The following is a 70861-nucleotide window of genomic DNA, read 5'->3' on the forward strand; positions in this document are numbered from 1 at the left end:
CTGATTACAAAATAAACTACAAAGTTACAATAACTAAAACACCATGGTACTGGTATAAAAACAGACATATACATGAACAGAACAGTGAAAAGAACCCAGACATAAATCCTTATATTTATAGCCAATTGATTTCTGATGAGGACACTGAGAACATACATTGAGGAAAGGACAGTCTCTTTCTTAAATGATGCTGGGAAAACTGGGTATTCATATGCAGAAGAATGAATCTAGACCCATATCTGTCACTATATACAAAAATAGACACCATAAGAATTAAAGATTTAAATGCAAAACCTGTAACTGTGAAACTACTACAATGAAACGTTGGGGAATTGCTTCAGGACATTGATTTGCCCAAAGATTTTGTGGAAAAGACAGCCAAAGCACAGCCAACAAGGACAAAAATACACAAATGGTATTACTTGACACCAAAACGTTTCTCCACAACAAAGCAAAGAACTAACAGTGAAGAGACCACATGCAGAATGGGAAAAAAATTTGGAAAGTATTCATTCAACGAAGGATTAAAATTTGAGATAAACAAGGAACTCAAACAAATCAAGAGCAAATAATAATAATAATCTGATCCAGAAATGGGCAAATAACCTAAACAGACATTATTCAAAAGAAGTCATACGAGTGGCTAAGCATTTTAAAAAATGCTAACATCACTAATAATCAGGGAAGTGCAAATCAAAACCACAATGAAATATCATTTCACCCCTATTAGAATGGCTATTATAAAAAATACAAAAATAACAAATGCTAGCAAGGATACAGAGAAAAGAGAACTCATACACTAATGTGGGATGGAATGTAAATCACAGTCATTAAAGAGAAAAATATGGAGAATCCTCAAAAAATGAAACACAAAACTACCCTATAATCCAGCAATCCCACTACTGGGTATTTATCCTAACAAAAGAGAATTAGTATATCAAAGAGATATCTGCACCACCATGTCCACCACATAATTAACAAAAGTCAAGGTACGGAATCAACCTAAGTGTTAATTAACAGATACATAAAGAAAATACGTCATATATACACAAAGAAATACTATTCAGCCATAAAAATAATTAAATTTTGTCCTTTGAGGCAACATGCATGAGCCTGGAGGACATCATGTTAAGTGAAATAAGCCAGGCACAGAAAAATAAATACCACATATTCTCAATTATACTCAGAAAAATTAAATGTCATCAAATTAGAGAGTAGAATAGTGGTTAAAAGAGGCTGGGAATGGTGGTGGGTGAGAGAGGGAAAGGCTGGTTAAAAGATATGAGATTACAACTGCATAGGAAGAAAAAGTTTCAGTGTTCTGTGGCATTGTAGGGTGAATACAGTTAATAACTATTTATTGTATATTTTCAGATAGATAAAAGAGGATTTTGAATGTTCCAAACAAGAAGAAATGATAAATTCTTGACATAGTGGATTTGCTAATTATCCTTACTTAATCAGTACACATTTTATGTATCAAAATATCACTCTGCAACCCTGAAATTATTGCATGTCAATTAAAAATAAAAGCTATATGAATATGTGAATTTAAAAATATATTATCTACTGCAAATTAAAAAATACATAAATCATGATAAGGGAGTAGGAAATGACTTTCACATTATATTAGTTTTTCAGGGAAGGATTCTTTGTGAAAGTGACATTTCATAGAAATATATTTTTTAATTGCATTCAGTGCTAACATATTTTGGACTCTATTAACTTTTGAGTGTGCTGTTTCACATTTTGAACCCCATGTGCATTCAGCATGAGTATTATCAACATATAATGCACAAAGTCTACTGTCACTATTGCCCAGGAGCTTTTGGAGTTGGCACACTACAGAGAGAAAGGACGTTGGTGAGGTTGGAAAAACAGGCAGAGAATGATCTGATGTCCATTGATTAAAAGTATCTTTAGGACATAGTTAAAAATGAAGGCTAAAAAGTGATAACTATGAGCTTTCTTAATTCATAAAAATTGTCTTAAGTAAAAAGATAAGAAAAATAACATGAACTGGATGAAGTGAACAACATCCAAAAGATCAAAAGAATATTCATACAAAATATACTAAATGCATTGGACTCACAATAGGCAGTCCAATGAGAGGATGAAGATGAGGAAACAGGTTACACGCCCAGGTGCACCATCCAGCCAGGATGATGGAACAGAGCCTCTAGGACATGACAACTGTGACAACTGTGTAAAGCAGAGGCTGTCTCACCTCTTCTCCATTAGTTTCCACTTGGCTCTCTATTGCAGAAACTTTGCAAGAGTTAAACAATGCAAATAAAGCATTTAAAAGGAGAATGATATTAGAAGTTATACAAAGATCATAGAAACTTTATTTCTCTGATTTAAATGTTTAATATATTTGTAAAACTACTTGTTAAAAAGTTGTGGAATTATTAAAATTTTGTAATTAAAATCAAGTTATAGCCAGTGGAAGAAAGGAGAAATAAGCAGTTCATTTGAAAGGTTCTCTAGTGACTCCACACTTAATCAGGCATGAGTCTATTACAATGGGACATTAACCAAAATAAAAATAGATATTTGGTTAGAGTCTTGCTATTCAGAGCATGTTACAATGGCCAGTAAGAGCTGCATCACTTGGAAGTCTGTTAGAAAAGTAAATTCCTGGGCCGCAGCTAAGGTCCACTGCACTAGAATCTGCATTTTACAACACCCTCAAATGTTTTGCATGTATATTAAGGTTTGAAAATCACTGATTTTGATTACCTTTGATTTGATAGAAATTAAGTAATTTAGTGATCTAGTAAGGTATTCAGCTGAATTAAAAGTAATTAACCTCAGCTTTTTCTCCTTACTTTTTCTGTGTTGTCTTTTATCACCTTTTTCTCTCTTCCATTTACAAACCCAAGATGAAAGAGAATTCATCTTTTCTCCATATACAAGGCAATGCACCACAAAGTACATAATAAAATTGCTCAGTCAGAATGGAAATGATTGATAATGCTTATTTTGTCCTAAGTGTGTTGGAACAGGGAAGGCATTTATTTTGTATCTTTCAGTAACACAACAGTACACTCACATACATATACATATGCACACACAGAGACGCACAGACACACAGAAACATTTAATCCTCCATGGTGGAATTAAAATGGAAAGTTTTTATTTTATTTGCCACAGTGAATAAACTTTGATTTGCATTATTTGTAAAATGTGTGAAACAGTATATTGGTAAATGCCCTGAATTATGGTAAAGTAATGTGTGATCCCTGGATTAACAACCAAAGCAAATTAGTAGAGTATCTGCTTACTATGTTTTATAATTTAATATCCACTCACATGATACAACATGATATAAAGTTAAAAGTTTGAAATGAATACCTTTACTCTGGGGAAACAAGTAATGTTTAATTACTTCATGTAGAGCAATAATCTCAGGTGTCTATACAGTGCATGTCCAGGGAAATCTTTGTAATGCAAACCTTAACGAGCAAGACAGAAACAGAGATAACATTTAGATTTTTATTTCTAACTCAATCAGTCATCAATTTAAACCAAACACATGAATAATAAATTTACAGGAAATTTGAATCAAAGCTGTTATGACAACGTCATATTTGTCTGACAGACAAAACTATTCCATAAAGGTGAAGTGTGTAATTAGCTAGAGATTAACACTAAAAAGCAAGACAAGGATTAGGCAAACTACTTCAAAAACTTATAATGATGTCCACTGTGTTAGTAAATAGAATTTGCAGAAACAATTTTGACAGATCAGTTTGTGAGATTTGTGAGATTAATAACTGAATTTTTCATTTTTTTAGCCCCTTTGTAGTCTTTCAGGAACTTCACATAGAATCAACATTTTTGCTTGATATTCAGAGTCATCATGTTTCACATCATTTCCTACATAAAATAAAAGTACAGGAGAAAGGCACAAAGAACTTGGTAGAACCTTGGGGATAGTGCCCCAGCCTCGTGTTACTAATTCTACCACACTCTACTCCATAATCCTACCCAGCTGTGGCTTTTCAGATTTCCTCGGTAACCCTGACATTCTCATTGCTAAAATGAAATTGAAAGAGTATTTTTAAAAACTATTTGCCATGCTAATACATGTAAAGAGATTTAGATTTTATGGTCTAATAATTATCTATTGCACAAGTTTCCTAAAACTGTCACAATACGTTATGACAAATTGGTGGCTTAGAACAACAGACATGTATTTTCTCACAGTTCTCAAGACCAGATGTCTGAAATCAAGGTGCTGGCAGGACTGTGCTCCCTCTGACGGCACTGGGGGAGAATCCTTCCTTGCCCCTGGATTGTAGCAACAAAACTCCAGTCTGCTTCCATTTTCTCTTGGCCTCTTCCCTGTGTGTCTCTTGTGTTGTCCTTTACTGACCCATAAGGACACTGTCATTGGACTTAGAGCCCACCTTGTTTCACCATGATCTCATCTCAGTCCTTACATTAATTACAAATGCAAAGATCCTATTTCAAGATAATGTCACCTTTGAGGTTCTAGGTGGACATCAGTATTTTAGGGGACACTATTCTTTACACAACAGTTGTGTTACTTTACATATGGTTCAGAGATATTTTACTAAACACTGAAGTGATCCAATAACTGGTTTATTACAAGAGATTTAAAAATCTGACCAGTGAATTGACTAAATCATTTGAAGCATCATCTCTAGCAGAAGCATTAAATTACTCTCAATATAATAAATCAGTTTCCTTTCGGGAATATAAATCTTCATCAAGATTTTGTTAGGTGATTCATTAACTTCCTGACTGTGTCTTTGACATCTTTGTTCCTGAGGCTGTAGATCAAAGGGTTGAGCATAGGAATGACCACCGTATAAAATACAGAACCTACTTTGACCATAAGCCATGAGTTTTTGGAGTGGGGGACACAATAGAGGAACAGCACAGTTCCATGGAAAATGGTGATGGCGGTCAGGTGGGAGGCACAGGTAGAGAAAGCTTTATGGCACCCACCAGCAGAAGGCATTTTCATGAGAGTGACAAAAATGAAAATATAAGTAGTGAGGATGATTACCAGGCTGCTCACCTCATTGAATATGGCGATGACAAAACAAAGCACTTGGCTGATGTAGGGGTCAGAGCATGAGACAGAGACGATGACTGAGTGCTCACAGACAAAATTATTCATGATGTTGGACCCACAGAAGGATAATGCCAAGAGGAAATAGGTTAGTGTCATGGAGGAGACTATACCCCATGCATAGGGCCCAGACACTAATGACACACAGAGCTTTGGGGACATGACAACTGTGTAGAGGAGAGGGTTACAAATGGCCACAAATCTGTCATAGGCCATCACTGCCAACATGAATGTTTCTGCCACTACAAATATGCAAGCCAAGAAGAATTGCATGATGCATCCCATAAAGGAGATGGTTCTGTCTTCCACAGCCAAGTTCTCCAGCAGTTTGGGAGTAACTGTAGTGGAGTAACAGAAATCAACAAAGGACAAGTGGCTGAGGAAAAAGTACATGGGGGTGTGGAGTTTGGGATTGATCCTGATGATTATGATCATGCCCAAGTTCCCCAGCACAGTGACTGTGTAGATGCTCAGGAATACCAGGAACAGGGGCACCTGGAGGTCTGGATATTCTGAGAAGCCCAAGAGGATGAAGGTGACTTCAGAGCTCCGATTTCCTTCAGCTAGCAACATGATTGCTGTTGGAGAGAATCTGAAATAATGAATATAAAAATAGTAATGATAACATTGAGTACACTTGTGCAACATTTATCCTGTATTGGGCATTCTGCTAAAATATTAAACATATTAATTTAAATCTCCAAATAACACAATACATTGTAAAACACGTATCCCCATATTTTTACATGATGAATCTGAGACATATATTAAGCATCTTTTCAGTGGTTAGATAGCTTGTTAGTAATGAGCTGGGTTTTGAAGTTGATCCTTGACACGCTGAAGTTGAAAAATGTGGTTTTCTTTTAGATAGAGAGAAAAGTCTTCTAAAGTATTATAGAAAAGGTGTCTTCCACAGTTTCATCATTGTGAAGGTTTGTGCTTTTTAATAGCGCTACTGTAACAATGATTATAAATTTAGCACTAAAAATTATAATGAAAGGAACAGGAGAGTTGAAGGTTTCAAGGAGATTATTCTGCCATGATTACAGTGGATCCTAGAAAGAAGCAGCTTTTATGAGTCAACACATGGATTTCTCATTTATTAAAATATTCATACATTTGGATGTTGAAGCTAATAAAGCTTTGTATATTTTCAGGCTTTCTGATGATCTCATCCTACTCTGCGATAATTACCTTCCTGTTTTGCAGCCGTGTAGCAACCTGGTGCAGTGATGAAGTTGCAATTTCTATAGATTCCCTCACTCCTTTGTTTTCTTCCCACATCAGTGCTTTCTCATGTAGTGTCTCTGATGTTCTCAGCATAGCCATCTAGATCACTTTTTCATTATCTTTTAACTTTCCATTACTACTTTTTAATCTAACAATTTTATTAGGTGTATTATATAACTAAATAAAAAGAGAACACTGACTTTGAACAATATAAAATGTTCTTTTCCCAAGACTTCCATGATCTTTAGATAAAGCTGGAGAACATGGTAATAATCACCAAAGGTTCTCTAATCATCCTCAACATTTCATGTGACAGGAATATTGCCACTCTAGGTATTGCAGAAGGGTTTTGATTAAAGTTACATGTGTGCTTGTCTTGTTTTGAAGCATACAAACCTTGCTATATTTATAAGTGTTATTTGAGAAAGAATAAATATCTGGTATGCACAAGTGTTTCACAACCACAAAAGTCTCTTTAATCATTTAATGATGATTTTTAAAAAATAAGTTGAGCCAAGAACATGTACATCTCTGAAATGTTCAGATTAATAAAAGACATTAGTATGAATCTCATTAGCAAAGACATCCTTTGAGGTTTGTTTAACCATCTGAAGGTAGAAAGAAACATCTATATCCTCCATAGCTAAATGTTCTTCTGACACTTGAAAAAAATCTATTCCTTCATGAGAAATAGGGAATAGACAGGAGAGTGGCAAACAGGTCATAACAGGTGAATGTAATTAAAGAAGCAGGGCCTTTGAAAATATATATTTATTGTGAATTCCAGGCTTTGATATTAGCTTCATGATCATTAATAAATTACTCAAATTTTATAAGCCTCAACTTCTTAATCAGGAAATTGGGAACAGTAATGACAGGATAATACATGTTTCATAGATATGTAAGTATTATTTTTTTAAATTTTATTTTGTCGATATACATTTTGGCTGATTATTGCTCCCCATCACCAAAACCTCCCTCCCTTCTCCCTCCCCCCTCCCCCCTCCCCCCCAATAATGTCCTTTCTGTTTGCTTGTCGTATCAACTTCAAGTAATTGTGGTTGTTATATCTTCTCCCCCCCCCCAGGTTTTTGTGTGTGTGTGTGTGTGTGTGTGTGTGTGTGTGAATTTATATATTAATTTTTAGCTCCCACCAATAAGTGAGAACATGTGGTATTTCTCTTTCTGTGCCTGACTTGTTTCACTTAATGTAATTCTCTCGAGGTCCATCCATGTTGTTGCAAATGGCAGTATGTGTAAGTATTAATTTAGGAAATAATGTTAATGTTCTTACCTCAGAGTCTTACAATTGTGGAGGCCAGGAAATGGAGGCTCCACCACCCTCACTCCTTTTAATTTTAATTCTATGACTAATTGGTAAATTGGCTTTATTTTTCAACTTTTATATCATTATAAAACATCTAAGAAACAGATTAAAGGCCAAAGCAGGCAGGCATATAAATGTGGATACAGCATAGGACACTGAAGGCTAATTCAGCTCTCTTTCCTTGTTCAATTTTTTGCCCACTTTAGTCTGAATTCACTAATAACTATTGTTCAATAAATTTTCTTTGTTTCCCCATTTGCCTTCTCATCATGATCTGACTCTTTCTGTTTCTTGTCTCAGGTTTGAGCTCATGAAAGATTCACCAAACTGCAATCATTACTCTGGTGGATTGTGGTAGTGGAGGCTCCTGCCCTGCTCTGTGGGACCATCGATTTCCTCACCCCTCCATTCTTGCGGTTATTATGAGAGTCTGTGGCTCCAACAGCTTCACTTGCTCTGTGCTACCTAATTCATCAAATCTGACTTTCCCTGCTTGATTTTACCTAAAGCCTTACCCTACCTATTCAGGGTATTCCATTTCAGTGTTCAGTTTTCTTTAATCATGCCAATTATTCTCACTTTATAATGATAAATACATCTCATTTATTCATGGGCTTATTTGATTTTGCTTTAATTTTGTCCTCTGGAATATCCTCTTTTTCCAGTCTACTCATGCAGCATTTGAAACCTATAAAGCATTAGATGAAAATCACTGTTATGAAGGAATGTTTCCTTTTTATTCCAGGGATATCTTCTACATTCTTGATGTATCTACCAGAGTCATTATCAGGAAATTAAAATATCAAGATACACTCTGTTCATTATTATTTTATGTATATTGTCTTTTCTTTCTACAAGATTTTGAAATGCTGAAGACATTCCAAGATAATTTAATTATTTAAAATGTACTATGCTATGCACATGGTGGATATCCTGAAAACAAAAATCAGGACTGATACCGCAGAGAAGGAAGAAGAGATCAGAGCTCAACAACTTGAGCCCTTATGAAGATGGACTCAGTAAATATGGCATTTAGACTAATGGAGAATTCTTTATATAGGGAAAGGTTGCTGTGCTTCTATGTCCCTCATATGAGTAAATATAATGCAATCTACATTACCAGCCTGAGACCAACTCACCTGCAAATCCAGTTCTTATTGATTAGAGTCTTCAGAGAAGTTCTCACTGAGAATTCACTCATTACTTAAAATATTAAGATGGTAAATACAGCAGGTGTTCATAGTTTTGTTTAATTAATGTTTCAGGAGTGTATTTCTTAACACCCTGATAAAAACAGGGAAAGAATGGAAAGTGGGAGAGACAGACAGACAGTGCAAGAGAGAGAGAAAGGCTTGGAAGCCGATTTTGACTCCTAGGATGAAAATGCAGGGCTTATGTATGACTTCATGACCTTGGAGATTCAAACCCTAGACAATCTTTTTTGAACTACTTATTTTTAGAACACAAACTCAGAAATTAGATTAATTGCCTTCCTATGTGTATTTGCAAGAATGAAATTTCTTCTAAATCATTGGAGACAATACCTTGTCAAACCTACGTCATTGATTTACTTCAGAAAATTTTAACATAGATGATATACAAATTTACTCAGAAAACATAGTAACTAAAACATAAAGGGAAACATAAATCAATTATAATGCAGCAATTAAGAGGTGAAATCCGTTAACATTTGCTGTATTATATTTCTATCTTTTTCTGTATATTGTATGTATGTCTTGAGATGTATAAACAAGAGAAGTACCTTTTGGATTTTTTATTTAACATTATAACAATACCAAATTGATCATCACGTATTGTACACAAATACTGATAGTCAACTCTGTATCCCATGCATACGTGTAATTAATTATGTTTCAATTAAAAAAGAAAATCATCATTGTCTTTGGAATCAGAGATTCATGTAATTGAAATTAATTTGTGTTTCCTTCCAAATATGAGTACAACATTGTTTCAAGGCCATATTAATACAATTAAATTATAAAATATCTTTGTGTCTATACCTTTTAAAAATCGCACATGCATTTGGAAGCAGGTTTAATTCCTAGAACCACGGGTGTCAACCAGTCCATTATTTCTACTACACCTGAATACCCCACTATTAAATTTACTTATTCTTTCCCTGACTGCTGTCAATCTCACCAGTCCTTGCCAGACTGTCTACCAGGGACAGCTAATACAACAGGTTATTCATCACAGGGCTGAAGATGGCCTGGTTTTGCTCCATATCCCAGCAATCTGTACTGTTACTTTCCCAAGTAACTGGCATAAACTCCACATTGAGTCTTTTCTTTACCACTGACACCTTTGCAAGCTGAACCAGCTTTGGTCTGGTTTTTGCACCAGAGCCGCTCAAACCTGGCAGCCTTCTGTGTCACATGGTATATTAGTTTATCATGCTGCATGACAGGATACTACCAGCTCATGGCCTAAATTAATACACATTTTTATATTACAGTTTTAGTACAGCAGAAGTCATGACACAGCTTAGCTGATATTATTAGTATAATGTGCTGATATATATTAGTATTCTTCAGGGTCCCACCAGGCTACAATTAGGTGCCACCTAGAACTACAGTCTCATCAGAGGCCACACTTGGGAATGATTTCCTTCCAAGCTCCTCAAGCAGTTCATCTCCTTGCAGATGTTGGAATAAAGTCCCCCTTTCTTGCTGATTATTGGCCAGCAGCTACTCTCAGATCCTAAATTCACCTGCATTTCTTGATACATGGCCCTCTCTATAGTCTCTCTTGCAACATGGCAGCTTACGCACTCAAAGCCAGAAATGGAGAGTTTTTCTAACTTAAGGGAAGGCCTAGACTCTCCTTTAAGTGCGTTCTATGTTTACACCAAGGTCACCTTAGGATAGATTTCCATTTGATTTAGTCAAAATTATATTATTTTGCTCCTGAATTACATATGCAAAAATCTTCATCCTGCTATGTGGCATAACCTATTCTAGGGAAGGTTTCTATTACCTTTTCCATATTGTATTGTTTGCAAGCAAGTCACAGGCCTCCCTGCACTCAATGGGAGGGGAGCACTCAAAGGCATATTCACTAGAAAGTGGTAATCATTACCTTCAGGTTTGTGCACCACACCTTGTATAAGTGCCGGAGCAGTATTATCAGGTATGGAATGTGTTGCCTTTAAAACTTAAAGTAGTTCTTCCAAGAGCTATGCTTCCTCACTTTTGGGAGGATCCAGAAAATTCAAAAATGTTTCCTTTATTTGGAGAGGGTACTCTGAAATATCTCTGATTAATTCACTCTTAAAAATGTCATTGAAGTGGCAGTTTCCTAAATCTCTTCTGTCCTCTATGTCTCACTAAGGCCTCCAGCTTGCTAGCCACCTTATGTTTACATTGTATGATTAATGTGATGCTATCAATGGAATGGACAGGTGTGATGTTCTGCATCACGTTCAAGTAGATCTCTTTAAATTATATTACAACAGACATGGCTGAATTCACATAGCCACAGAAAAACTTATAAAACCCTTTTATCTATCCCATGGGAATGTGAATTGTTTCTGGTTTCACCTTAAAATTAGAATGGAAAATAATGTATTTGCAAATCAGTGGATGCACACTATATACCATAAGCCTTATTCATCTATTAAAGGGCTGCTGCTTGGTTGAATTTGCTGTTGTCTACAGTCATCACCAAGATGCACCTGGCATTCTTCTGTTTGAAGAGCTCCTCTTATGATTTCTTTGGTTCTAAGTCCATGGAAAACTTTATTTTAGCTATTTTGTTCTGAAAATCTTTGTTCCATTTTTATTTTGAAAAATGTTTTAGTTATAATTCTACAGTTATTTTCTTCACCAATTTAACAATCATTGCCTTCTTACTCATTCTTTCACTGGAGAGTCAGTCTTGGTCTTCTTCCTCAGTTAGTGTACAGAAGATCACTGCAGACCAACATTTCCCCTACAATAACTTTTTAAAAATGAAAATGGTCATATCCACCAAGTTCACCTGTTTTGTTGCTGATAACATAATTTCCTTCTTTATTTAGGCTGTGTAGTATCCCATTGCATACATATGTGTGTGTATGTGTGTGTACATACACACATGTATATCATATTTTCTTTATTTGTTCATCTGTCCATGCATGCTTAGGTTGTTCCATATCTTGACTATTATGAATAATGCTGAAATGAACGTGGGAGTTTAGATGTCTCTTCAACATACTGACTATAGTTCCTCTACTTTGGAAATATACCCAGAAGTGGAATTGCTGGATTATATGGTAATTCTATTTTTGCTTTGATGAGAAACATCCATATTCATTTCCGAAAAGGCTGTACTAATTTACACACCCTCCAGCAGTGTACCAGGGTTCCCTTAAATATGCAAGATCTCACATGTATGTGGAATCTAAGAAAGCCAAACTCATAGGACAGAGAGTCGAGTGTTGCTTACCAGAGGAGAGAAGGGTGGTGAAAAAAGGGGAGATGTTGGTCAAAAAGTACAAAGGTTCAGGTAGAGAGGAGAAATAACTTTTAGTGATTTATAGCACAGTACAGTAACCATAGTTAATAACAATGTATTGTATATTTCAAAAATGCTAAAATAATAGGTTTGAAATGTTATCATCAAAAAAATGATATATTATGTTATGGATTTGTTAATCAGCCTGCTTTAATCATTCCACATTACAAACATATATCAAAATATCACATTGTACCCCGTAAATACACACAATTATTATTTGTCAATTAAAAAAAATAAATTTCTAAAATTACATTTTAAAGAGATCGCTGGAAGTGACTAGGAATATATCCCTAAGATTCCAAAAAGCAAAGAGACTTTCCTTGGTGAGCTGAAAGTCACTACTTATTTCCTTCTTTGTATATGTTTACGATTCTGTGAACAGGCTGAATTTTACATTTGGCACTTGCAAGCAGTCACTGCTGACTAAACAATGAATCCAACAGTGCTTTGCAGTTAGATAAGAATTGACTAATACACTGAAAACTAAAGAAACTCAAAACTTAGTTTGTTCCTCTTTTTGTAAGATTCTTGAGGTGTATATTTAGGCTGTTTATTTGAGATTTTTCTCCTTTTATTTTAAATGTAGGCACTTATCACTATAAACTTCCCTCATAAGGGATTCTGTAAGTTTTGGTATATTTTGTGTACATTTTTGTTTTGGTCAAGATATTTTCCTAATTTCTCTTTTTCTTTCTTTTTTTCTTTCTTGGGTGGTTATGAATATTCATGAGATACAAAGCTGATTGTCACCCCTCATGCCAAAGATGTGACAGTCAGATCCATATTCGCAGCATGCCCATACCACAAACTGCGATTGTACCCCGTGTCCCCCACCCAATTATCCCCAACCTCCCTAACCCTCCCTCTTTCCCCTCCACTCCACTTTGTATCCCACAATACGTTCTCCCCCTCTGCAAGTCCAATGCAGCACTGTGGTCCTTCTTTCCTTCCTTCTTTCTCTCTTAGCTCCCAATAATGAGTGAGTACATGCAGTATTTATCCCTCTGTGCTTTGCTTATTTCACTCAACACAAGTTTCTCCAAGCTCATCCATATATTATTGCAAATTGGAGAATTTCATTCTTCTTTATGCCACAGAAGTATTCCATGGTGTATATATACCACATGTTCCTTATCCAATCATCCATTGATGGACATTTAGGTTGGTTCCATAATTTGGCTATTGTAAACAGAGCTGCAATGAACATGGGAGTGCAGGTATCCCTTTGACATGACGGTTTCCATTCCACTGGGTATACACCCAGAAGTGGGATTGCTGGATTTTATGGGAGATCTATCTGTAGTTGTTTGAGAAACCTCCATACTGTTTTTCATAGTGGTTGTACTAATTTGCAGTCCCACCAACAGTGCAGGAGTGTTCCTTCTCTCCACACCATCACCAGCATTTCTTCTTCACCAACCTTTTGATTATAGCCAGTCTAACTGGGGTGAGGTGATATCTCAATGTGGTTTTAATTTGAATTTCCTGGATGATTAGTGATGTTGAGCATTTATTCATTACCTGTTTGCCATTCGTATGTCTTCCTTTGAAAAATGTCTATTCAGCTCCTTTGCCCATTTTTTAATTGGGTTATTATTATTATTATTATTATTATTTTTCTCCTGTGTAACTGTTTGAGTTACTTGTGTATTATGGATACAAATCCCTTGTCAGATGCATAGTTAGCAAAAATTTTCTCCCACTCAATAGGTTGTCATTTCACTCTGTTGATTGTATCCTTTCCTGTCCAGAGCTTTATAGTTTTATATAGTCCTATTTGTTTATATTTTATTTTGTTGCTTGTGCTTTCAGGCTCATGCTCATAAAGTCTGTGCCCAGAACTAGCTGCTGAAGTGTTTCACCTATATTTTCCCTTAGTAATTTTACAGTTTCAGGTCTTATAATTGTCTTTAATCCATTTTCAGTTGATATAATATATGGTGAGGGGTGTATATCTAGTTTCATTCTTCTGCATATGGATATCCAATTTTGCCATCACCACCTATTCAAGAGGCAGTCTTTTCCCCAATATAGATTTTTGTTGCTTTGTCCAGTATCAGATGGCTGTAAGCCTGAGGGGTGATTTCTGGATTTTCAATTCTGTTCCACTGGTCTGAGGGTCTATTTTTATGCCATTACCATGCTGTTTGAGTTACAATAGCTTTGTAGTATAATTTGAAGTCAAGTAGAGTTATGCCTCCAGGTTTATTCTTTTTCTCAGGATTGCTTTGGTTACTAAGGGTCTTTTTTTTCCATATGAAAGTTAAGATGCTTTTTTCCTCTTCTGTGAAGAATGTCATTGGTATTGTGATGGGGATTGCATTGAATCTGTATATCACTTTGGGTGGTATAGACACTTTCACCATGTTAATTCTTCCAATCCAAGAGCATGGAATATTTTTCCAACTTTTTGTGTCTTCTTTAATTTCTTTCAGTAATGGTTTGTAGTTCGTATTGTAGAGATCTTTCACTTCCCTGATAGATGAGGAGTCCCACTCTCCCCACTTTTATTTAACATAGTATTGGAGGTACTAGCCAGAGCAGGCAGGCAAGAGAAAAATATAAAGGGAATCCAGATTGGAAAAAATGAAGTCAAACTTTCTCTATTTGCAGATAACATGATACCATATATAGAAAAAACTAAAGACTCTATCGAAAACTCCTAGAGCTGGTTAATAACTTCTGAAATGTTGCAGGATACAAAATAAATGTGCCCTAATCAGTCACATTTATATACTCAAATAATGAACTAACAGAAAGAGAAATAAAGTAAGCCCATTTACAATTGTTATGAAAAAAATTAAATACCTATGGATCAAATTAATTTCTGTTTGATTTTTTTTCTGATCCAATCATTGTCCATAAATGTGTGTGTGTGTTTAATTTCCATATTTATGTGATGTTTCCACTTTTGATCTTGCTATTCATTTCTAGTTTTATAAAATTGTGATCAGAAAAGACAATTGATTTGGTTTCAATCTTCTTAAATTTGTTAAGTCTTGATCTGTGGCCCAACACATGATTCATCCTGGAGAATATTCCTGGTGTGATAGAGAAGAAAGTGACCCTTCTCTTATACCATCCAAAAATATTAATCCAAAATGGATTAAAGACCTAAATGTGAAATCTGAAACTGTAAGACTTGTAGAAGAAAACATAGGGAATAAACTACAGGATGTTGGACTTGCCAATGGTGTTTTAAATTTGATACCAAGAGCACAGGTGACAAAAGCAAAAATAAAAAAGTACAAATAGTCAAGCTAAGAATTTCCTTTATATCAAAGCAAACAATTAACAAAATAAAAAGGCAACTTGTGAAATGGGAAGAAATATTTGCAAACCATATTTGTGATAAAGGGTGAATATGCAAAATGTACAGGGACCTATACAACTCAATAGCAAAACAACATAAATAAATTAATAAATAATAAAAAAACCTAGAAAAATGGCCAAAAGACTTGAATAGAATTTTTCCAAATAAGACATTCAAATGGTTAACAGTTTCATGAAAATTTGTTCAACATCATGAATCATCATAATAATGCAACTCGTAACTATAGTATGACATCACCTCTCTTTTGTCATCTCTTGTCAGTATGGCTGTGATTAAAAAGTCAAATACAAGACTTGACAAGGACATAGAGAAAAGACAACCTTTGTACACTGTTGGTGGAGCTGTAAATCTGTAATGTTATTATGGAAAACAGTATGACAGTCCTCAAAAAATTAAAAACAGACCTATTATATTATCCAGCAATCCCATTACTGAGTTTATATCTAGAGGGAAAAAAATCAGTATGCCAAACAGATATCTGTACTTGCATGTTCACTGCAGCATTATTCATAATGATCAAGATTTGGAAACAACAGACTAAGAGACCATGAGAAAATGAATGGATACATGAAAAGGGGTATATAAATATATATATAATGGAACATTATTCACTCTTAAAAAAGAAGGAAATCCTGTCTCCTGCAACAACACAGATGAAAGTTGAGGACATTATGCTAAATGAAATATGCCATACCCAGAAAGACAAATACTGCATGATATTAGTTATATGTAGAATCTTTTTGAAAAGCCAAACTCACAGTTACAGAGAGTAGAATGATGGTTATTATGGGCTGGGCCAGGGAAGGGGAGGAGATATTGGTCAGATGGAACAAACATTTGCTTGTAAGATAAATAAGTACTAGAGACCTAATGTACAGAATAATGACTATAGTGACTAATATTTACTGTATTCTTGATATTTGCTATGAGAGTAAAATCTGAGTGTTCTCACTACAAAAAATAGTAACTATGTGAGGTTATGGATATGAAAATTAGAATGATGGTAGTAATTATTTTCCAATGTATGCATGTATCAAAACATCAGGTTGTACACCTTAAATATATACAATCCTTATTTGTCAATCATACCTCAATAAAGCTGGAAAACGAAAAAAGAAATTCAAAACTCATGGCAACTTCCCCCACAGAACATTTGTTGAGTTCTGATGGTGTATGGAAAGCTGGGGATCTGAACCAGAAGGCAGATTGACATCTTCCACAGGAATGTCATGATCCTTAGGAGATAAAATCTGACTATGGAATTGTGAGCTTCCACAGAGCTTGACCATCTCCCTTTCGGTATCTGCCTTCTTTTACGCTACATTGAGTAGCAAGAGAAGGAAATAAATTCAAACTTTGGGAGAATAGAGCTTAATCTGTATAAGGTTTTATAGATCTGATCAAGGCAAACACCTGGCAAGCCTCAATCAAAATCTCAGGATGGCCACATGCAAGGAACAGGAATAGGTCATGGTGTGGGCTGAGTCTTATCAAATATTTTGTTTATTCAGCTGGAGAATTTTAATGGCTCCTTTACTAATCTAAGAAAGACCTCTCTTATCCTCCTTTTACCAGCACTTTTATAATAAATCGCTGTTTTAAATTCCTTCTGTTTAAAAACCATGAGCACTTATTTCCTTTTCCTGACCAGACACCGCCTCATATATAGAGTCTGTCTTTTCTCAGAATCAATAGCAATGTGAAAACCACTTTTTTAAAAGAACAAACTACACCCCTAACTTGCATCTCAATAGGACAATTACATGAGAGGACAATTAATACCTCATCGGTACAATTCTCAAAGGCTTGGTAATATAGAGTTTATGAAAAGGTGGTCAAAAGCACAATGCAGGTGAAGACTTATGCACACTGCCAAGTATATGTATATTGTACCATATACTACACACACACACACACACACACAAATTATACATATATGACTATACATAGACCTACATATGTATGTATGTATTTATGCATGTGCATATACATGTGTATAATCAATTTCCCTATGTTAAAGTGACATGACGTTTCTGTCTTTTCAGTCTCATTTGTCTACACCAAAAGCTCTTCTTAGAAGAAAATCCACCTATTCCAGGAAAATCACTTTTTAAAGTGTCAAAAAAAGTTCACAGATTTCCCAATCGCATACTCTCCCTACACTTTCCCTTCCCTAGATTATTACCTATGCCAGAGGAAGAGTCTTCTCTTATGTTAAAATATGTGATTTTATTTTTCATGGGTATGTAACTAGGAAAAAAGTGTTGGGTTGTGTGGGAAGTCTCTGTGTAACTTCATAAGACACTGCTAAACTATTTTCAATCTTATTGTACCTTCTACCCCATCTCAAATATATGAACATTCCACTTGCTCCATTTTCTCACGAATATTTGGTATTTCTGTCATATTTGTTTTAACTATTCTGATGAGTGTTCAGTGATATCTCATTGTGGTTTTTAAGTACCTTTCATTGATGACTAATAATACATAGCATCTGTTAAAGTGTTTATCAATAATTTGCATATCTTCTTTTTTCAAGTGTCTGCTCAACTATTTCAAATATTTTTTAAATGAATGATTTGTTTTTTGTCATGATTGTGAGATTGCTTTATACATTCGAAATACAAATGAATTGTCAGACATATGTGTTGCAAATATTTAATCTCAATCAGTGGCTTGCATTTTTATTTTTTAACGGTATCTTTCATTATTAAAAAAACTTTTATCATATATTTTTAATGTAGATGAAGTTAATTTTATCAATTTTAATAACCTATTTATTTTTCATTCAATCTAAAACATTTTCATCCATTTTTGGAATTCTCCCTATGTATTATGCTAAAATTTTGTGCCTTTAACATTTGTGCTTACATTTATGATATGTTTCATTTGATTAAAGGTAATAGTTGTGTATGATGTGAGGTAAAAGTTAAGCCTCTTTTATCTGTATGGATATCCAGTTATTCCATTATTATTTGCTAGAATATCATCCTTTTTACATTAAATTATAATGACACATATGTTGAAATTTGAATTACCAGATGTGTGTGAGTCCATTTTTGCTCTTATTACCCTCAAATGTCATTGCCTTGATTATTCAAATAATTTTTGAAGTGAAATAGAGGATACAGTTAGGGAAAGCAAAATAATATTTTATTCAATTTTGTTTGCTAGCCAAGAAACTATAATTTTCATGAATTAAAATCACCTTCTGCCATTTAACCCAACAAAAAGCAAAGGGAGATTTGGTGTACAAGATGAAGTAAGCTGAAGTATTTGTAAAAACACTCTCAATGGTATGGGCTCCTGAATTAATTCAGGGACTATCCTGAAATGCTCATATTTGATGAGTTGGAAATTAGTATTTCTTTGGAATCACACCTATAAAATCCTAGTACATGTAGTAAAATATTTAAAAAATAATTTTTAAACATTTTTACAAATGGTCTATTTTTTAATTTGTGATTTACATGGATTACAGCTATTTCACTAAACATTGATGTGTGCAAAAATCAATAATCATAAAATGATGTTCTGCTATAGATATACTACTAGCCTATTCTTTAAATAATTAGAATAATCAATCACACTATAAAAGTTTGGCAATCTATACTACAGTAAACAATTTTTTGAAATATAAAGTAAGTCAAAGAATATTAAATTGAGTAACAAAGCAACTTAGTGACACCTAATTTTTTGAACGTGTTCTTCACTTCTTTGTTCCTAAGGCTATAGATTGATGGGTTTAGCATGGGAATCACCACTGTACAAAATACAGAAGCCACTATAATTATAAGCTGAGAAGTCTTAGTATTAGGGACATAGAAAAGGAAAAGGATGGTTCCATGGAAAATGGTGATGGCAGTCAGGTGGGAGGCACAGGTGGAGAAGGTTTTCTGGTGCCCACTTGCAGAAGGTATAACAGTGATGAAAATGAGTATATATGACATAAGAAAAATCATCAGGCTGCTCACTTCATTGCATATCGCAAAAATAAAACATACCATCTGGGTAATATAGGGGTCTGAGCATGAAACAGAAATAATTACAGAGTAGTTACAGATAAAATGATTTATGATGCTTAGACTTACAATAGGACAGTGTAAGAAGAAAATACGTGAGTGTCAGAGAACACACTACACCCCATGTGTAAGACCCACCCACCAGAAGAGCACAAATCTTCTGAGACATAGTAGCGGTATAGACAAAAGGTTACAAAAAGCCACAGAACAGTCATAGGCCATCATCGCTGCTAGCATGAAAGTTTCTGTCACTACAAAACTGCAAGTGAAACAAAACTGTGTGATGCAGCCTGACAAAGAGATGGTTCTGTCTTCCACACAAGTTCTCCAGCAGTTTCAGTGTAACTACGGTGGAATAACAGAAATCTATAAAGGACAAGTGACTCAGGAAAAAGTACATGATTGTGTGGAGTTTTGAATTGACCTTGATGATGATTATCATGCCCAAATTCCCCACCACAGTGACTGTGTAGATGGACAAGAAAACCAGAAAGAGTAGAAGCCTAAATTCTGGGTATTCTGAAAACCCCAAGAGAGTAAAAGTGAGTGTGCTGCTTTGATTTCCTTCAGATAACGTCATGATTCCTGTTGGATAAAACAATAAAAAGAGTTATTTCTGGAAAGCAAATTGAAAGGGAAAGGTGAAACAGAGAGTGGAAAGAGGCTTCAAGTGTCTCTGTGAAGAGTGACACAGAAGAGTGGTTCTCAAAGTGCAGTCCCCAAACAGCAGCAGCAGCAGCACCTGGAACTTCTTAGGATTCCAAATTCTGCAGCCTCATCATCAGACTTCTTATCTAAAATTCTACAATGAGGCCCACAATTTGTGGTTTAACCTGGCCTCCAGGTGGTTTTGATGTATGCTAGAGGGTGAGAACCAGCGGTGTGGAAAATATATAGTTAATAGTCCTATTGTTGAAAATCAGCACTTGTCAGTATTGTTAATATAGAACAGGAATAGAAATTAATGGTTCAAAGGAAATTATACAAAACAGAGGCAAGAGAGGCAGAACAGAAGCACAGAGAACCTTGTCATTATTCTAAGAATGAGACTAAAGATCAAGAAGATGACTTAACACTGCAGTTGGTGGTGCACACACTTTGGTATTATTATTATTATTATTATTTTATTTTCCACTTTTTCAAGGCATAATACAGAATTAAATAACCATAGAGTTTAAGAGTTGGAATAAACCTCAAAATGTACCTGATCCATACATTCCACCTAATGTTTCAGAGTTTGCGACAGAATGTCTTCCATGGGATATTTCTATATTCCCTATTAAAACCTCCACCAATGAGCAGTGCTCCTGCTGTATTTTTTAGTCTTTATTTACATTTTGTTTAACTTTTATTCTTTTATTACATAAAGTAATTCAATTAAATTTTTATGAACTGTTTATTAATGTGCTTCAGGTTATCACTCCTGATATATACACATATATGTAATATATATATATCCATCCTAAAGTCACCAATATTTTCATACCAAAAATGATCTATGATACAATGAAAACTGTATAATGAAAATTGTCCATTTCTAAACCAATAAAAAAATGGCCTCTTTTATGATGAGGCAAATTTCAGAAAGATACGGAGATGAGAGGAGTAAGGACATAAAAAGAATTGCCTTGTAATGATTAAAGAATAAATGAAGATATAGACCTGAGGGTACAGCAAATGAATGTATAATTCTTCCATCTTCTCGGCTTTACTTGGAACAAGTGCCAAGATCCAAGCTTAGGCCACGAGTTTCTACCTTTACGTGCACCGCAAGCAACCCCTGAAGCAGCATTTTTTTTGAGCAAGTCCAATATAATTGTGAGCAAGTGGACCTGGGTGGATACACTTTAAACATTCACTCTTGTTCACAGTTTTAATAAATGACTTCCCGTTCAACATTTTATCACATTAGTAAAGCCTGTTACTACTGCTCTGGTTACTTGGCACATTTACTAGGTAAATAACATCAAGATATTAAGAAAAAACAGTGGTATTTAGCCTTGGCAATTTTAAATAAATTTCCAATGTCTAGAATTAGACTTGTACCTGGGGGTGATCAACATCAACAAATATTCCATTTTCTGCAACTTTTCTCAATTCTTCCTCACTGGTATAACTCTTGCCAGTTTCTGTAATAAAAAACTAATGTAAATAAACATTTCACAGCTTGTTGGTAAGAAGTAAAATGTCTCTGCCCACGAAAATAGACCTATGTAATTTTTAGAGTACTCTATATGAACTAGACGTCCACATTTTCCACCTGAATAGAAGGTACCAAAAGACAAACGAACTAACCTGAAACCAGAATTGCTTGATTAATTTACTCATGATTTCTTGTTATAATTAATGAATCTCAGGCAGTTTTCTTCTCAGTAATCAAACGTTCCGTAAGATAGTTACAGGCTTGAGATCGGCAACGAAAGCGCCAGTCGATTTCAATCAATGTGCCAGTAAAACAGCATTTTATTTTCAGGACATAGGAAATCTCAGAGAGTGCAAGGAAAAAACTGAAGTCTGAGTGCACAGTCCTAACTCTCCTAACCTCTGAGTCTTATAACGGCCCCATGACTATGGAGCTATAGACCACGTGGAATTATAATTATAGTTTTCCTCAGTGGACATCAAAACAAACAATTAGTTTGAAACATACAATTAGAAACACTGTCTGGTGTCCTTGTGATAGGTATAATTTTCCTAAATCATTAGGGATAATTACATCATCACATCTATTACATTAACTGATGTTAGGTATTGAATTATTGAAATAATATATGTTTACTGAAGATAGCATTACAGATAGTTTGAAAATAAGATAAAAAGAACTATTCATAAGTAGGTGGTATTAAGGAATTTTAAGTTTTTCATTCACATTTATAGTGGAGAGACCTGGAAAACACTACCTTAAGCAAAAGATCCAGGTTACCATCACCAGTAATATGATGTGGACATCACGTACCAATGATATGATGTGTTGAGAAAGGCATTTCACCTCAACATACTTCCCCAGAAACCCATAATCTCAGCTTAATATAAATTACCAAAATATTTCTCAGAAGCATACAGAATGCCTCCTCCCAGTAAGTAGTTCTGAAGGGCAACATATATTCAGACACATTACTGTAGTCTAATTTTGCTTGTGTATACAAATTTTATTAAAAAAATATTATTTATACACTTTAGTATTTGCCATTTATTGCTTAACCTCATGGCTGTGAAATTATGTGATGTTATTCTGAGTATGGGTAAATAAGGTTTTTTGGTTGTTTGTTTTTCTCATTTCTCTACAGCACTTAGTTGAATCAATACAACAAAAATATTTATACTTGATGCACATATTAGTTATTTTCAGTTTGAGGCGATTAGAAATAGGTTGTTCTGAACATTCTTATCTCTTTCATGCAAATATATGTTTCTGTTGAGTATATACCAAGGAATAGAATTATGAGTTTATAATTCCAAAGAGGTTTCCAAAGGTTTTGATCAACTCTACACTGATACTCAGCACTTATAAAATTTGTTAAATCCACATCATTGTCAACACTTGATTTATCAATTTAAATTCTCTTTGAAGTTCATTCATTAGATGGTTTGCTAATATTTCTTGGGTATTTTTTGTAGTTTATAGTTAGTATGAGCTCTTTATATTGTTATTAAATGCAAGTTTCATACATGTTCCAATGATGTTTTGCAGTCTTTCCTAGTTTGATTTCCTTAGTAGCAGTCACCACAACAAAGATTTAGATGCAAGTAGTTTATTGGGAAGAGGATTTTAGTAAGCAGCAGTAGCTAAGTTGAAAAGATAGCATAGATGAATAGTTTTTGTTTGTTTGTTTTTTTAAGGACAATTGGGTTTTAGTCCGACCCAATACCTTGGGAAGACTGTATAAAACCTAACTCTAGCTTGTCTATCCAAGAGTTGAGGGAGTTCAGTTATTTATATACCCTCTACAGTGTATCATTGGTTGAGACCGATTTCCAGAGGTAACTTCCTGGCAATTTCAAGTTGTCCTATGTGTGAACTAAGCACATTCCTACTACCAGGAAAAAAGGCCTCTAGATAGAAAGTCAGGGGTATTTTCATAAAAAACAACAACAACAAAAACAAAATCTGAAGAAATAAAACAGAATAAAAAATAAGAAGACAGAAGAAATTTATGGAGTAAATAACAAGCATAAGAAAGAAGAGATAAACAATTCCAAAATGGTTCTTTGAGAAAACAAAGTTGATTAAAGTCTCATATATTCAATTAAAGGGGGAAAAAACAGAAATAAAGCAAAAATATACACTTTAAGCATTGAAAGAGAGAATTATTATGGACTCTGCTAATTTTAGAAGTAGAATATTATGAAAAAAATCATGCCAACAACTTTGAAAACAAGTATGATGGATGAATTCTAAAAAAAAAAAAAATGAATCAATAAAACAGACAATAATAAATTTACATCATCGTTTTCCTACCAATATTAAAGAAAGTGAATTCACAATTGAAAACCTTTCTATATGATGAAAAACTTTTCTATTTTCCAGTGAATTCTAATATTTTGCATAATTTTTCTCTTGATTGAATAAAAGGAGGCACTTCCTAGTACGTTTTAAGAGGCTAGTATAATTTGTAATTACTTATTTTATTGAAACATCATTGATTGTACATATCTGTGGGGTACAGTTTTGAATATCAATACCTGCATGCAAAATGTGATGCCTAATTAGTATATTCAATATTATACAGTGTAATCACTTTTGTGTGTATTTATCAATTTATCACTAACCCCTCAACACTCCTTTACACCTCTGGTAACCTCAGCTCTGTTCGTCCATTTGAAAGTTCAATGTATTATTGTGATTGTTCTATCTTTCTTTTTTATTTAAAAGTTATTTATTATTTTATTATTTATGTTTATTATTTTAGCTTCCACTTAAGAGTCAGAACATGTGGTATTTCTCTTTCTGTGTGTGGCTTATTTCAATTTTTTTTTAAGTTCATCCATGTTTATGTGAATGTCAGATTTCCATTCTCTTTATGGCAGGGTAGTATTCTGTTGTTTATATAAACCATATTTTCCTTATCCAGTCATCTGTCAATGGACATTTAGTTTGGTTCCAAATCTTGGCTATTTTATATAGAGCTGTGACAAACATTGGAGTACAGGTATCCCTTAGACAAAATAATTACCATTCTATTGAGTATGTACCCAGCAGTGGGATTGCTGGCTCATAAGGCAGTTCTACTTATAGTTGTTTGAGGAACCTTGATATTGTTTTCCAAAATGGCTTCACTAATATACAGTCCAACCAACACTATAGGAGGATTCCCTTTGTAAGCACCCTCACCAGCATTTGTTGTTCTCTTTTTGATAATAGTCAGTTTACTAGGGATAGATGTTTTCTCAACGTAGATTTTATTTGCCTTTTCCTGATACTTTATGATTTTGAGCATTTTTTATGTCCGTCAGCCATTCATATATCTTCCTTTGAGAAATGCCTATTCAGCTACTTTGCACATTTTTTGATCAGGTTACTTGTTTTACTGTTAAGTTGTTTGAGCTTCTTGTATATTCTGGATATTAATATTCATATTCATAGTTTACAATTCGATTCATAGTTTACAAATATTTTCTCACATTCTGTAGGTTGTCTTTTTGCTATGTTAATTATTTCTTTTGCTGTGCAGTTTTTTAGTTTGATATAATAACATTCATTTATTCTTTATTCTTTTGCCTATATTTTTGGAGTCTTATTTATAAAAGACTCTGCTCAGTCCTACTTCCTGAATTGTTTCCCCTATGTTTTCTCTTAGATGTTTTACAGTTTCAAGTCTTATATTTAAGTATTCAATCATTTAGATTTTCTTTTGGCATATGGCAATAGGTATTGGTCTAGTTCCATTCTTCTAAATATGGAAGTCCAGTTTTCCCAGCATCATTTATTGAAGAAGCTGTCCTTTTCTTGGTGTATATTCTTGGTGCCTTTGTCAAAGCTCAGTTGACTGTAAGTATGTGGGTTGATTTCTGTGTTCTCTATTCTCTTTCATTGGTCCAAAGGTCTGTTTTTATGCCAGTACCATGCTGTTTTGGTTCCTACAGCTTTGAAGTACAATTTGAAGTAAAGTAGTATAATGCCTCTGTTTTTTGTTTGTTTGTTTTCTATTTTTTTGAAGAATGGCATTGGTATTTTGATGAGTATTGGATTGTATCTGTAAATTGCTTTGGGTAGTATGGACATTTTCCCAATGTTAATTCTTCCATTCCATGAATATGGAATGTCTTTCCATATTTTTGTGTCCTCTTTAATTTCTTTCAGCAGAGTTTTGTAGTTCTTGTTGTAGTGATCGTTCACCTACTTGGTTAAATTGATCCCTGGCTATTTTATTTTTTGGTTAACTATTGTCAGTGGACTCACTTTTGTGACATCTTTTTCTTTTTTTTTTTTTTTTTTTTAATTTTATTTTGTCGATATACATTGTAGCTGATTAATGCTCCCCATCACCAAAACCTCCCTCCCTTCTCCCTCCCCCCCTCCCCCCCAACAATGTCCTTTCTGTTTGCTTGTTGTATCAACTTCAAGTAATTGTGGTTGTTATATCTTCTTCCCTCCCCCCCCCCGATTTGTGTGTGTGTGTGTGTATGTGTGTGTGTGAATTTATATATTAATGTTTAGCTCCCTCCAATAAGTGAGAACATGTGGTATTTCTCTTTCTGTGCCTGACTTGTTTCACTTAATATAATTCTCTCAAGGTCCATCCATGTTGTTGCAAATGGCAGTATTTCATTCGTTTTTATAGCTGAGTAGTATTCCATTGTGTAGATGTACCACATTTTCCGTATCCACTCATCTGATGATGGGCATTTGGGCTGGTTCCAACTCTTGGCTATTGTAAAGAGTGCTGCGATGAACATTGGGGAACAGGTATACCTTCGACTTGATGATTTCCATTCCTCTGGGTATATTCCCAGCAGTGGGATGGCTGGGTCGTATGGTAGATCTATTTGCAATTGTTTAAGGAACCTCCATACCATTTTCCATAGAGGCTGCACCATTTTGCAGTCCCACCAACAATGTATGAGAGTTCCTTTTTCTCCGCAGCCTCGCCAGCATTTATCGTTCATAGTCTTTTGGATTTTAGCCATCCTAACTGGGGTTAGATGGTATCTCAATGTGGTTTTGATTTGCATTTCCCGGATGCTGAGTGATGTTGAGCATTTTTTCATATGTCTGTTGGCCATTTGGATATCTTCCTTAGAGAAATGCCTACTTAGCTCTTTTGCCCATTTTTTAATTGGGTTGCTTGTTTTCTTCTTGTAAAGTTGTTTGAGTTCCTTATATATTCTGGATATTAATCCTTTGTCAGATGTATATTTTGCAAATATTTTCTCCCACTCTGTTGGTTGTCTTTTAACTCTTTTAATTGTTTCTTTTGCTGTGCAGAAGCTTTTTAGTTTGATATAATCCCATTTGTTTATTTTTCCTTTGGTTGCCCGTGCTTTTGGGGTCGTATTCATGAAGTCTGTGCCCAGTCCTATTTCCTGAAGTGTTTCCCCTATGTTTTCTTTAAGAAGTTTTATTGTCTCAGGGTGTATATTTAAATCCTTAATCCATTTTGAGTTGATTTTAGTATACGGTGAGAGGTATGGATCTAGTTTCATTCTCCTGCATATCGATATCCAGTTATCCCAACACCATTTGCTGAAGAGGCAGTCCCTTCCCCAGTCAATAGGCTTGGTGCCTTTGTCAAAGATCAGATGGCAGTAAGTGTGTGGGTTGATTTCTGGATTCTCTATTCTATTCCATTGGTCAGTGTGTCTGTTTTTATGCCAGTACCATACTGTTTTGGTTATTATAGCTTTGTAGTATAGCTTAAAGTCAGGTAGTGTTATGCCTCCAGCTTTATTTTTTTTGCTGAGCATTGCTTTGGCTATTCGTGGTCTTTTATTGTTCCATATAAATGTCTGAATAGTTTTTTCCATTTCTGAGAAAAATGTCTTTGGAATTTTGATGGGGATTGCATTGAATTTGTATATCACTTTGGGTAGTATGGACATTTTCACTATGTTGATTCTTCCAATCCAAGAGCATGGAATATCTTTCCATCTTCTTGTATCCTCTCTAATTTCTCTCAGCAGTGGTTTGTAGTTCTCATTATAGAGATTTTTCACCTCCTTGGTTAACTCAATTCCTAAGTATTTTATTTTTTTGGTGGCTATTGTAAATGGGCAGGCTTTCTTGATTTCTCCTTCTGCATGTTCACTATTGGAGAAAAGAAATGCTACTGATTTTTGTGTGTTGATTTTGTATCCTGCTACTGTGCTGAAATCATTTATCAATTCCAACAGTTTTTTTGTAGAGGTTTTAGGCTGTTCGATATATAGGATCATGTCATCTGCAAACAGGGACAGTTTGACTTCATCTTTTCCAATCTGGATGCCCTTTATTTCCTTCTCTTCTCTGATTGCTCTGGCTAGTACTTCCAACACTATGTTGAATAGGAGTGGTGAGAGTGGGCATCCTTGTCTAGTGCCTGTTCTTAAAGGAAAAGCTTTCAGCTTTTCCCCATTCAGGATGATATTGGCAGTGGGTTTGTCATATATGGCTTTAATTATGTTGAGATACTTTCCCTCTATACCTAACTTATAGAGGGTCTTTGTCATGAATGAGTGCTGGACTTTATCAAATGCTTTTTCAGCATCTATAGAGATGATCATATGGTCCTGGTGTTTGAGTTTATTAATATGGTGTATCACATTTATTGATTTGCGTATGTTGAACCAACCTTGCATCCCTGGGATGAATCCCACTTGATCATGATGAATAATTTTTCGTATGTGTTGCTGTATTCTGTTTGCTAGTATTTTAGTGAGGATTTTTGCATCTATATTCATCAAGGATATCGGCCTGTAGTTTTCTTTTTTGGTTATATCTTTACCTGGTTTTGGTATCAGGATGATGTTTGCTTCATAGAATGAGTTTGGGAGATTTGCGTCCATTTCAATCTTTTGGAATAGTTTGTAAAGAATCGGTGTCAATTCCTCTTTGAATGTTTGGTAAAATTCTGCTGTGAATCCATCTGGTCCTGGGCTTTTCTTTGTTGGGAGCCTTCTGATAACAGCTTCAATCTCCTTTATTGTTATTGGTCTGTTCAAATTTTCTACGTCTTCACGGTTCAGTTTTGGGAGCTTGTGTGTGTCCAGAAATTTATCCATTTCCTCCAGATTTTCAAATTTGTTGGCGTATAGTTGTTTATAGTAGTCTCGAATGATTCCTTGTATTTCAGATGAATCAGTTGTAATATCGCCTTTTTCATTTCTAATTTTTGTTATTTGAGTCTTCTCTCTTCTTTTTTTTGTTAGCCATGCTAATGGTTTGTCAATTTTATTTATCTTTTCAAAAAACCAACTTTTTGATTCGTTGATCTTTTGAATTGTTTTTTGGTTTTCAATTTCATTCAGTTCTGCTCTGATCTTAATGATTTCTTTCCGTCTGCTAACTTTAGGATTGGATTGTTCTTGTTTTTCTAGTTCTTTAAGGTGAAGTGTTAGGTTGTTCACTTGCCATCTTTCCATTCTTCTGAAGTGAGCATTTAATGCAATAAATTTTCCCCTCAATACTGCTTTTGCAGTATCCCACAGGTTTTGGTATGATGTATCATTGTTTTCATTAGTTTCAATAAACTTTTTGATTTCCTGCTTGATTTCTTCTTGGACCCATATGTCATTAAGTAGAATGCTGTTTAATTTCCATGTGTTTGCATAGTTTCCAGAGTTTTGTTTGTTATTAATTTCTAGTTTTAATCCATTGTGGTCTGAGAAGATACATGGGATAATTCCAATTTTTTTGAATTTATTGAGACTTGATTTGTGACCTAATATGTGATCTATCCTGGAGAATGATCCATGTGCTGATGAGAAGAATGAATATTCTGAGGTTGTTGGGTGGAATGTTCTGTAGATATCTGCCAATTCCAATTGGTCTAGAGTCTTGTTTAGATCTTGTGTTTCTCTACTGATTCTTTGCCTAGATGATCTGTCTAATATTGACAGTGGAGTGTTCAGGTCCCCTGCTATTATGGTATTAGTGTCTATTTCCTTCTTTAGGTCTAATAGAGTTTGTTTTATAAATCTGGCTGCTCCAACATTGGGTGCGTACATATTTATGATTGTTATGTCTTCTTGATGGATCAGTCCTTTTATCATTAAGTAGTGTCCCTCATTGTCTCTTTTTATGGTTTTTAGTTTAAAGTCTATTTTGTCAGATATAAGAATAGCCACTCCTGCTCGTTTTTCTTTTCTGTTTGCATGGTAAATCTTTTTCCATCCTTTCACTCTTAGTCTGTGTGAATCTTTATGGGTGAGGTGGGTCTCTTGTAGGCAGCATATAGTTGGGTCCTGCTTTTTGATCCAGTCAGCCAGTCTGTGTCTTTTAATTGGGGAATTTAAGCCTTTAACATTAAGAGTTGTTATTGAAAGGTGTTGATTTATTCCTAGCATTTTATTGGTTGTTTGGTTGTCTTAGGTGTCTTTTGTTCCTTGCTTTCTGATTTACTGTTTGGTTTCTTTGTTTGTTGGTTCCTTAGGTTGTAGATAGTGTTTTTGTTAGCTTGTTTTCTCTTCATGAATGCCATTTTTATTGTACTAGCGGGTTTAGATTTTTCTTAGGTTTTTATGGCAGTGGTAGTTATTTTTCGGGAACCAAACCCAGTACTCCCTTGAGGATTTCTTGTAAGGGTGGTCTTGTGGTAGTGAACTCCCGCAGTTTTTGTTTGTCTGAGAAATATACTATTTGCCCCTCATTTCGGAAGGATAGCCTTGCAGGGTAGAGTATTCCTGGCTGGCAATCTTTGTCTTTTAGTATTTTGAAAATATCATCCCATTCCTTTCTAGCTTTTAGGGTTTGTGATGAGAAGTCTGATGTTAACCTGATTGGGGCTCCCTTATAGGTGATTTGACGCTTCTCTCTTGCAGCTTTTAAGATTCTCTCTTTGTCTCTGAGTTTTGCCAATTTGACTATGACATGTCTTGGAGAAGGCCTTTTTGGGTTGAATACGTTTGGAGATCGTTGAGCTTCCTGGATCTGAAGATTTGTGATTTTTCCTATACCTGGGAAGTTTTCTGCCACTATTTTGTTGAATATGTTTTCAATGGAATCTCCATTTTCCTCCCCTTCTGGAATACCCATGACTCGGATATTTGAGCGCTTGAGGTTGTCTGATATCTCTCTCAGATTTTCTTCCATGTCCTTGATTCTTTTTTCTTTCTTTTTGTCTGCTTGTATTATTTCAAACAGCCCATCTTCAAGTTCAGAGGTTCTCTCTTCAACTTCGACAAGCCTGCTGGTTAAACTCTCCGTTGTGTTTTTTATTTCGCTGAATAATTTCTTCAGTTCAGCAAGTTCTGCTACATTTTTTTTCAGGACATTGATTTCCTTGTATATTTCCTCTTTCAGATCCTGTATACTTTTCCTCATTTCATCATGATGTCTAGCTGAGTTTTCTTGTATCTCATTCAGTTTCCTTAGAATTATCACTCGCAATTCCTTGTCAGTTATTTCAAGGGCTTCTTGTTCTATAGGATCTAGAGTATGAGATTTATTAACTTTTGGTGGTGTACTTTCTTGATTTTTTGTATTTCTGGTATCTTTTTTTTGGTGTTTATTCATTGTGGCAGGGGGTTTCACAGTCCACCGGTTTGAGACTAATGACTAACTAGGATGTTGCTGTGGTTGCTAATTTGGAATGGCTCCCGCCGTGACTGCTCAGTTGGCCTCTAGTGTCTTGTGTGTGTGGTTGCCTCGGGTCTTGGGCTTCTCCGGGGATCCACCTTTCTGGTCAGCTTGTACTCTGCTGGGCTGGTGGATCACGTACCACAGGGTGTGTGATCTCTGTTGAGCTTTCACTTTCTGTACAGGACTTCTCCCCGTTCCGTGTGCTCTGGCCCAGGCTGTTAGATCGTGCAGTGGCGACCCCACCGGGTGTGTGGTTTCTGTCGAGTCTCCCCCCTCTGTGCACACTGTGCTGGGCTGGGGCGTGTCTTCTGCACCCCTCGTCTATCAGCTGGGCCTTCAAGACCCTGCTCAGCACCGCCTCGCCCAGGAAGTCTATCAGGTTTCTGCTAGGCACAGACAACCGGTCTCTCTGGGTGCCTTTGTAGCACTGTGTAGAACTTCCTCGGGTCTTGTTCACCTTTGTATCCCCCCGGTATAAACCGAGTCTAGTGCCTGCCTGCAGCCTGCTCTCCGGCAGGTTCAAGCGGACCTGGGAACTCTCCTACCACACTATTCCCAACCAGAAATTCGTTAGGCTTTTTTCCAAACTGGTCGTCGCAGAGATGTTATCTGCCTCCCAGTAACAGGAAGTTTACCGGGGCCGGAGTCCAGGGTGTGGTGGAGTGACAGTCGGCCCGCCCATACTTTCTAGCCCTCCCAACACTGGTCGGGACGCCCCACACCCCAGCCCCGCCAGAGAACCGCGGAGGGAGTGGGAGAGGAGGCCGGCCCGCAGGGTCCGGAAAGCCCCGCGCCAGGCCAAGCAAATGGGCTCAGTGATGGCCGATCAGGGCGGAGCTGCCCGCACCTGGGAAAATGGAGGCAGCACCGGGGCAGTGAGTGGCCTGGTGGTGCAGGCGGGAGCCGCGTGGGCCAGGGATCACTCACAGTGCTGTGCCAGGTCGGGCGCTCGCTCTGTCTCTGGTTTGTTGCCTTCCGTGTTCTCGGCGCTGCCGCCTCGGGCTGTTCAGTCGCGGCGCCGCTCGGGCGCTCCCAGGAATCTTCTTTAATGCCGGCCTGAAACCTCGAATCCTGAATAGGGCAGCTGGCCGCCTTCAGTGCGGCCCCAGCCTCCGGGATCCTGGCTGTATCCACAGCAGCCCTGGCGCCGTGTTCCCTGTTTCAAGACTCGCTTTTGCAGCTAAGAATCAGTTCTTTTCCTGCTCCACACTTCAAAGCTGTTGCCTGTAAATGAGGCAGCCTCTCCTGCAGGGGGCAAAGTGGCGTTGAGCCCCCACGACCGGCCAGCAGCAGCAGTCCTCCCTTAAGAGATGGCCAGAGGAAGGTCCACAAGTTTCCCGGCTGCCTGAGGCCCAGTGGCCACCTTTTCCACCTCAGCTACTCCGCGCCAGCCGCCGCAGCCGCCGCCATCTTGAAACCCGTGACATCTTTTTCTAATTGGTTGTTATGCTATAAAGATGCTACTGATTTTTGTGTGTTGATATTGTATTCTACAATTTTAATGAAATCATTAATCAGCTCTAAGAGATTTTTGCAGAGTCTGGGTTTTCCTGTATATAGGATCATGTCTACTGCAAACAGGGACAGTGTGACTTCACCTTTTCCAATCTGGATTCCCTTTACTTTTCTCTTTTGCTTGATTGCTCTGGCTAGTACTTCTAGTTCTATGGCAAATAGGAGTGGTGAGTGTGGATATCCTTGTTTCATTCCTGTTCTTAAAGGAAAAGATTTCAGCTTTTCCCCATTCAGGATGACACTGGCGGTGAGGTTGTCATAGATGGCTTATATTGTGCTGTGATATTTTCATTCTACAACTAATTTGCTCATTCTTCTTCATGAAAGGGTGTGGAAGTTTTTCAAATACTTTTTCTGAGTTTATTGAGATAATTGCATGTTTTTGTCTTTGATTTTGATGATGTGGTATCACATTCATTGCCTTGCATATGCTGAACCATCCTTGCATTCTGGAATGAATCCTACTCGATCATTTTTTTTTTTTTTTTTAACGTTCTGTTTGCTGATATTTTGTTGAGGATTTTTATGTGTATGTTCATCAAAGATATTGGCCTGTAGTTTTCTTTTATTGATATATCTTTGTTTGGTTTAGGTACCACAGTTATGCTGGCCTCAAAAGATGAGTTTGGGAGAATTGCCTTTGTTTCAATTTTTTGTAATAATTTGAAGAGGATTGGTATTAATTCCTCCTCAAATTTTTGGCATAATTTATCAGTAATGTCATCTGTTCCTGGAATTTTCTTTGTGGGAGATTGCTAATTACTGCTTCAATCTCATTGCTCATTACTGGTCTGTTCAGGTTTTCTATTTATTCTTCATTCAGTCTTGGTAATTTGCATGTATACAGAAATGTATCCATTTTCTCCAGGTTTTCACATTTGTTGGTATATAGTTGTTTATAGAGACTATGTAATATAGTCTCTAATGATTCCTTGTATTTCTGCAGTAACAGTTGTAATGTCTCCTTTTTCATTTCTTACTTTTGTTATTTGGGTCTTCTGCTTTCTTTTTTCAGTTAGCCTAGTTAAAGGTTTGTCTACTTTGTTTATCTTATCAAAAAAAAAAAAACACAACTTCATGTTTTATTAGTCTTTTGTATCATTTTTTGGCTCTCTATTTCATTCAGTTCTGAATTAGTATTATTTCTTTCTTTCTTTTTTTTTTTTTTTTTGTCTTTTTCGTGACCGGCACTCAGCCAGTGAGTGCACCGGCCATTCCTATATAGGATCCGAACCCGTTGCGGGAGCGTCGCCGCGCTCCCAGCGCCGCACTCTCCCGAGTGCACCACGGGCTCGGCCCTGGTATTATTTATTTATTTCTGTCTACTAATTTTGGTATTGGATTTTTCTTGTTTTTCTAGTTACTAGGAATGTAGCTTTAATTTGTTTATTTAAATTTTTTCTACTCTTTTGATGTAAACATTTATTGCAATTAACTTTTCTCTTAATACTGTTTTCTCAGTATCCCACAGGTTTTAGTATGAATGGTCTTTATCTTCATTAGTTTCAATAAATTTTTGATTTCCTCTTTAGTTTCTCTGTGGATCCATACGTTATTCAAGAGCAGGCTGTTTTATTACCATGTGTTTGTACAGTTTCCAGAGTTTTGCTGGTTATTGATTTTCAGTTTTAGTCCATTGTGATCTGGAAAGATACTTCTTGTATATTTTTGTAGCAATTTTGTAAATTTTTTTCAGACTTGATTTGTGACCTAATGTGTGGTCAATCCTAGAGAATGTTCCGTGTGCAGAGAAGAATGTATATTCTGTACTTAATGGATGAAATATTCTGTAGTTATCTGCCGAGTCCAATTATTCTAATGTCAATATTAAATCCTGTATTTCTTTGTGGATTTGGAAGCAAAATGATTTGTCCAATGTCGAGAGAGGGGTGTTCAGGTCCCCAACTATTATCGTATTGGGGTCGATCTCTTTCTTTAGCTCTAATAGGGTTTGATTCATGTATCTAGGTGTTCTGGTATTGGGTATATATATGTATGTACCCTGCTTGCTTTATAGATCACTTTAACCTTATATAATGGCTCTTTATCTCCTTTTATGCTTTTCAGTTTAAAGTCTATTTCATCAGACATAAGAATACATATTCCTGAAAAAATAAACAAATAAATCTATCCAATAAAAACTATACCAAACATTTTCTATATGATGAATAAATGATTGTGTAAAATCAAAAAGTCAAGGATTTACACTTTTAGCAAGTTTTTCAACATTGTATTGAAATTCCTGGCTTAACCAAGGCAAGAAAAATAATAAATAATAATAATGTTGGAAACCACACAAAAATACTGTATTTAAAGGGAGTATGTAACATACATGTTGATAATACAATGTAATACAAATTATCATAAAATTAATAAGAAATTTTAAAAGAAATTTATGAAAATATCTCAATCACCACTCAATCACCACTTTTCAACAGTTGCTTATTATATATCTAAACTTGATTATAGCTGTTTCCAAGTATAAAACAAATAGAAACATTAATACAGTCTAGATATTGACCAATACAGATATGAAAACTGGCTATATGAAAAATTAAACACTATAGAGAAATTTTTCATGAAGTGGCTTTTCAATAAATATTGTTGGGACCAATATGCATTCATTCATTAATATACAAAATAAGCTTTTTGTCATAGCACAGCTAAAATTAATTCCAGGTCTATAATAGGAATGACTGTAAAAAGACAAAGTAAAATCTAGAGTACAAAGTAAAAGAAAATGAATGTAACATGAAAGATAGAACAATGTAAGGATTTTAAGACAACATATAGCACATAAAATTTGAGACTCTCTTCATTATTATTTTGGAGGATATAAATATTTCTTAATTAAGATATTAAGAGCACTTCACAGTATAAAGAAACAATTTGAAGAATTGTGCTTCAATAAAAATTAGAAAATCTTTGTACCTAAATAAGTAATCAAGACAGTGAAAAGACAAATCACTACCTGGAGAAAATTCAATACAATTATAACTAAATAAAATGTATACAGTAAGACTTACTTTATATGAATTTCAAATAGAGACAGCATCAAAATTTATGCTTTCACAATATATACTTAGAGGGTTGCAGCTGAAAAGGAAAAATTTCTTTAATAACACAATCCCTACAATGGATTTTACTTCTAAAGGTGCAGCTAGTCAAAGTGACTAGGAAAGTTTTATGGGCAATTTGTGGAGTGCTGAGAAGATTCTATATTTTCTCTCTCAGAGAAAGTATCAGAGAGGATTATTATTGGAAAGTACTTATCTAAATAGATTTGTATTCCATGATAATAGAGAGAGGAGAGAGAGAGAGAGAGAGAGAGAGAAGTGTAATGTTTAATGGGATTAATGGTAATATATTCACAGGCTCTAAGTGTTAGAATATGGACAAATTTAAGGGCCATTATTTAGCCTACTACATTCTGGGAAAATATAAACACCATTTTCTTTCTTATTGTTTTTCTCTTTTACCTGCAGGTGATGTTTAAAGCATACTCAATTTAATAATTATGGATATATAAATTATCTGAAGGATTTTTCTGAATAAATTTTATCACATTATTAAAAGAAAAACATTAATAACCATCAATGCAATATATAAAGCATATTTTAAATACTAACACAGTTTGTGTGTGTTACTGTGTGTGTATATGTGATTACATGGAGGGAGAAAGTATTTTGGGTGTAAATTAATTTCCTGACAGTCTCTTTCACATCTTCTTCTAAGGCTGTAGATAAGGGGATTTAGCACAGGGATCACAATAGTGTAAAACACAGGACTTACTTTAATAAGAATTTAAGGATTTGGGTACACAGTTGAGAAGAAGGAGAATACCACGGAAAGTAATGATGGCAATGAGATGTGAGGCACAGGTGGAGAAGGCTTTCTAAAGTCCACCTGTGGAAGGCATCTTGATGACAGTGACAACTATGAAGACATAGGAGGTGAGGGTGATCAGGAGGCTACAAGCCTCATTCAACGTAGAAATGACTAACATCACCATCTGGCTGAAATAGGTGTTAGAGCAGGATAAAGAGAGAATGGCAGAGTGTTCATAACAATAGTGTTTTATAATGTTTTGTCTATAGTAGGATAGATCCAAAAGAGGATATGTGACTGTCAAGGAACAGAGTCCACCCCATGTGTAAGTTCCAGCTACCAGGAGAGCACAGCGCTTAGGAAACATAGCAACTGTGTTGAGCAGGGGGTTACAAAGAGCCACAAACCAGTCATAGGCCATGACCACTAATATGAACATTTCCACAATCACAAACGTGCAGGCAAAGAAAAATTGTGTCATGCATCCTTTGAAGGAGATAATTCTGACTTCCACAACTAAAATTTCTAGTAGTTTCAGTGTGACTACACTGGAATAACAAAAATCCAAGAAGAAGTGGCATGTGTGTCTGAAGTTTGGGATTGATCTTTATGACCACAATCATGCCCAGGTTTCCCACCACAGTGATGGTGTAGATGGTTAAGAACACCTGGAAAAGAGAAGCCTGGAGGTGTGGGAACTCTGAAAAGCCCAAGAGGACAAAAGTGGCTCCAGTGTTCTCATTTCCCTCAGTTGTCATCGTGGATACTGTTGGAGGAAATCAGAGAGTTCATCCTGGGCAGCCGGATATGACAGAGAAAGTAGCAATGAGGGAAAGGAGAGGGCTCCTGATGAGAAACTATTCCTGTTTTTATGGAATATGTTTTTATGGGTTTTTTTTTTTTTTTTTTTTTGCCTTTTTTCTGCTTCTTTTGAATCTTTCTTTGGTCACTTAGTATTTGAACACGGAATATTTTCTTTACCAGTCAGTCTCAATTTCTCATCTAGAAAACAAGAAATGTGGCTGTTTCATAACATTTTATTTTTTTACAAATTATAAACATATATGTGAATAGCAAATGCTTAAAAGATTTCTGCCTCTTATTAAAGATTAAATAAGTAAGACCTACCACTATAAATTTCACTAAAATTCCACTATATGAAAAGGAATACTAAAAGGAATAGAAGAATAACAGGGAAACATATCTTATTCCGTGACAATTAGAGATGACTTAACAGAGCCTTCCATTGGGGACATTAATTGTGTGTTTTTATGCTGATATTTCATATTTTAAGATAGTGAGGAGAAAATAGTAGTAGTAAGTTTCCTCATTTAAATTTTACTGAGCTGTCACTCCCAATTCTGTATGACTATTTTTCAGTGATACCTTTTCTAGGAATACCCTACAGGAGGTAGGAAATGGTACAAATAGTGAACAGGAGGTGGAAAACATAATGAGAGACATGGTGAAAACAGAACTTTCTTTCCCGATTCCCTTCTAACTTTTCCATTTGTCTTAGATACAAATTTCCACCAAGATTTGAATGCATCAACACAAAATCTTTAATTTCCACTTTTTTCTCTATCTTTCTCACCAGAAGTCAGATATCTTTTGTAGACTTATTTACTAAAGTCTTCATTTATTCAGTTAATCAAATTTTGAACATCAGTTCCCCAAAATGTAACTTTTTATAAAAATTGTTATAGATTGTAATTAGACAAGAGGAGCTTTATTCAAATAAGATGCCACTAAAGGTATCAAGAAAATTACATTGATTCTCATTACATTAAAAAAAAATCATAGCATAGAGTGACAGATTTAGAAACTAAATTTAGGTAATACATTGTGTATTTTAAAACAAGCAGCGTGACCCTGGGGAATCACACCCAAGAGAATCTTGACTAGGGGACTGCAATGAGCTGTAAACAAGACAATTGGAAGAAAATCCCTCCTTCCTAATTTATAATGTCATTAATTTGAATCATTTAATCGTATGGGAAGGTGCTGGTCTTTGAAAAATAACTATAGCAATCAACCAACACTTTTTTACTCTTATAAATGCATAAATTTATATGTAATTTGATGTCTTTCTTTAATGCAGGAAAATTTTAAGAGATTATTTCTTCAAATATGACTTCTTTACCTTTTTTTCCATCAACTTCTGGGTCTCCGATTAAATATGTTAGCTCAAGTGTTGTATCTTCTATCACTCTTTCTTCATATGTTTTTCTATTTTTTGTTTTACTTCATTTTATTATATTTTCTCCTCTGATATATCTTTCATTATACTATTTCTCTTTTCAACTGTTTTTAATCTGCTATTAAAACTTTCAATTATATTATTAATTTCATTTAACATACTTGAAAAATAATATTTTTACTTAGTTATTTTTTTTAATTACCCTGGTACATTTTCATGATTCCCAGTTCTCTGTCAATGTATACTTTATTATTATTATTTTTTAATTTGTCATCTTAATCATAGGGTGTATAGTTCATTTACAATATGCATTCAATAATCCTAATTTGTAGTCATTGTAATTTGTTTCACCTCATATTTCTTATATTGCCCTGTCTTTTAACGTGCTTTATCAACTTTGATTACATATCAGATATCACCTTCAAAAACTCATGAATTGAGGTCTTCAATGATTTGATCTTCATCACAATAATATTGTTACATGTTTCCAATAGGCATTTAGAACACAAGCAGTCTAGTACAACTTTCATCCAATTTCCAAGATTAAAATTTCCCAACCCACTTAAGTAAGTAACATTTCAGTTTCAGACTGACAATGTTAGGTGTTAGGGTTTATCTCCTGATCACTTTTACACCCATGACTTTTTGTCCAGAGTCTGAATCCACATTAAGGAATGTTTTCTGTGAGTCTTCAATTTTGATTAACCTTATATTTGACCCTTTGCCTGTGGGCCTAAGAGGAATAAAAAGTGTAGCTCAGCCTTTTAGCAAATGTCTCTAGAAAAAAGTAGTCAAAGTTACCTCGGACATCTCATTGGAATTTTGGCTTATCTTTGAACTTGGCCTACTATAATTTTGCTTGAAATATATAAAACACTTTTTTCTTTAACTTCCTGGATCTGGTAACTGATTCTCATGTAGATTTTTAAAAAAATATTGTCTCAGTAAGAAGTACAACAAAGTCTGTTACTCAGGGCAATTGAAATCTTAACTCAGAATGTTCCTCTTGACAACATGACCACAGTCTCTATTGCAAAAGAACAGCTCAGAGCCTTTCTTGTCTTAGTTATGCATGTAGGTGTCTGAGTGCTTCCTGACTCATCTCAAATTGCCTGTAAATGAGTGAAACAGCAGGAGTCAGGATTTCTTCTAGACCCCAACCATACCACTGTGTAGAACTTTAAGATTCTAGAAACATCACGGATATTTCTTAGCAATATACTTTAAATTTCAGTAACAATACTGCTTTTCACCTCAAAATCTATCTTCTCAGCTATTAGAACCTGCCCCTGATTTTGTGTGGTTGTTGATGCTCTCATTAAGATTAACAAACAAGTATACTTGATTCATTTTGTACTAACTGCTAAAGACCAACTTAATGACAGTGATGGCTCAGAGAGCAAACACTTGAAGAAATAGAGTTATTTTGCAAAAAGAAACAATATAATTTACTGACAGATATTTGTGAGAAACTACAGAATACAGAATAATAAAAGACATTTTTCTATTGATTAATCCACTAAGGAGATCTGGATATCATTTATTGATATGAAGACTGGTAGGAGGGACAAGTTTATTGTGATAATGGGTGATTGAAAAGTACATTTTGCTATCCTTGGTCTTTGCACCACTCAGTAATGGAAAAATGCACTTAGAAGAACATTGAACTTTTTCTTCATACTCAAAATTATTTCAAGATCTTTCAAATATATTCCATTGATACTCAAAAACGAGTGATATATACAGTTTACAGTAATATTTACAGCATCTTCTTGCTTAAAGTCTTATAGTTTTTCAGAATTAAACTCGAAATCCTCATTTGATTTGAAATAAAGTTTTAAGTTGAATAAAATGTTGTGTTTTAGATAACTTATGGAACCATAAGAGTTGGTTATGAAATGAGTATGGATCAGGTCAAGAAAGTCATCAACTGTGTTTAGTCTTTAATCTTTGGTTTGATACTTTTCTATAATAAAATATGACTAATACTCTCAATCGCGTAAACATTAAAATATGTTCTACTTCAATAATCATAAATATTCAAACTAAATCTTCAATAAAATATTTTGGACAGAGCAAATTAGTAAAAATCATAAAGTCTGATAATAGGAAGTGCTTCTGTGGATGTGAATCATAACTTTAGTATTTGTAAACATTGCTATTAGGAGTATAAATTTATACAACCACTCTTAAAATTGAGAGATAATAAAAGAAGTAGTGAGCTAAAGGGTACAAAACTATGCTATGTACCCCAAGTGCATCAGTGTGCCATATATTGTATCTACCAAAAAATTGTATAAGTAAATTTAAAAATTGAGCAAATTTAAAATTAAAAATAAATGAAGGAAAAAAATCCTAAATACAAACAACTACTTTTTAATAATGACTCCCAAAGTCCAAAGTAGAAATTTTGAAATATATTTCCTTATGAAACTTTTTAAGATGAAGTGAATCAGAATGCATTGTATCTATATAAAACCAGAGATAATTGTAAGACATTCTGAACATGGCAAATAATGGCATATGCAACATTTAACTGATTTAAAACATTATACATATACATATATATATATATATATATATATATATATTTTAAAGATCGCTAAACTATCACCAACAATACATAGGAAAAACTGAATACAGTTTGAACAGAAATGTATATACACATTTAATCAAATTATATCAAGTAAGAATGCAGGTTGGATTTGATTAACCTCCTGCTTGGCCTTTTTCCGTCTTTGTTGCTAAGGATTTAGAGAAGTAAATTGAGAATGGGGATCACCACTCTAAACAGCACAGTGGCCAGTTTGATCACGAGCCATGAGCTTTTGTAGTTGGGCACACAGTAGAGATGATCCCATGGAAAATGGTGACAACAGTCAGGTGAGGGCACAGGTGGAGAAGACATTTTTGTATAAAATGGAAATAAACCACCAGTTATTTCTCTCTCTCTCTTTTTTTTTAAAGATGACCAGTAATGGGATCTTAACCCTTGACTTGGTGTTGTCAGCACCAGGCTCTCCAAGTGAGCTAACCGGCCATCCCTATATAGGATCCAAACCCTGGCCTTGGTGTTATCAGCACCACACTCTCCCAAGTTAGCCAGGGGCCAGCCCTGCACAAGTTATTTCTCAATGAGTAAAACCTACTAAAAGAAAAATGGTAGTATAAAAATAAGAAAAACAACCAAACACCTCCTTTTATGTGACAACTTTATATTTGGTTACCTTGGATAAATGAAAGAGCATTTATTTATAGCTAAACAGGTTTTGACATTGACTTAAAATTGCTGGTACAGTCCAGTGTGGGACCAGTCCTTCAACTGAGACAAGATCATTCTGGCACCGAAGGACAATTTCAACCTAAGTACAGGACTTTTCAGTGATAGTTTTGGAGAAATGTTAATAAAAAGGGGGAAGTGTGTAAGCTGCCAGAATCATGATATAGTCACTTGTGTCAAACCATAACAAGAAAATAAAGCGAAGAGATTAAGATGGGAGGGCCATCACACACATGTCTATGATAAAGGGTTCTGATGCACATATGCCTGTAAGAAAGACCTTTATCAAGGAATTTTAAAACTGGAGCTTGCTGCACCAATCAAAAGGACAGATATCCAAATGCACAAGAACACTTCCCTGACACACTGTCTTCACTAATAAACTGGTGTCAACCCCTGTGATAAGCCCCTGTAACCAATGTTCTCTTTGTTTAAAACAAATTATGTGTACATTTCCCCTTTGGCTTTAAAAGCATTTCTTTGCCTCAACCTCTTTGGATAAGCCTATAGTGTCCATAGCCCACATATCGCAGATTGGCAAATCCTCTGTGCACTTCCTAATAAACCTATTATCTTTGGACTATGTCTCTGTTGGTTATTTGGGTTGAAATATTTTTAACCCATTTAACACTCCACAAAACATAACATAATGAAAACTTTCCAGAAATCTAAGCTAATTATCAGTAACAAAGACTGACTGTTTTCTATAGGTCCAATATAATCTGATTCCTGAAGTAATATACAGGTATTTGTATTATAATATACTATATGTAGTCTGCAGTATATACACTAAACATTTTAATATCTAATTATGCAAAATGCAAATATATTAATATACACAGTTTATCTGCATATTATCTGTACATAAGAGCATCTATATATGGAAATATGTGTAACTATCAATGTACCTACAATGAAGATGAAGACAGACAATTGCTGATCATAAAATTTCAGATACCATGTTGGTCATAAAGAGATGTCATACCAAGTTTTTTTAGTCATCAATTTCTATATTAAAATTGTTTATGATGAATTAAATGTAATGATCTTTGATTTGATAATACATTTATCTAATGTGTTTTAAAATACAAGTTTAAAAAAAGTTTCCCACATTCTACTCTTCCTCAGTCTATCAGTTTTTCCACTTAAGGTAACCACTGCCACCTCTTTCTTTCTTTGTTTATTTGAATCCTCAAGAAATAGAAATGCATTTACATGGTCATCCATAACAGGAACATATATACTTACCTCTTCTATAAATGGTATCCAAATTACTACCGTCTGGTTCTTGCTCAATTTTTCTGCAGCATTCAATTGTGGAGATATTAAGTATAAAAAATAAATAAGTATAAATAAATAATGCCCTAAAATTTCAATGGATATATGGTATATATATATATATTTTTAAATACCATGGTTTATTACCAAACGCATATCAAGTGGCATTTTAGTGGCTCCAGTCTTTTGTTATTAAAAATAATGCTTCAAGGATATCCACATTTGTATATTCACAATTGCTTTTCAAAATATCAGTATAAATTCTCAGAAGTAGTATTGCTGAGTCATAAACTACATTTTCTTAGGATGGTGGTTACTAAATTACTCTCTAAAGTGATTCTAACAATTTGCCTTCTCACCAGCAAGTATGAGAGTCCTTGAAGATTCACATCACAGAACCCCTTTAAAGAAAAACTTGTCATGCCAGCCATCAACTGCCTCAAAATCGGCCTCCTCCCCATGGAGCCACCATGTCCACTTAACTGATTCGACATGAGTATAAATGCCTGATCCACGGGGGTCATTTCAGACATGCCTTAGGTGTGACAAATCTCCCCACAGTACAGGGGAGGCTTTGCTTGATTTATCACAGCCTGAATCAGCCCTGTTGTCAACTCTGTATCCACTCACTATGAAACAAATGTAGTGACGCAGCGAAAAGTCAAACAAAAACAATGTAGATGATTTTGCCAATGTAAAAAAAAAAAAAAAATCTATCCCCAAACAACGTACAGCAAACATTTTCAATATGAAACGTAAATAATTTCCCTGTAAAATCAGAAAGTCAAGGATGCCCACATTTACTAGGTTAATTTACCATTATACTGAAGTTTCTATCTATTTAAACAAAGCAAGAAAAATAAGAAGGAATAACATTGGAAAGAAAACAATAACCATATTTAATAAGAGAGTATGTGGTATACATGTTGAAAATACAAGAAAAGTACAAATAAATTATAAAATTAGTAAGAGATTTTGTTAGAGTTGACAGAAGAAAAATAAATATAAAAATGTACTGTACTAAAATCTAACACCACATGCTTTCCAATGAATGTGAGAAATAGCATCGAAAATGTCATGCATTCAGTCATTTATTTAATAAAATATGTGAAAATTTTTTACAGAAAAGCATACAATTAAACATTTATTATAAAACTTGAACTATATCTAAATAAAGAGAAAAAGACATAGTAAGTTCATGATTTAGAAGACTTGGTGATACAAATGACATTTCTTTTTATATGTATTTATAAATTCACTGCAATGCTAGCATGAATGCAAATAGGTATTATGCTAAATTTTGATTGGAGAGGTGAATTTCCAAAAATATCCCAATTACACTGTAAGAACAATAACAAATTTTCAGGAGTTGCTCTACTGGATATCAAAGCTTATTAGTTATTGGAGCTTCGGACTATAAAACAAGTAGAATCATACATAGAGCCTAGACATTGACTGATATACTATGACATACTATGATATATATATATCATATATATATGACATATATATGATATATATATGATATACTATGATATATATGTACTATGATATAATATGATATATATATATGTATATCATATACTATGATATATATATGTATATCATATACTATGATATATATATGATATACATACACGCATATATATGTGTGTATATATATATATATGAATACTGACTGAGAATTATAACACTTAAGAAAAGTGTATCACGGAGTAACGATTTAAAAAATATTGTTGGGACAATTAAACATTTGTAATTTAAAATAGCAAATAGGCCTCATCTCATATTACACCAAAAATTAATTCTAAAATTATCATTAAAGATTAATGTAGAAATCAATATAAAAAGGCAAAGTTAAATTTAGAATACAAAATAATAGAAAGTAAAATATAATATAAAAGACAGATGATGTATAGAATTTGGGGCAATATAGCACATAAATTGTGAGACTGTATCTTCCTTATTTTGGAGGAAAGAAATATTTCTTAAACAGAATATTAAAAAAACTTCACTGTATAATGGAAAATTTGATGAGTGGTGCTTCATTAAAAATCAGAAAAACTGCGCCTAAATACAACACTGAGACAGTAAAAAAACAAATCACAATAGGGGATAGATGCAAAATTAAAATTTTTACTTTCAGAACCTATACTTAGGGGTTGCATCTCAAAAGGATAAATGTTCTGAATAACAATCCCCGCAATGAATTTGTGCAGGGTAGTCATAGTGAACATAAAAGGGCTTATGTGTAATTTGTAAAGTGCTGAAAATGTTCTGTCTTTTCTTCTTTGGAAGAACTAATAGAGGATTATTATTCAAAACTACATATATAAATGGTTGTCATAATTCAAATGACAGAGAGAGTGAGTAGAAAGGAAGGGCGGCATGCAAGGGTAAGATATTTACAGTTTTGAAGATTAGAACATGGAAACCTTAAAGGATCATTATTTTAGCCTACTACATTATGAGAGAAACATAAACAGAATTTTCTTTTTTTTTTTTCTATTACTGACAGCTGATGTAAAGCATAGCGGGATTTAATAATTATGGATATATGTATAAATTATCTAATGCCCTAAATCAATTTTATCCCATTATTTGAAAAATAAATAACCATCTATGCAATGCATAAAGCACATTTAAAAAAAATAACTAGGAACCTGTGTGTTTGTGTGTTTCTGTGTGTGTGTGTGTGTGTACGTGTGTGAGATTAAACTGAGTGAGAAAGCAATTTGATGTGCATTAACTCCCTGATGGCCTCCTTCACATCCTTATTTCTAAGGCTGTAGATAAGAGGATTTAGCATAGGGATCACAATGGTGTAAAATGCAGTAGCTACTTTAATGAGGAGCTTTGAGCTTTTAGAGTTGGGCACACAGTAGAGAAGGAGGATGTCCCCGTGGAAAATGGTGATGGTAGTCAGGTGGGAGGCACAGGTGGAGAGGGCTTTTCTGAGTCCACCTGTGGAAGGCATCTTGATGATAGTGACAACTATGAAGACATACGAGGTGAGGATGATCAAGAGGCTACAAACTTCACTGAATGTAGAAATGACTAACCTCACCATCTGGCTGAAGTAGGTGTCAGAGCAGGATACAGAGAGAACAGCAGAATATTCACAGCCATAGTGATTTATTTTATTTTATTTATTTATTTTTTATTTTTATTTTTTTTTTTGTCGTTTTTTCGTGACCGGCACTCAGCCAGTGAGTGCACGGGTCATTCCTATATAGGATCCGAACCCGCGGCGGGAGCGTCGCCGGGCTCCCAGCGCAGCACTCTACCGAGTGCGCCACGGGCTCGGCCCACAGCCATACTGATTTATGACGTTATGTCCACAATAGGATAGTTCCAAGAGAGAACATGTGACTGTCAAGGAACAGAGTCCACCCCATGTGTAAGTTCCAGCTACCAGGAGAGCACAGAGCTTAGGAGACATAGCAACTGTGTAGAGGAGGGGGTTACAAACAGCCACAAACCGGTCATAGGCCATCACTGCTAACATGAACATTTCCGCAAACACAAACATGCAGGCAAAGAAAAATTGTATTATGCATCCTTTGAAGGAGATAGTTCTGTCTTTCACAACTAAGATTTCTAGTAGTTTGGGTGTGACTACACTGGAATAACAAAAATCCAAAAAGGACAGATTGCCAAGAAAAAAGTACATGGGTGTATGGAGTTTGGGATTGATCTTTATGACCACAATCATGCCCAGGTTCCCCACCACAGTGACAGTGTAGATGGCCAAGAATACCTGGAAAAGGAGTGCCTGGAGGTGTGGGAACTCTGAGAATCCCAAGAGGACAAAAGTGACTCCAGCACTCTCGTTTCCCTCAATCATCGTTGCAGATCCTGTTGGAGGAAATCAGCGTTCATCCTGAGCAGCCGGATATAACAGAGACAGTAGGAATGAGGGAAATGCAGATGGCTGGATGATAATCACCACTGAGTGATATACAAAAAATGCACTCATGTTTTATTTTTTGGCTTTTTTTCTGCCTCCTTTGAATTTCTCTTGGGCCACTGACTTACTATTTGAACATGGAATATTTTCTTTACCCATCAGTGACCCATTTCCTATTGCATAAAACAAGAAATGTGGCTATCGCATAAAGTGCTTTTACAAATTGTATATATATATATGTGTACACTAAATGCTTGCAATATTTTTGTCCCTTATTACTAATTAAATAATTATGAACTAATATCTGAATTTCACATAAAATTCTATTACTTGTGAAAGAAGAATATGACAAATTAAAGAATAACAAGGAAACACATCTTAGTTCGCAGCAATAGGGCAGATTACAACTGAGATGACTCAACAGAGCCTGCCACTGGGGATTTAAACAGTGTGTTTCTATGCTGTTACTTCATATTTCAAAACATGACGGGACAATAGTACCAGTAAGTGTTCTCGGTTAGAGTGGTGCTGAGCTGTCACTCTCAATCCTATATGAAAATTTTAAAGTGTTAGCTTTTCTACAAATATCCTACAGGAAGCAGGTAACGGTGCAAGTTGATAAAGGGAAGTGGAAACCATTATAAGAGGCATGATAAAACAAGCTTTCTCTCCTAATTCCGTTCTAAGTTTTCCATCTGTCTTTGATTCAGATTTATACCAATACCTGAAACCATCAACATAAAATATTTATTTTCTCTTTTCTTTTCTCAGGCCTTCTTTTTTCCCTCTGATTCTCTTTTAATCTCAGCTTCACACTGTCAGAAAGGCAGTTAGAGCAAAATGAAAGAGATTTTCAAACTATGCTGCTGTATTTATTCCCTCCCCAACACCCATTACCCTCCTAAATAACCCTGGATCTTCAGTCAACCTTCTCCCAGCCTGCAAGAGTGACAATCTTTTGATTCTATTTAAGTGTGGTGTCAAATCCCCACACATTTTTTCAAAATGACCTTCTTACAAAAATCTCTTGAAATCTAAACACTTCTGACTGGCTTTCAATAATAAATAATATCCCTACATATCCATACTCTTCACTGCTCTTCCTTTTATTTCACTCACACTCACTTTCATGCACAAACTTGTTATTTCATAATTTAATACCTTTGTCAACGTATCTCTTCTAACTTGAATGACCTTTTCTGAATCAAAGTCTAAGCACTCTTACCTTTGAATGACAAATTCCAGGCAACTCTCTTCCAGAAATCTTTGGTGATTTATCCGGATTTCAAAGTTATACTGCTGTGAATGTTTCCACCTACATGATTTTAAAATCAGAATTGTTATACAAAGTCTGGCATATTTATCTACAGTTTTATAAGTTTTTCAGTCTTCCTTTAAAATAATGTGAAAATTTGAGAACAAATAATTAATTAAATAATTAATGGTAACTAAATCTTATTAAAGTACATAAATGAGGTTCCAATACAAATCACATTAACTTTCTTAAAGTAAACAAAATAGAATTCGGTCCCCTTTATTCTTATTCCCAACTTAATTATTTGCATACCGCTGCGCTACCACTAAGCTCACATAGATATTTCTATGCCAAAAACTTTGTTTCTCACTTCAGAATTTACCACATTGGAATTAAAATCTAACACTTAGACTCACAAGTCACTGCTATTTAGTCACTTGTTAGACTAAAAGAATTCAGATATCCTTTTTAGACTTATTTACTAAAGGTTTCTTTGATTAAATTAGTAAAATTTGGGGGCATTATTTTTCAAAAATGTAAATTTTTATGAAAATTGTTCTCCTTTATAATTAGTCAAGAAGAGTTTCATTTAAAGTATATGGCACTGCAGGTGCAAAGCAAATTATATTTTTTCTCATTACAAAAAACAACCTTAGACAACAGACAGACCCTTTCAAGAGTAAGTAAGCTTTGGAAACTATATTCAGTCATACTGTTGTATATTTTAAAACTAACTGAATGACCTTGAGGAATCAAGCCCTAGAGAATTTTTACTGGAATTTGCAATGAGGTACAAGCCACACAATTTGACAAAAGTGCCTTCCTCCTAATTTAGAATGCAATTAATTTAAATCTTGCAATTATATGGGAAGGTTGAACATGTTGATTATTTGGCCTTTGAAAAATAATAATATCAATCAACCTACAATTTGATTCATTATGCATTTATTAAAAACATAAAACTTCCAAAATTCATAATCCTATTTCCAATACACCAACATATTATGATTAGTAAATAGAGCTTCTTCAGTTTCTCTTAGCATTCCTATTTTTGGATGTCTGATTGTTTATGTAAATAACATACTCTGCATCATTTTGCATGTAGACCTGGTACTGTGCCCTTGTTACTACTATTTTATCTTTTTCTTTTTAAAATTTAAACTCATGCTGAATAGACATTTCTCAGTGAAGCAATTGATAGATAAAATGAATAACATGGTGTTTTAGTTTCCTGTTGCCAAAATTCCATAAGAAACTCTGTCAGAAACTCTAGAGGTATGTATCGTTACAAATCTATGTTCATGTGCATAATTTTTAGACATATTCTCCCAAGCTATGTTCTAAGAAAAATAGTGTAACTTTATTTTAGTTCTTGAACGATAATTTTATTCAGTGTAGACATCAAGACATGATGATATCATTTTTCAACCCCCTGAAAACATTGTTTCATTATCTCATGTTCCATTTTTATTGGTAGGAATTTAGCTGTCAGTCAAATCGCCACTTTGAGGGTTAACTTGCATTCATAATTTTTACTCCTTTTGATGTATTTTTCTTATTTTTTGTGTGTTTTCTACAGTTTTCTACTATCATGCATGCATATAAATGTATGTGTAATGATGTTTTCCTTTATTTCAGAAAAATTTTCAACAATTATAGCTTCATTTATCGCTGTTTCTTTATCTTTTTTTCCTATCAACATCTGAGTCTCCAAATAAATGCATGTTAGTCCAAGCATTGTATAATCTATGTCTCTTACTTTATATGGTTTTCCATTTTTTTAATTACTCCATTTTATTCTATTTTTCTCCTGTTATAAATCTTTCAATGCATTATTTCTGTCTTCGACTCTGTTTACTGTACTATTGTGACTTTCATTTAAGTTCTTAATTTCATTTACTATATATGTAAAATAATATTTCTTTTTACTTCTCTTTTTTAAATCACTCTTCTAAACTATCATGATCCCAATTCCCTTATGTTCTCATTCCAGGGCCCCTGGGGAAGGAACACTCTCTTCTGGTGGTGTACTGATTCCCAGATAGAAAGTATAAGCTGAAGGAGAAAAAAATCACACCACACAGAAGCATTTAAAACTTCTCCTGTGATGTAATTTACAACATTTCCACTCATTTTGCATTGTTTAGTTCTAGTCACATTGGAATTATCCTCTCTCTGTCTACAGGGAAGCATGACTAAGATGAAGAGAGAACTAGTAGTGATGAACAAATAAAACAATCTGTCATAGACCCTAAATTCATGCCATCGACAGAAAATGAATTGCAAATGACCCAGAGAGAAAAATACAAAGAATAAACATCCTGGAATAAAATATAGAAGAGTGGTTTTTTGACCTCAAGATTAGATAAATAATCTTAAACAATTTCAAAATAATTAGAAAAGCAGTATATTTAACTAAGTTAAAATTCAAACTTCTTATCAAAGTGTTAGTAAGTAAAAGCTAAAGCCAAAATGCACATATAGTTTCATGGTATATTCCTGATAAAGACATAATATTCGTTATATACAAGAAATTTTCAAATAAATAAGAAGAAAGACAAATAATTTAAAGGAAGTTTGGTAAAATGGCATATAAAAGAATTTTGTAAATAAAAAAAGCAGTAATATATTAAAATGTGCCTTACCTCATTAATTGGAAATGTTCAAGTTACGGCTATAATAAAATAATCTACATACAGCAAGTTTGTAAAGATCATAGTGATGGTGAAGAAGTGGATGATAACTTTAGGATTTTCAATCATTGCAATTAGGAGTATAAACTGATACAGCAACTTTGAAAATTGAGAAATAATTAAATGCACAATACTACTGTGTATAAACCCCATTGTAATGATTACTTTTGTGCAGTACAATTGTATATATGCTCAAAGCTGAAACATCCCAAATGTCCATTATAGCAGACTGAAGTAAAGAAAAAATCTGGAATATTTAAACCACAAAATGTGAAATGGGAACAAAATTGAACAAACTATAAATATAAAAAACAACACAAATACTCTAAAAATTAGCAATGCTCATTTATAAAGTCATATACATGGAATATATACTGCATGATATCCTTCACCTGAAGTTTGCAAAGAGTAAAATCAGTTCGTAGTTTTTTAGAGTCAAATTCAGTGAATCCATATAAAAAGCACGTGCATCATTATGATAATAGTCATACTTTTGGCTATTTCTGGGAGTGGGAGGAAAGGGCTTGTGATTGGCTTCTGAGGTGATACTAACGTCCTGTCTTTCGATCTACTTGAGAGTTACAAGAGCATCTATTTTAAAATATTTTTAAGCATATTTTAAACTTAAAATGATGACATCAGAGAATTAAGCAAATGCCACATTTGGCAAAGAGTTGGATTTTCATCATAAATATAAAACAAAACTATAGGACAGTTCCAATAGTTTTGGAATGAGATAAAGTTTTGGTGGAGAACAAAATAAACTGATTATACATTTAAAAAAATTATAATTGACAGTCCTTGAATATTGACTTATAAAAGATTAATAAATAAGAAAGCATATTTATTTATTTATTTATTTATTTATTTATTATTATTATTTTTTTGTTATGCCTCCAGCTTTATTTTTTTTGCTGAGCATTGCTTTGGCTATTCGTGGTCTTTTATTGTTCCATATAAATGTCTGAATAGTTTTTTCCATTTCTGAGAAAAATGTCTTTGGAATTTTGATGGGGATTGCATTGAATTTGTATATCACTTTGGGTAGTATGGACATTTTCACTATGTTGATTCTTCCAATCCAAGAGCATGGAATATCTTTCCATCTTCTTGTATCCTCTCTAATTTCTCTCAGCAGTGGTTTGTAGTTCTCATTATAGAGATTTTTCACCTCCTTGGTTAACTCAATTCCTAAGTATTTCATTTTTTTGGTGGCTATTGTAAATGGGCAGGCTTTCTTGATTTCTCTTTCTGCATGTTCACTCTTGGAGAAAAGAAATGCTACTGATTTTTGTGTGTTGATTTTGTATCCTGCTACTGTGCTGAAATCATTTATCAATTCCAACAGTTTTTTTGTAGAGGTTTTAGGCTGTTCGATATATAGGATCATGTCATCTGCAAACAGGGACAGTTTGACTTCATCTTTTCCAATCTGGATGCCCTTTATTTCCTTCTCTTCTCTGATTGCTCTGGCTAGTACTTCCAACACTATGTTGAATAGGAGTGGTGAGAGTGGGCATCCTTGTCTAGTTCCTGTTCTTAAAGGAAAAGCTTTCAGCTTTTCCCCATTCAGGATGATATTGGCAGTGGGTTTGGCATATACAGCTTTAATTATGTTGAGATACTTTCCCTGTATACCTAACTTATAGAGGGTCTTTGTCATGAATGAGTGCTGAACTTTATCAAATGCTTTTTCAGCATCTATAGAGATGATCATATGGTCCTTGTGTTTGAGTTTATTAATATGGTGTATCACATTTATTGATTTGCGTATGTTGAACCAACCTTGCATCCCTGGGATGAATCCCACATGTTCGTGATGAATAATTTTTCGTATGTGTTGCTGTATTCTGTTTGCTAGTATTTTAGTGAGGATTTTTGCATCTATATTCATCAAGGATATCGGCCTGTAGTTTTATTTTTTGGTTATATCTTTACCTGGTTTTGGTATCAGGATGATATTTGCTTCATAGAATGAGTTTGGGAGATTTGCGTCCATTTCAATCTTTTGGAATAGTTTGTAAAGAATCGGTGTCAATTCCTCTTTGAATGTTTGGTAAAATTCTGCTGTGAATCCATCTGGTCCTGGGCTTTTCTTTGTTGGGAGCCTTCTGATAACAGCTTCAATCTCCTTTATTGTTATTGGTCTGTTCAAATTTTCTACGTCTTCACGGTTCAGTTTTGGGAGCTTGTGTGTGTCCAGAAATTTATCCATTTCCTCCAGATTTTCAAATTTGTTGGTGTATAGTTGTTTATAGTAGTCTCGAATGATTCCTTGTATTTCAGATGAATCAGTTGTAATATCGCCTTTTTCATTTCTAATTTTTGTTATTTGAGTCTTCTCTCTTCTTTTTTTTGTTAGCCATGCTAATGGTTTGTCAATTTTATTTATCTTTTCAAAAAACCAACTTTTTGATTCGTTGATCATTTGAATTGTTTTTTGGTTTTCAATTTCATTCAGTTCTGCTCTGATCTTAATGATTTCTTTCAGTCTGCTAACTTTAGGATTGGATTGTTCTTGTTTTTCTAGTTCTTTAAGGTGAAGTGTTAGGTTGTTCACTTGCCATCTTTCCATTCTTCTGAAGTGAGCATTTAATGCAATAAATTTTCCCCTCAATACTGCTTTTGCAGTATCCCACAGGTTTTGGTATGATGTATCATTGTTTTCATTAGTTTCAAGAAACTTTTTGATTTCCCGCTTGATTTCTTCTTGGACCCATATGTCATTAAGTAGAATGCTGTTTAATTTCCATGTGTTTGTATAGTTTCCAGAGTTTTGTTTGCTATTAATTTCTAGTTTTAATCCATTGTGGTCTGAGAAGATACATGGGATAATTCCAATTTTTTTGAATTTATTGAGACTTGATTTGTGACCTAATATGTGATCTATCGTGGAGAATGATCCATGTGCTGATGAGAAGAATGAATATTCTGAGGTTGTTGGGTGGAATGTTCTGTAGATATCTGCCAATTCCAATTGGTCTAGAGTCTTGTTTAGATCTTGTGTTTCTCTACTGATTCTTTGCCTAGATGATCTGTCTAATATTGACAGTGGCGTGTTCAGGTCCCCTGCTATTATGGTATTAGTGTCTATTTCCTTCTTTAGGTCTAATAGAGTTTGTTTTATAAATCTGGCTGCTCCAACATTGGGTGCATACATATTTATGATTGTTATGTCTTCTTGATGGATCAGTCCTTTTATCATTAAGTAGTGTCCCTCATTGTCTCTTTTTATGGTTTTTAGTTTAAAGTCTATTTTGTCAGATATAAGAATAGCCACTCCAGCTCGTTTTTCTTTTCTGTTTGCATGGTAAATCTTTTTCCATCCTTTCACTCTTAGTCTGTGTGAATCTTTATGGGTGAGGTGGGTCTCTTGTAGGCAGCATATAGTTGGGTCCTGCTTTTTGATCCAGTCAGCCAGTCTGTGTCTTTTAATTGGGGAATTTAAGCCTTTTACATTAAGAGTTGTTATTGAAAGGTGTTGATTTATTCCTAGCATTTTATTGGTTGTTTGGTTGTCTTAGGTGTCTTTTGTTCCTTGCTTTCTGATTTACTGTTTGGTTTCTTTGTTTGTTGGTTCCTTAGGTTGTAGATAGTGTTTTTGTTAGCTTGTTTTCTCTTCATGAATGCCATTTTTATTGTACTATCCGGTTTAGATTTTTCTTAGGTTTTTATGGCAGTGGTAGTTATTTTTCAGGAACCAAACCCAGTACTCCCTTGAGGATTTCTTGTAAGGGTGGTCTTGTGGTAGTGAACTCCCGCAGTTTTTGTTTGTCTGAGAAATATACTATTTGCCCCTCATTTCGGAAGGATAGCCTTGCAGGGTAGAGTATTCTTGGCTGGCAATCTTTGTCTTTTAGTATTTTGAAAATATCATCCCATTCCTTTCTAGCTTTTAGGGTTTGTGATGAAAAGTCTGATGTTAACCTGATTGGGGCTCCCTTATAGGTGATTTGATGCTTCTCTCTTGCAGCTTTTAAGATTCTCTCTTTGTCTCTGAGTTTTGCCAATTTGACTATGACATGTCTTGGAGAAGGCCTTTTTGGGTTGAATACGTTTGGAGATCGTTGAGCTTCCTGGATCTGAAGATCTGTGATTTTTCCTATACCTGGGAAGTTTTCTGCCACTATTTTGTTGAATATGTTTTCAATGGAATCTCCATTTTCCTCCCCTTCTGGAATACCCATGACTCGGATATTTGAGCGCTTGAGGTTGTCTGATATCTCTCTCAGATTTTCTTCCATGTCCTTGATTCTTTTTTCTTTCTTTTTGTCTGCTTGTGTTATTTCAAACAGCCCATCTTCAAGTTCAGAGGTTCTCTCTTCAACTTCAACAAGCCTGCTGGTTAAACTCTCCGTTGTGTTTTTTATTTCACTGAATAACTTCTTCAGTTCAGCAAGTTCTACTACATTTTTTTTCAGGACATTGATTTCCTTGCATATTTCCTCTTTCAGCTCCTGTATACTTTTCCTCATTTCATCATGATGTCTAGCTGAGTTTTCTTGTATCTCATTCAGTTTCCTTAGAATTATCACTCGAAATTCCTTGTCAGTTATTTCAAGGGCTTCTTGTTCTATAGGATCTAGAGTATGAGATTTATTAACTTTTGGTGGTGTACTTTCTTGATTTTTTGTATTTCTGGTGTCTTTTTTTTGGTGTTTATTCATTGTGGCAGGGGGTTTCACAGTCTACTGGTTTGAGACTAATGACTAACTAGGATGTTGCTGTGGTTGCCAATTTGGTATGGCTCCCGCCGTGACTGCTCAGTTGGCCTCTAGTGTCTTGTGTGTGTGGTTGCCTCGGGTCTTGGGCTTCTCCGGGGATCCACCTTTCTGGTCAGCTTGTACTCTGCTGGGCTGGTGGATCACGTACCACAGGGTGTGTGATCTCTGTAGAGCTTTCACTTTCTGTACAGGACTTCTCCCCGTTCAGTGTGCTCTGGCCCAGGCTGTTAGATCGTGCAGTGGCGACCCCACCGGGTGTGTGGTTTCTGTCGAGTCTCCGCCTCCCTGGCCGCACGTCTCCCCCCTCTGTGCACAGTGTGCTGGGCTGGGGCGTGTCTTCTGCACCCCTCGTCTATCAGCTGGGCCTTCAAGACCCTGCTCAGCACCGCCTCGCCCAGGAAGTCTACCAGGTTTCTGCTAGGCACAGACGACCGGTCTCTCTGGGTGCCTTTGTAGCACTGTGTAGATCTTTCTCGGGTCTTGTTCACCTTTGTATCCCCCCGGTATAAACCGAGTCTAGTGCCCGCCTGCAGCCTGCTCTCCGGCAGGTTCAAGCGGACCTGGGAACTCTCCTACCACACTATTCCCAACCAGAAATTCGTTAGGCTTTTTTTTTTCAAACTGGTGGTCGCAGAGATGGTATCTGCCTCCCAGTAACAGGAAGTTTACCGGGCCGGAGTCCAGGGTGTGGTGGAGTGACAGTCGGCCCGCCCGTACTTCCTAGCCCTCCCAAAACTGGTCGGGACGCCCCACACCCCCAGCCCCTCCAGAGAACCGTGGAGGGAGTGGGAGAGGAGGCCGGTCCGCAGGGTCCGGAAAGCCCCGCGCCAGGCCAAGCAAATGGGCTCAGTGATGGCCGAGCAGGGCGGAGCTGCCCGCACCTGGGAAAATGGAGGCAGCAACGGGCCAGTGAGTGGCCTGGTGGTGCAGGCAGGAGCCGCGTGGGCATCCACCCCCCGAACAGAGCTGTGCCAGCGATCACTCACAGTGCTGTGCCAGGTCGGGCGCTCGCTCTGTCTCTGGTTTGTTGCCTTCCGTGTTCTCGGCGCTGCCGCCTCGGGCTGTTCAGTCGCGGCGCTGCTCGGGCGCTCCCAGGAATCTTCTTTAATGCCGGCCTGAAACCTCGAATCCTGAATAGGGCAGCTGGCCGCCTTCAGTGCAGCCCCAGCCTCCGGGATCCTGGCTGCATCCACAGCAGCCCTGGCGCCGTGTTCCCTGTTTCAAGACTCGCTTTTGCAGCTAAGAATCAGTTCTTTTCCTGCTCCACACTTCAAAGCTGTTGCCTGTAAATGAGGCAGCCTCTCCTGCCGGGGGCAAAGTGGCGTTGAGCCCCCACGACCGGCCAGCAGCAGCAGTCCTCACTTAAGAGATGTCCAGAGGTAGGTCCACAAGCTTCCCGGCTGCCTGAGGCTCAGTGGCCACCTTTTCCACCTCAGCTACTCCGCGCCAGCCGCCGCAGCCGCCGCCATCTTGAAAGCCCCCTATCTCATTATTTAAAAAATAAATTAATAACTATCAACTCAATGCATAAAGCACATTTTAAAAAATAACTAGGAACCGTGTGTTTGTGTGTATCTGTGTGTGTGCATGAATGCTTCGTCACACGGAGTGAGAAAGCAGTTTGGTGTGAATTAAGTTCCTGACTGTGTCCTTCACATCCTTATTTCTAAGGCTGTAGATAAGAGGATTTAGCATAGGGATCACAATGGTGTAAAACACAGTGGCTACTTTAATGAGGAGCTTTGAGTTTTTAGAGTTGGGCACACAGTAGAGAAGGAGGATGTCCCCGTGGAAAATGGTGATTGCAGTCAGGTGGGAGGCACAGGTGGAGAAGGCTTTCCGAATTCCACCCTTGGAAGGCATCTTGATGATAGTGACAACTATGAAGACATAGGAGGTGAGGATGATCAGGAGGCTACAAACTTCACTGAATGTGGAAATGACGAATGCCAACATCTGGCTGACGTGCGTGTCAGAGCAGGACACAGAAAGGAGGGCAGAAAACTCACAACAAAAGTGATTTATGGTAGATCCACAGTAGGACAGTTTCAAAAGAGAATATGTGAGTGTCGAGGAACAGAGTCCACCCCATATGTAAGGTCCAGCTACAAGGAGAACACAGAGCTTAAGGGACATAGCGACTGTGTAGAGCAGGGGGTTACAAACAGCCACAAACCGGTCATAGGCCTTCGCTGCTAGCATGAACATTTCTGCAAACACAAACATGCAGGCAAAGAAAAACTGTGTCATGCATCCTTTGAAGGAGATAGTTCTGTCTTCCACAACTAAAATTTCTAATAGTTTGGGTGTGACTACACTGGAATAACAAAAATCCAAAAAGGACAGATGGCTGAGGAAAAAGTACATGGGTGTCTGAAGTTTAGGATTGACCCTTATGACCCCGATCATACCCAGGTTCCCCACCACAGTGACAGTGTAGATAGCCAAGAATAGCAAGAAGAGGGGCACCTTGAGGGGTGGGAAATTTGAGAAGCCCGAGAGGACAAAAGTGGCTCCAGCACTCTCGTTTCTCCCAGTCAGCATCATCATTCCTGTTGGAGGAAATCAGAGAGTTCATCCTGAGCAGTTGGACATAACAGAGACAGTAGGAATGAGGGAAATGCAGATGGCTGCATGAGAATCACCACCGAGTGACGTACGAAATATGCACTCATGTTTTATTTTTTGGTGTTTTACATGCCTCATTTGAATTTCCCTTTGGCCACTACTGACTATTGGAACATGGAATGTCCCCTTTACCCATCAGCGACTCATTTCCTCATCCTTAAAACAAGAAATGTGGCTACAGCATAAAGTGCTTTTACAAATTGCACACATATATGTGCATACTAAATGCTAACAATATTTCCACCCCTTATTAATAATTAAATAATTTGAACTGATATATTAATTTCACATAAAATTCTATTACTTGTGACAGAAGAATATGACAAATTAAAGAATAACAAGGAAAACATCTTAGTTCATGGAAATAGGACAGATTACAACTGAGATAACTCAACAGAGCCTGCCACTGGGGATTTAAACAGTGTGTTTCTATGGTGTTACTTTATATTTGAAGATATGAGGGGACAGTAGTGACAGTAAGTTAAAGTGCTACTGCACTGTCACTCTCAATTCTGTATGACTATACTAAAGTGTTAGCTTTTCTACAAATATCCTACAGGAAGCAGGTAATGGTGCAAATCGAAAACCATAAATGGAAAAAACAATCAATGAGTGGTAAAAGCAGTTTTCTCTCCTAATTCCGTTCTAACTTTTCGTTCTGTCTTTGATTCAGATTTCCACAAACATCTGAATCCATCAACATAAAATCTTTCTCTTTTTTTACTCGGACCTTCTTTTTTCCCTCTGATTCTCTTTAATTTCAGCTTCACGCTGTGAGAAAGGCAGTGAGAGAAAAATGAAAGAGATTTTCAAACTGTTCTGCTGTATTTATTCCCACCCCAACACCCATTACCCTGCTAGATAACCCTGGATCTTCAGTCAGCCTTCTCCCACCCTGAAAGACTGACATTCCTTAGATTCTATTTTAGCATGGTGTCAAATTCTCACACATTTTTCAAAATGACCTGCTTCCAAAACACTTGAAATCTAAACATTTCTGTCCAGATTTCCATAATAAATAATATGACTACGTATCCAGACTCTTCACTGCTCCTTCTTTTATTACACTCACACCTGCATTTTCAATCTTTCATGCACAAACTTGTTATTTTATAATGTAATACCTTCATCAAAGTATCTCTTCTAACTCGAATGACCTTTCCTGAAACAAAGTCTACTCACTCTTACCTTTTAACGACAAATTCCAGGCAACTCTCTTGCAGAAATCTTTTGTGATTAATCCGGACTTCAAAGTTATACTGCTCTGAATGTTTCCACCCACATGGTTTAAAAATCACAATTGTTATGCAAATTCTGGCATATTTTTCTACAGTTTTATACGTTTTTCTGTCTTCCCCTAAAAGACTGTCAAAAATTGAGAATGAATAATTAATTAACATTACTTTAATATTCACAATGGTAACTAAACCTCATTAAAGTACATAAATGAGATTGAAAGACAAATCCACATTAACTTTCCTAATTATGTACAAAATAGAATTCAGTGCCTTTTATTCTTTTTCTCACCTTCATTGTTTGTGTGCCCCTGCACTACCACTAAGGTCGCGAACGTGTTTCTGTGCCAAAAATTTTATATTTCTTATTTCAGAATTTACCACTTCTGAATTAAAATATAACACTTAGATTAACAAGTCACTGGAAATTACATATCCTTTGTAGACTTATTTATTAATGGCTTCTTTGATTAAATTAATCAAAAGTTTGAACACTATTTCTCAAAACTGTAAATTTTTATGAAAATTGTTCTCATTTTTACTTGGGCAACAGTAGTTTCATTTAAAGTATATGGCACGACAGGTGCAAAGCAAATAACATGTTTTCTCATTATAAAAAAAACATCATAGACAGCCTCTCAAGAGTGAGTAAGATTCGGAAACTATATTCAGGTATATTGTTGTGTATTTTAAAGCTCAGTGCATGACCTTGAGCAATTAAGCCCTAGAGAATTCTGACTGGAATTTGCAATGAGATACAAGCAAGACAATTTGGAAAAATTGCCTTCCTCTTAATTTAGAGTGTAATTAATTTAAATCATGTAATTATATGGGAATGTTGAACATATTGATCATTTGGTCTTTGAAAAATCAAAATAATCATCAACCTACAATTTGATTTATTACGTATTTATTAAAAACTTAAGACTTCCAAAATTCACAAAGGGAAAATCACAATCTTAGTAAAATAAAGCACACATACTATGGCTACTGAGCTGTGTTTCTTCAGTTTCCGTTAGCATTTCTATTTTTGTAAATCTGATTATTTTGTAAATAACATACTCAGCATCATTCAGCATACAGACTTGATACTGTGCCCTTATATTTAATATTTTATTGTAGTATTCATTTTTTGTTAAAACTCATGTTGAACATACATTTTTCAATAAGGCAATTTATAGATATGTTGAATAATATAGTGTAATTTTCTTTTGCAGAAATTCTTTGAGAAACTATCACAAACTGTATGTATATATCCTTACAGTTCTATGTGAATATTCATAATATTTAGACAAATTCTCCCAAGTTATATATTATGAAAAAAAGTTTTACTTCACTGTAGTTCTTGAATGATACTTGTCCTTGGTATAAACTTCAAGACATGAAGTTATCTTTTCTCAACCCACTGAAGATATTTTTTCATTATTGCATCTTCCATTTTTGCTAATAGGAAGTCAGCTGTTAGTGAACCAGCACCTTGAGAGGTAACTTGACTTTACTTCTTTAGCTCTTTTTAATGTAATTTTCTTATTGATTTGTTGTGTTTTCTACAATGTTACTATTATGAATAAATAAAAATATATGTGTAATTTGATGTCTTTCTTTATTTCATTAAAATGTTCAACATTTATCCCTTCAAATGTTACTTCTTCTCTTTATATTTTTATTATCAGCTGGGTCCCCAATCTGATATATGTTAGTCCAAACATCGAATTATCTTTCTTTTACCTTATATGTTTTTTCCATTTTGTGTCTTAGTTTATTATATTCTATTTCCTCCTCTATCTTCTCCTCATTCAATATACTATATATCTCTTCAACTATGTTTTATCTGCTGTTAAAACTTTCAGATAAAATCTTAATTTCATTTACTATATGTTTAAAATAATATTTTTAAGTATTTTATTTTTCATTGCACTGGTAAAATATCATAATTCCTCCTTACCTGGGCATTTTTATTATTTTTTAAAAATTTTGTCAGCTTACTCAGAATGCATAGAAGATTTACATATGCATCCAATAATTCTATTTTATAAAGTTATTACATTTGGTTTTTCATTTTCTTTTGTTTATTTGTGTTTTGTTTTGTGGCTCTATCCCTGCAGGCTGATTTTTTTATTTAATCATTTTTTAACTGAAACATAATTGATTATACATATCTGTGGGCACAGCATTGTATATCAATACCTGTATGCAATATGTGATGCTCACATCAAGATAATTAGTTTATTCAATCTTACATTTTGTAATCATTTTTTGTGGCCCTTTACCAACTTCTCACTAATACCCCTCCCCTTCCCTCTTTCCCACATCTCATGGTCTCAGTTCTGTTTTCTTTTGAAAGTTCAACAAGTTATTAAGATTGGTATGTCTGTCTTTTTAACTTATTTTATTTATTAAAGGTTTTTTTTTGCTCTCATTTATAAGTGAGAACATGCAGTATTTCTATTTCTTTTTCATATCAAGCTTATTTCACTTTACATAATTTTCTTTAAGTCCATCCAAATTGTGAATGGCAGAATTTCATTTTTTTAAAGGAAAAGTAGTATTCCATTGTGTATATATAACACTTTTTCCGTATACAGTCATCCCTCAATGGACATTTATGTTGGTTCCAGTTCCTGGTTATTGTGAAAAGAGCTGTGATAAACATGGGACTGAAGGTATTCCTTCAACACGCTGATTTCCATTCTTTTGGGTTTATAGCCATTAGTGTAATTGCTGGATCATATGGCAGTTCTACCTGTAGTTGTTTGAGAATCTTCCTGTAGCATAATCCTGCTGACAACGGCAATTGTTGAGCTAGGGCTAGGGTCTGGAGCTCACAGACCCCTGGAGCCCATTCACAAACCCTTCACATGCAGGTTATGAGCTAGGTAACTGGCAAAAAGGTCCCAGGAGCCTTGGTTGAAGAAGGAAAAGTCTTTATTGAGCACACACAGCACTAAGAGTTAGGCAGTACAGAGGAGAAATACAGAAACTCAACTACTACCGGCAGAGTCCAAAGAAAAACTGAAACTGAGCAGCTTCCAGTAGAGTAAACATGTTCTATGGTTAGACAGGAGCTCTCTGCCACCAGCCTGCTTCCCAAACTGAAGAATACACAATAGCTACAAAACTAAAAAAAAAAACACACTGGTGCTCATGTGCACTAAATTCACGCACACACAAGTTGCTTACAAGAAATGTACTGCCCAATGCCCCTAGGCGGCCCTGAGCCCAGGGAGCCTGGCTAAATTATTCTGTTTTCCCCACACTTCCACACTGTTTTCCATAATAGCTGCACTAATTTACAGTCCCACCAGCAGTGTAGGAGGGTTCACCTTTCTCCACATCCTCACCTGAATTTGGTGTTCTCTCTCTTGTTGATAATGGCCAGTCTAACTGGAGTGAAATGATATCTCAATGTGCTTTTGATTTACATTTCCTTGACGACTAGTGATGTTGAACATTTTTTTCAGGTACCTGTTGGACATTTGCATATCTTCCTTCAACAAATGTCTACTTAGCACCTTTGTCCATTTTTTTAAATAGGTTTATTTTGTTTTTTTACTGTTAGGTTGTCCGAGTTCCTTATGTATTCTGGAAATTAATCCCTTGTCAGATGTATAGTGTGCAAATGTTTTCTCCCATTCTATAAGTTGTATTTTTGCTCTGTTAACTGTTTCTTTTGTTGTGCAGAAGCTTTTTGTTTGATATAATCCCGTTTGCTTATTTTTTCTTTTACTGCCTGTGCTTTTGAGGTTTTATTCATAAAGTCTATGTGCACTCCTGCTTCCTGAAGTGTTTCCGCTGTGTTTTGTTTTGTTTTATGATTTTTATTTCTTCAGGACTTAAATTAAAAACTTTAATAAATTTTGAATTGATCTTGGTATATGGTGAGAGGCATGGGTCTAGTTTTGTTCTTCTACATATGCATGTCCAGTTTTCCCAGAAGAATTTTCCTCAAAGTATAATGCCTTTGTCAAAGAGAAGTTTACTGTTAAGTATGCAGGTTTATTTCTGGGTTTTCTATTCTGTTCCATTGGTCTGTTTTTATGTCAGTGCCATGTTGTTTTGTTTACTAAAGCTTTGTAGTATAATTTCAAGTCAGATAGTGTTATGCTTCCACCATTTTTTTTTTTTTTTTTTTTTTGGTCTGGATTACTTTGCTATTCCAGGTCTTTTGTTGTTTTTTATGAGTATTATGGTTGGTTTTTGTATTTCTGCGAAGGTTATCTTTGGTATTTTTATGGGGATTGAATGAAATCTGTAGAATGTTTTGGGTAGTATGGATATTTTCACAATGTTAATTCTTCCAATTCAAGAGCATGGAATGTCTTTCTACCATTTTTGTTTCCTAAATAATTTATTTCAGCAGTGATTCACAGTTCCATTGTAGAGAACTTTCACCTCCTAGGTCAAGTTTATTCCTAAGTATTTTACTTTTTTGGTAACTATTGTAAATGGGCTTGCTTTCTTTATTTCTTTTTCTGCTAGTTTGTTATTGGAGTGTGAAATGCTACTGATATTTGCATGTTTATTTTGTATCCTACAACATTACTGAAGTTGTTTATCAACCCAGTATTTTTTTTGTAGAGTCTTTAGGTTTTTCTATATATGAGACCATATCTTCTGCAAACAGGGACAGTTTGACTTAGTTTTTTCCAATCTGGATGCCCTTTATTTCTTCCTCTTCCCTGATTGCTTCTGGCTAGTACATCCAATACTATGTTAAATAAGAGTGGTGAGAGTGGACATTCTTGTCTTGTTCCTGTTCTTAAGAAAAAAGCTGAAATTGGTGATGTCTTTTTCCTATATGGCCTTTATTGTGTTGAGTTGATGTTGGTTGTAATGTCCCCTTTTTCATTTCTGATTTTTGTTATTTGGAACTTCTCTTTCTTTCTTTCTTTCTTTCTTTCTTTCTTTCTTTCTTTCTTTCTTTCTTTCTTTCTTTTCTTTCTTTCTTTCTTTCTTTTTTTTAGTAAGCCTAACTAATGGTTTGTCTAGTTTGTTTATCTTCTCAAAGCACCTATTTTTGTTTCATTGATCTTTTGTATTTTGGGGGTTGGGGTCTCTATTTCACTCAGTTCTTCTCTGATCTTTATTATTTCTTTCCATCTACTAATGTTGGGATGGATTGGTTATATGCTTCTAGTTGTTTGAGGTGTAGAATTAGGTCATTCATTCTTTTGATGTAGGTGATTATTTCAATAAACTTTCCTCTTAGTACTGCGTTTGATGTATCCCATGGATTTTGATGTGATGTGTCCTTATTTTCATTAGTTTCAAAAAATTTTTTTATTTCTTATTTAACTTCTTTTTGGACCTATAGGACATTCAGGAGCTTGTTGTTTAATTCTGATGAATTTGTATAATTTCCAGAATTTCACTTGTTACTGATTTCCCATTTAATTCCATTGTGGTCTGAAAAGATACTCAAAATGTTTTCATTTTTTTACAAAAATTGCTGAGAATTGATTTGTGACCTACCCTGGAGAATATTCCGTGTGCTTTTGAGAAGAATGAATATTGCATAGTTGCTGGATGAAGCATTCTCTAGATATCTGCCAGGTCCAATTTGTCTAAACTAAAGAACAGTTTAAATCATGTTTTTCTGTTGATTTGCTGCCTAAATGATCTTTCCAGAGCTGTCTGTCTGTTCTTTAGGTTTAACAGTGTTTGCTTTATATATGTGGGTGCTCTAGTGTTGAGAGCATGTATGTTTATGATTATGATATCTTCTTACTGAATAGTTCCCTTTATCATTAAATAATGGCCTTTTCATCTCTTTTTTATGATTCTTGGATTAAAGTCTATTTTATATGATATAAGAGTAGCTTGTTTTATGTTTCCATTTTGATATAACTTTTCCATCACTTCACTATCAGTCTGTGTGTGCCTTTATAGGTAAGATGAATCTATTGAGGACAGCACAGAATTGGGTCTAGCTCTTTAATCTAATCAGACCCACTATGTATTTTGAGTGGGGAATTTAAACCATTTACATTTAGGGTTGTTATTGAAACAATATTTTATTGATATTATTGATTTTTTGGATGCTGTATCTTTTGTTCCTTTCTTCTCTTTTTATTGTCAATCTTCAGTGATTGCTGGTTATGTGAGTTAATAAGATATAGTTTGTTTTTGTTGTTTATATTTTTGTTCTATTCATGGGTTTCATTCTTTCTTGTGTTTTAATGATATTGATCTTTATTTTTCAGATTCGAGATGCAGAACTCCCTTGAGTATTTCTTTTAGGGGTGGTCATGTGGTGGTGAACTTCTGCAGTTTTTGATTGCCTGGATACACTATTTCTCCCTCATTTCTGAAGGATAGATTTTCTGGGTATAGTAATCTTAGGTGGCAGTATTTTTTCTTTCAGTATTTTCAATATATCATCCCATGTTCTTCTGATTTGTAGAGTTTCTGTTGAGAAGTCTGATGTTAGTCTGATGAGCCTCTTTTATAGGTGGATTGATGCTTTTCTCTCACTGCTTGTAAGATTCTCTGTCTTTAAATTTGCTACTTTTACTATAATATCTCTCAGAGTGTGTCCAGGGACCTCCTCGGGTATGGATAGTTCTCTGCCAGATCAGCCAGAGGCAGGAAGTGTGTGCAGGGACCTCAGAAGATGCAGGCAGCCCCAACAGACAGGTAGAATGCAGGAAGCATGCACAGGGAACTCAACAGCTGCTGGCAGCTCCCAACAGATCAACAGAATGCAGACATCTTAGCCACATGGGTGATACATTACAGCCACTTCTGTCACAAGGGAAACTCACCAACATAACAGCAACCACACAGAGGCCTTTAAATCTTCCATGATGTAGTTTACAACACTTCCATTCACTTTGCTTTATTCAAAGCAAGTCACATGGGAATTATGTTCTCTTCTCTCTGCCTACTGGGAAGCATGACAATGTCAAACAGAGAACTAATAACATCGAACAAATAAAACAATCTGTCATAGATTCCAAAGTCATGCCATCCACAAGAAATAAATTTTAAGTGACTCATAGAGAAAAAAAAAGAAAAAAAATTCTTGAATGTTATATAGAATGATTTTTTATTAAATAAATTTTATTGTGTATGTCTGAGCCTTAAAACATTATTTTATGTGATACATATAGATAGCACAGTGGCTGCTATAGTAAAGCAGAATATTATATCGATCATCTTACATCATTACATTTTTATTATAGGAGTCGATATAATCTACTTATTTAACAAAAAGCCCTAATACAAGATAATCTTGTTAACTTTATTCCTCATTTTGTATATAAGATCTCTAGATTTGTTCATCCTACACACCCGCTCTTTTGTATCCTTTGAACTATAGCACCCTGATATTTTGGAATTTGATTTTCTTTACCAGCTTGCTTTATTCCATGCTAGTTCTACTTGTGGATATCTAAGATATTCTCTATTAATAAAGCAAAATCTAAAGGAGTTGGTGATCAATTATAATATACATTTGGATAATTTGACCAATCAGTGTTCTTGCCAAAGCAATAGAGAATAGGTTAAAGAATGTATAGCAACCCAATGTGTTTGTTTGTTTTTTAGTTTTTTGTTTTTGTTTTTTTAAATAGCTGAGTAGTATTCCATTCTCTCTCTCTCTCTCTCTCTCTCTGTGTGTGTCTCTCTCTCTCTCACTCTCTCTGTCTAAATATATATATACACACAACTGATTTTTATTCATTCATTTCTTGATAGAAATGGCCTTTCAACCTCAAGTGTAGACAAACATAATATTGACCAATCGCAAAATGTTTAGGAAAGTAATATATTTGAATAAATTAAAATTCAAACTTGCTCTTTATGAAAGGATATTGAATAAGTAAAAACTGAAGCCAAAATACAAATATGTACTTTAAGATATATAAATAACAAAAGAATGAAATTTCAAATAAATAAGAATAAAGACAAACATTAAAAGGCAGGTTGGTAACATGACATGTGAAAGCACTTTACAAAAGAAAAAAACACTAAACGTATTAAAATGTCCCTCACCTCAATAATCATAAATATTCAACTTAAAGCTACAATAAAATAATATACATACAGCAAATGGGTAAAAATCATGGAGTCTGATAATACTAAGTGCTAGTGAGGAAAAGGATCATCACTTAGAGCAAGCAAACATTTCTATTTGGTGTAGAAATTAATAAACCTCTCTGAAACACCAAAGTAAAGATATCAGAAATATGAAAAATTGAGAAACTACATGACCGCCAAAGGAAAATAATAGCTTCAATCTCTAGATTCTACTGAACAGGAAGTCCTTGAAGTGACTGACAAGGAATTTTGTTCAACTATTCTCAGGAAACTAAATGAGATAGAAGCAAATTCAGTCAGACAGCACAACGAAATGAGAAAAAATATACAGGACCTGAAAGAAGAAACATACAAAAAATCAATGCCCTTAAAAGGAATGTAGCAGAGCTTGTGGAGCTGAAGGATTCATTCAATGTAATAAAAAACACAACAGAGAGTCTAACAAGCAGACTGGAACTAGAAGAAGAGGAAATTTATGACCTTGAAAACACGGTGTTTGAATTAAAGAAAAAAAGTGTTTTAAAAATTGAAGAAAATCTAAGAGAGATAACAGACTACCTTAATTGATCAAATATCCAAATCATGGGTATTCTACAAGCAGAGGAAAAAGGAAATGGCATTGAAAATATTTTTAACAAAATAATACCTGAAAATTTCCCAAGAATAGGGAAAGTCATGCACCTTCAGATTCAGGAGGCCCAAAGATCCCCAGATATATTCAACCCCAAAATGTCCTTTCCAAAACATGTTTGTCAAACTGGCAAAACCCAAAGACAAAAATATAATCTTAAAAGCTGCAAGAGAGAAGTTGCAAGTCACCCATAAGGGAGCCCCTATCAATCTAACATTAGACTTTTCATCAGAAACACTAAAAGCCAGAAAAGAAGGGGATGATTCGTTCAATATACTAAAGGACAAATATTGCCAGCAAATAATGCTTTACTGAGCAAGGCTATCCTTCCAAAATGAAGGACAAATGGTATATTTCTCAGACAAACAAAAACTGTGGGAATTCACTGCCACATGACCAACCTTACAAGAAATTCTCAAGGGAGTACTTGGTTTGATACCTGAAAAAAAACCATCACTGCCATGAATAATCAATAAAGACTAAGCTTACTAGTAAAACAAAAATACTAACAATAAAGAGAATAAATGGTATATCTACCACACAAAGAAACCAACAAACACAGAAGACAAACAGAAAATCCAAAAGAAAGGAATAAAAGACATTTAAGACATCTAAACAAAAATCAGTTAAATGCTAAGAGTAAAAAACAAACAAACAAACAACAAAAAACCCACCCCTGACTATAATAACTCTAAATGTACTCTAAATATAAAAGGATAAAATTCACCACTCAAAAGACACAGACTGACTTACCAGATTAAAAAGATGGAACCAATAGTATGCAGTTTTCAAGAGACTCACCTCACCTGTAAAGACACACATAGACAACAAGTGAGAGGATGGGAAAAAGATATGCCAAGCAATAGAAATGAAAAATGAACTGGAGTAGCTATTCTTATATCAGATAAAATAGACTTTAAACCAATAATCATAAAAAAGAGACAAAGAAGGCCACCATATAATGATAAAAGGATCTACCTTTCAAGAAGACATAACAATCATAAATATTGAGCACATAATCTCAGAGTAGCCAGATGTTTAAAGAAAACTCTACCAGACCTTAAGAATGAGATAGACAGTAATAACATGATAGCAGGTAACCTGTACACCCCACTCTCAATATCGGACAGATCATCTACACAAAGAATCAGCAGAGAAACACAAGATCGAAACAACATTTACATCAATTGGACTTGGAAGATAGCTACAGGACATGCCACGCACCAACCTAAGACTATTCACTCTTCTCATCAGAACATGTAACATTCTCCAGCATAGATGAAGTGTTAGGTCAAAAATCAAGTCTCAACAAATTCAAAAAACTGGAAGTATTCCATGTATTTTTTCAGATCATAATAGATTAAAATTAGAAACCAATAAAAAATGAAACTCTGGAAACTATACAAACACATGGAAATTAAACAACATTCTACTTAATGACATATGGGTCCAAGAAGAAATTAAACAGGAAATGAAAAAATTGCTTGAAATCAATGAAAACAATGACACATCATACCAAAACGTGTGGGAAACTACTAAAGCAGAACTAGGGAGGAAATTTATAGCATTAAATACTTACTTCAGAATAACGGAAAGATGGTAAATAAACAGCCTCACACTTCACCTTAAGGAATGAGAAAAACAAGAACAATCAAAACCCAAAGTTAGTGGACAGAAAGAAATAATGAGGATCAGAGAAGATCTTAATGAAATAGAAACCCAGAAAATGATACAAAATATCAATGAAGCAAAAAGTTAGTTTTTTAAAAAAGATAAATAAAATTGATAAACCATTATCAAGGATAACTAAAAGTAGAAGAGAGAAGACCCAAATAACAAACATTGGAGATGAAAAAAGTGACATTACAACTGATACCTCAGAAATACAAGGAATCATTAAAGATGACTACAAACAACTATACGCTCACAAGTTTGAAAATCTGAGGAAATGGATGTTACTGGAGACACAAACTACAAAACCTGAAACAAGAAGATATAGAAAATCTCAACTGACCAATAACAACAAAAGAATGAAGTTGTTACCTGAAGGCTCCCAACAAAGAAAAGCCCATGACTGGATGGGCTCACTGCAGAGTTCTACCAAACCTTCAAAGAGGAATTTATACGGGTCGAGCCCATGGCGCACTCAGGAGAGTGCGGCGCTGGGAGCGCAGCGACGCTCCCGCCGTGGGTTTGGATCCTATATAGGAATGGCCGGTTAGCTCATTGGCTGAGTACCGGTCATGAAAAAGACAAAAAAGAAAAAAAGAAAAAAAAGAGTAATTTATACCAATTCTGTACAAATTATTTCAAGAGATTAAAAAAGAGGCCCTTCTCCCAAACTCATTCCATGAGGCAAACATCACCCTGGTACCAAAACCAGACAAAAA

The 70861-nt window shown here is 35.1% G+C and overlaps 3 protein-coding genes across 3 annotated transcripts; all 3 read right to left on the reverse strand.

Annotated features, from left to right (window-relative positions):
- Positions 1-4738: 4738 nt before the first annotated feature.
- On the reverse strand, positions 4739-5680 carry LOC134376507 (olfactory receptor 5D13-like). The gene has a single exon (XM_063095031.1). It carries the CDS (start codon positions 5678-5680, stop codon positions 4739-4741), a length of 942 nt encoding a protein of 313 aa, XP_062951101.1.
- A 40388-nt stretch (positions 5681-46068) lies between these two features.
- Positions 46069-47202, reverse strand: LOC134376830 (olfactory receptor 1165-like). Its single transcript, XM_063095364.1, has 2 exons — positions 46685-47202; positions 46069-46495 (listed from the first exon to the last, which is right to left on the reverse strand). The coding sequence occupies exons 1-2, from the start codon at positions 47200-47202 to the stop codon at positions 46069-46071; spliced, it is 945 nt and encodes a 314-aa protein (XP_062951434.1).
- A 10334-nt stretch (positions 47203-57536) lies between these two features.
- On the reverse strand, positions 57537-58484 carry LOC134376922 (olfactory receptor 1165-like). The gene has a single exon (XM_063095499.1). It carries the CDS (start codon positions 58482-58484, stop codon positions 57537-57539), a length of 948 nt encoding a protein of 315 aa, XP_062951569.1.
- Positions 58485-70861: the final 12377 nt, after the last annotated feature.

Source organism: Cynocephalus volans, chromosome 4 (assembly GCF_027409185.1).
Source record: "Cynocephalus volans isolate mCynVol1 chromosome 4, mCynVol1.pri, whole genome shotgun sequence".
Lineage (NCBI taxonomy): Eukaryota > Metazoa > Chordata > Mammalia > Dermoptera > Cynocephalidae > Cynocephalus > Cynocephalus volans.

What these genes read in the sequence shown, in the direction of transcription:
- LOC134376507 (XM_063095031.1), bottom strand. Translation starts at nt 5,680, where the DNA reads ATGTTGCTAGCTGAAGGAAATCGGAGCTCTGAAGTCACCTTCATCCTC.
- LOC134376922 (XM_063095499.1), bottom strand. Translation starts at nt 58,484, where the DNA reads ATGATGCTGACTGGGAGAAACGAGAGTGCTGGAGCCACTTTTGTCCTC.
- LOC134376830 (XM_063095364.1), bottom strand. Translation starts at nt 47,202, where the DNA reads ATGATTGAGGGAAACGAGAGTGCTGGAGTCACTTTTGTCCTCTTGGGA. An exon ending in TCCTATTGTGGACATAACGT is followed by an intron (nt 46,496 to 46,684) that starts CATAAATCAGTA and finishes TAAATAAAATAA; the next exon opens with AATAAATCACTATGGCTGTG.